General features: G+C 52.0%; 15 protein-coding genes across 15 annotated transcripts; 5 read left to right on the top strand and 10 right to left on the bottom strand.

The window, feature by feature from the left end:
* Window positions 1–347: 347 nt before the first annotated feature.
* On the top strand, window positions 348–1,825 carry HER10_EVM0008617 (pectate lyase C; the record flags this gene model as incomplete). Its single annotated transcript, XM_035478132.1, has 4 exons — window positions 348–416; window positions 453–562; window positions 634–778; window positions 851–1,825. 4 exons carry the CDS (start codon window positions 348–350, stop codon window positions 1,823–1,825), a joined length of 1,299 nt encoding a protein of 432 aa, XP_035330857.1.
* A 1,048-nt stretch (window positions 1,826–2,873) lies between these two features.
* Window positions 2,874–4,526, bottom strand: HER10_EVM0008945 (G-protein coupled receptor; the record flags this gene model as incomplete). Its single annotated transcript, XM_035478450.1, has 4 exons — window positions 2,874–3,626; window positions 3,685–3,900; window positions 3,958–4,162; window positions 4,225–4,526. The coding sequence occupies 4 exons, from the start codon at window positions 4,524–4,526 to the stop codon at window positions 2,874–2,876; spliced, it is 1,476 nt and encodes a 491-aa protein (XP_035330873.1).
* A 4,675-nt stretch (window positions 4,527–9,201) lies between these two features.
* HER10_EVM0008540 (uncharacterized protein) lies at window positions 9,202–11,350 on the bottom strand. Its single transcript, XM_035478057.1, has 4 exons — window positions 11,121–11,350; window positions 10,513–11,061; window positions 10,274–10,429; window positions 9,202–10,216 (listed from the first exon to the last, which is right to left on the bottom strand). The coding sequence occupies exons 1-4, from the start codon at window positions 11,178–11,180 to the stop codon at window positions 9,500–9,502; spliced, it is 1,482 nt and encodes a 493-aa protein (XP_035330852.1). The 5' UTR covers window positions 11,181–11,350; the 3' UTR covers window positions 9,202–9,499.
* A 1,221-nt stretch (window positions 11,351–12,571) lies between these two features.
* HER10_EVM0011516 (alpha/beta hydrolase fold) lies at window positions 12,572–15,039 on the bottom strand. Its single transcript, XM_035480946.1, has one exon. It carries the CDS (start codon window positions 14,701–14,703, stop codon window positions 13,786–13,788), a length of 918 nt encoding a protein of 305 aa, XP_035331003.1. The 5' UTR covers window positions 14,704–15,039; the 3' UTR covers window positions 12,572–13,785.
* Window positions 15,040–15,724: 685 nt separating this feature from the next.
* Window positions 15,725–23,013, bottom strand: HER10_EVM0013180 (serine/threonine protein kinase). The gene is made up of 4 exons (XM_035482544.1): window positions 21,713–23,013; window positions 21,571–21,658; window positions 16,210–21,513; window positions 15,725–16,156 (listed from the first exon to the last, which is right to left on the bottom strand). Exons 1-4 carry the CDS (start codon window positions 22,924–22,926, stop codon window positions 16,037–16,039), a joined length of 6,726 nt encoding a protein of 2,241 aa, XP_035331098.1. The 5' UTR covers window positions 22,927–23,013; the 3' UTR covers window positions 15,725–16,036.
* A 285-nt stretch (window positions 23,014–23,298) lies between these two features.
* Window positions 23,299–25,033, top strand: HER10_EVM0004241 (uncharacterized protein). The gene is made up of 2 exons (XM_035473893.1): window positions 23,299–24,666; window positions 24,719–25,033. Exons 1-2 carry the CDS (start codon window positions 23,322–23,324, stop codon window positions 24,994–24,996), a joined length of 1,623 nt encoding a protein of 540 aa, XP_035330595.1. The 5' UTR covers window positions 23,299–23,321; the 3' UTR covers window positions 24,997–25,033.
* Window positions 25,034–26,446: 1,413 nt separating this feature from the next.
* On the bottom strand, window positions 26,447–27,196 carry HER10_EVM0000614 (SPBc2 prophage-derived uncharacterized transglycosylase-like protein; the record flags this gene model as incomplete). Its single annotated transcript, XM_035470388.1, has 2 exons — window positions 26,447–26,955; window positions 27,079–27,196. The coding sequence occupies 2 exons, from the start codon at window positions 27,194–27,196 to the stop codon at window positions 26,447–26,449; spliced, it is 627 nt and encodes a 208-aa protein (XP_035330367.1).
* Window positions 27,197–36,831: 9,635 nt separating this feature from the next.
* HER10_EVM0000863 (uncharacterized protein) lies at window positions 36,832–39,577 on the bottom strand (the record flags this gene model as incomplete). Its single annotated transcript, XM_035470630.1, has 4 exons — window positions 38,155–39,577; window positions 37,910–38,094; window positions 37,294–37,852; window positions 36,832–37,219 (listed from the first exon to the last, which is right to left on the bottom strand). Exons 1-4 carry the CDS (start codon window positions 38,637–38,639, stop codon window positions 36,832–36,834), a joined length of 1,617 nt encoding a protein of 538 aa, XP_035330382.1. The 5' UTR covers window positions 38,640–39,577.
* A 2,593-nt stretch (window positions 39,578–42,170) lies between these two features.
* Window positions 42,171–43,332, bottom strand: HER10_EVM0005629 (uncharacterized protein; the record flags this gene model as incomplete). The annotated part of the gene is made up of 3 exons (XM_035475237.1): window positions 42,171–42,258; window positions 42,324–43,157; window positions 43,295–43,332. 3 exons carry the CDS (start codon window positions 43,330–43,332, stop codon window positions 42,171–42,173), a joined length of 960 nt encoding a protein of 319 aa, XP_035330679.1.
* A 1,324-nt stretch (window positions 43,333–44,656) lies between these two features.
* HER10_EVM0010983 (dienelactone hydrolase) lies at window positions 44,657–46,315 on the bottom strand (the record flags this gene model as incomplete). The annotated part of the gene is made up of 2 exons (XM_035480426.1): window positions 45,583–46,315; window positions 44,657–45,327 (listed from the first exon to the last, which is right to left on the bottom strand). Exons 1-2 carry the CDS (start codon window positions 45,857–45,859, stop codon window positions 44,657–44,659), a joined length of 948 nt encoding a protein of 315 aa, XP_035330972.1. The 5' UTR covers window positions 45,860–46,315.
* Window positions 46,316–46,704: 389 nt separating this feature from the next.
* HER10_EVM0005246 (GAF domain-containing protein) lies at window positions 46,705–48,144 on the top strand. Its single transcript, XM_035474868.1, has 4 exons — window positions 46,705–47,047; window positions 47,146–47,250; window positions 47,342–47,346; window positions 47,476–48,144. Exons 1-4 carry the CDS (start codon window positions 47,045–47,047, stop codon window positions 47,924–47,926), a joined length of 564 nt encoding a protein of 187 aa, XP_035330654.1. The 5' UTR covers window positions 46,705–47,044; the 3' UTR covers window positions 47,927–48,144.
* Window positions 48,145–48,429: 285 nt separating this feature from the next.
* Window positions 48,430–51,091, bottom strand: HER10_EVM0005121 (spermidine synthase). The gene is made up of 4 exons (XM_035474745.1): window positions 50,833–51,091; window positions 49,836–49,871; window positions 49,222–49,752; window positions 48,430–48,835 (listed from the first exon to the last, which is right to left on the bottom strand). Exons 1-4 carry the CDS (start codon window positions 50,861–50,863, stop codon window positions 48,558–48,560), a joined length of 876 nt encoding a protein of 291 aa, XP_035330642.1. The 5' UTR covers window positions 50,864–51,091; the 3' UTR covers window positions 48,430–48,557.
* Window positions 51,092–58,296: 7,205 nt separating this feature from the next.
* On the top strand, window positions 58,297–61,144 carry HER10_EVM0001626 (guanine nucleotide-binding protein alpha-2 subunit). The gene is made up of 5 exons (XM_035471369.1): window positions 58,297–58,791; window positions 58,862–59,046; window positions 59,170–59,327; window positions 59,383–59,641; window positions 59,699–61,144. The coding sequence occupies exons 1-5, from the start codon at window positions 58,674–58,676 to the stop codon at window positions 60,041–60,043; spliced, it is 1,065 nt and encodes a 354-aa protein (XP_035330442.1). The 5' UTR covers window positions 58,297–58,673; the 3' UTR covers window positions 60,044–61,144.
* Window positions 61,145–62,156: 1,012 nt separating this feature from the next.
* HER10_EVM0000257 (carbon-nitrogen hydrolase) lies at window positions 62,157–63,254 on the top strand (the record flags this gene model as incomplete). The annotated part of the gene is made up of 1 exon (XM_035470047.1): window positions 62,157–63,254. Exon 1 carries the CDS (start codon window positions 62,256–62,258, stop codon window positions 63,252–63,254), a length of 999 nt encoding a protein of 332 aa, XP_035330346.1. The 5' UTR covers window positions 62,157–62,255.
* Window positions 63,255–63,987: 733 nt separating this feature from the next.
* Window positions 63,988–65,244, bottom strand: HER10_EVM0007761 (uncharacterized protein; the record flags this gene model as incomplete). The annotated part of the gene is made up of 2 exons (XM_035477306.1): window positions 63,988–64,840; window positions 65,177–65,244. The coding sequence occupies 2 exons, from the start codon at window positions 65,242–65,244 to the stop codon at window positions 63,988–63,990; spliced, it is 921 nt and encodes a 306-aa protein (XP_035330806.1).
* Between the last annotated feature and the right edge of the window lie 735 nt (window positions 65,245–65,979).

Raw genomic sequence — 65,979 nt, 5'->3', positions numbered from 1 at the left:
ATCATCACCGCGAAGAAGCTGTCCATCAAGAGTGCTACACAAGTAACCAAGAAACGAAACTTACAAAACTAAACCCGGGACCCCTTTTTTCGTCCCATTTTTGGCACTGGGTTCTCCTCTTGAAGTCTTGGAGATCTCGTCACTATCTTGCTACGCGTGCCGTTCCATCTATTCCATCCCTTCGGCTTCCCCCTTGTTATAGCTTCTTTTCAAGCTTCTTTTCTATCCAAACCCATTTGTTTGGTTTCGAGATTGTCTGGTACATTCGCTTCCGTTTCGCCTTTTTTCACTTTAGCCCTCCACCACTCGCTTCAACCTTCCCACTTTCCAACGATCCAACACACACCATGAAGGCATCCGCGACATTGTTGGCCGCGGCCGCCATCTTTTACCAAGGCGCGGCCGCCCTCCCCGCAGTCGGCTGGACCGGTACTGCCAATACTCCGGCCAAGGTCGTCGAACGTGCCGACGCCGCTCCCTCAGCCTTCCCTGGCGCCGAAGGGTTCGGCCGAAATGCGATTGGTGGTCGGACTGGAACGGTGTACAAGGTTACCAACCTCAAGTAAGCACTCATACCACACAGCCCCGGGTATCTAAATTAGGACTCTCTCTGACTTTTGTTCTGTGATATAGTGACTCCGGCACGGGATCTCTTCGTGATGCCGTCTCTCAACCCAACCGAATCGTCGTATTCGACGTAGGCGGCGTCATCAAGATTGACGCCCGGATCGTGGTGTCCAAGAACGTTTACATTGCAGGACAGACAGCTCCTGGCGGTGTAAGTGACCACCGAATCTAAACTTCAACGCAACATGACGACGAGCAACTAACACCAATAAAAACAATACAGGGCATCACAGTCTACGGCAACGGCTTCTCCTGGTCCAACGCCAACGAAGGCATCGTCCGCTACATCCGAATCCGCATGGGCAAGGGCGGCGACTCAGGCAAAGACGCCATCACTATCGCCGACGGCAAAAACATGATCTTCGACCACGTGTCCGTCTCTTGGGGCCGCGACGAAACCTTCTCCATCAACGGCGACGTCTCCAACGTCACCATCGCGGACTCCATCATCGGCCAGGGGCTCGAGACCCACTCCTGCGGCGGGCTCATGCAGACAAACGAGGGCGGCGTCTCCCTCTTCCGCAATCTCTACATCGACAACAAGACGCGCAACCCCAAGGTAAAGGGCGTTAACTCCTTCATCAACAATGCCGTGTACAACTGGGGCGGCGGCGGCGGCTATATCGCGGGCGACTCCGAGGGCGCGAGCTACGCGAACATCATCCAGAATTACTTCATCTCTGGTCCCTCGACCTCCGTCACGGCCTTCACGCGTGGCAACGCCAACTTCCGCGGCTATGTCAAGGATAACTTTTACGACTCCAACAAGGACGGCGTGCTCAACGGCGCCGCCCTCTGCGTCTCGACAACGTGCTACTCCAACATGGCCATCCAGACCACCGCCTTTGACTACCCTGCTCCCGCGAAGCTCCTCTCCGCCGCCGACGCCGTCGCGCACGTTGCGGCCAAGGTCGGCGCCTCCATCGCTCGTGATAGCGTCGATGCCGCTTTGGTGAAGGAACTCCTCTCATACGGAAAATCAGGCAAGCTCATCTCTGATGAGGCCGACATGGGCGGCGCAGGCGACATCGCGGCCGGCACGGCCAAGAAGGACACCGATGGCGATGGAATTCCCGACGACTACGAGACCGCAAACGGCCTGAACCCCAATGATGCCTCGGATGGTATGAAGATTGGTGCTGGCGGGTATGCGAACCTCGAGATTTACGTCAACTCACTCGTTCCCGCCGTGTACTAGGCTGTTTCTAGTCTGGCAGGCTGATGCCGCGAATGAGGATGATTGGAGGTTAAGAGGGACCGAATCTCTACGGAGAAAACACCTTGGCTGTATATAGCACACACTTTTCACATATTTTCTTGTGTATACCTACCTAAGTTACTATCCACCGTCGACTTTTACGACGAGGTACATATTTTCTTTCAAATGGACATAGTCCGTGGCCTTTTTCCAACTCTTGCTACTTTGCAGAGCTTCTTAACGTCCAAGTCGCAAAAAATGAGCGCTGAATTTCGCTGTGTTGCTTCCCACAAAGTGTCAGCATGCATGCTCGTTTGCTGAAACCCGGATCTAGAGTACGGCGCCGGCCCGGACGACTGGAGGTGGTGGGGCACCGGAGCCACTCGCTTCCTGGGCTAACGAAGCATTTATCTCGCGAACACCCGGCCTTGACCTCCGCCCGAGAAGAAGTGGGCCTGTCACAATCCGAAGAATGAGCCTTCTGGGACACACCTGCCGTCTTGCAGATTTGGCGAGAAACTTAATGCCCGCATTCAAGGGAGATCAACTCGAATGCCTGTCGTTACGGACGAAGCTAATTGCTGATCATTCAAATAGAAGCAGCTACAGGTTGGGCCATGAGAAACTTTGCCCCCGCGAACCCAGAGCCCGCAAAGGCTAGAATGGCCAACGCTGTAGGTCGCGAATCTTCCCAGACATCTCGTTCAAACGCATCCATGGCTTGTTCGAAACAGGATGGCGTTTTGCCATGATTAACATTGTATCGCCGACATGGTCAGGCAGTTTGCAAGTACTTGGATCGCGCGCACGTGACCGACCGCCACGCTTCCGATTAATATACAACTCCAAAATCTTCCGTGATATGTGAACGTATGTTGGTATCCTCCTCGGTCAAAAAAGTCCCGCTCACGTGTTTGCCGCCCCCTACCAAAGCATTTCCCATATTGACATCCAGAGTCATCCCCAACCACCCAACAATCAGACGGTGTCTCTTGGGCGGCAATCTTCATCTGAGGTCCATAAACTTCCGGTAGGTGCAATCGACGAATCATATACTAAAAGATCCTCTCATTGCTCGGACGTTACCGATCCCCGAAGGGACTGTTAACTCCAGTTCACTTGTTTGATCGCTGCCGATAGCTTTCGTGTGACCATAGCGACCGTTTCGAAACCTGTCATGGTGATCACTTCGAAGGACCTCGATCCTCACGCCGGCTTGGCGACTTTCGATACCGCAACTCCCAAGTCGGACCTGGTGACGACAACCCCTATCTTTCCACTCTTCTCTGAACGTCGTCCAGCTAGTCATGAAGAAGATGACGGCATTCCATACTCCTTGGAGTGGAAGGACTGTGGCGCTGGCGACGTTCAGGCCAAAACTGACAACTTCGGGCTTGAGAAGATTGACTACTCTGTTGATTGAGCTTGGTGTCCATGTCACCAAAACAGAGATGGCAAAGATGAAACTGGTTCTGAGGTATGCAAGCTTGACAGGATCTAGACGATCCAACCTGGCAGAGAACTTTGTACCAACGCGCCCAATCCGCTGAAAAACAGATCGACGGGGTTTTGGTGGCGGGGGGTCTGATGTGCACGTGGTTTCGAAGCGAGGGCTTGGTGTATAGTGTCCATCCTCTTCACTCGTACGCCATGACTGTTGGTGTCGGGGCTGTTGATCGTCCGACCCTTTTGTGATGGCTATGGATGGCACCTGAGGAGTCCAAGGCCTGGGTGCCATTGTTGTAATTTGTATATCCGTCACGGCGGTTCCATAGAAAAACTCGGTACGGGTTGTGAGGTTCTGAGACTTGTCAACTTGACGCCATGTCACAAGTAGCTCTGGCTGTTTGACAACTTACCTTTTCTGCTGAGTCTCGCTCATCCGAACACGATGTGTCTTTGCAGTCTCTTCCGGCGTTGCTGAAGGTGAGGTTGTGGAGTTGATTGCGGTGATGGAAGACGTGGTAGCCGACGGCAAAATAGATAACGCACGACCCGACAATGCAGGTCCAGATGGGAATATAGTAAGTGAATATACGAAGCTTGGACCAGTCATGATTTATCCAGCACCATATCTGCGAACGTTAATCACCGTACTTCGTGGCGAGAATGCAGAAGGATCGTCTACGTACGGTGGCATCTCCGTAGATAAGGTCGTCTGGGCCACGAGGTCGAACTAGGAGACAAACAACGGCTGGGATCATGGGGAAGCCAAAGCAGATAGCGCAGTAGACCCAAATGTAGCGTCGGAAGGAAGAAGGATTGGCACCGGCGAAGAAGACGAGGTAGACATTGACAGCCATGGCGAAAGACCACCACGGGTCAGACTGCATGAACCTATTGCATCGAGTCATCAGCACTGTCTGTCCAGAAAAGGCCAAACGAAGGAGGGGACGAACATTTCGAGCAAAAATGCCTGTGCTTGACACAGAGCCGATCCTGCTCCAGCTCGCATGCCGTCGTAGCCCATGGCACAGGCAATGCTGGCACCAACATTGGCAATAGACGCGAAGACGATGAAAAGATTTGGAACACTTCGAATGCGCTTGAACTGCCAGTAGGTGATAAATATTAGGGTGACTCCGACCAACGACAGGGACGCGCCAATTCTTTCCAAGGCGATAATAATGTCGATCTGAGACTGGCTGAGGGACTGCACTTTCCCGCCCATGTCGGCAACTGGCCCGTCCTGATCGTCCATGAATTTGGTTGATGATCAAGGTCTTCGCTTTGACGTAGTTTGGTAACTTTGGTAAGTGATCGAGCTGTTGATCGAGGCAGCGACTCGAAGACCGGCTGGGTCATAAGGTCAGTCATCTTTGTCTCCTGCGCAGGGAAGTGCATCCTGGGGAAAGAGCTGCAAGCATACCTGCCTCCGTATCTCAACAGCTGAGATGCAGTCTGCAATGCTGCGAGACCCGGCCCCCTTGATGTATATGTGAAAGGACCGAAAGATGAAGCGTAGGTCGTGGCTCGAAAGGCAGAGGTGGCACAAATAGCGGCCGTGGCACAAAGAAGAACCGAACTTTCCGGTCGATAAGAATCCACAGAGACTGAGTCAATGAAAAGGATTGGCCGACAGGAGGTACAAGCCTCGAGGATCCAAAGACCAAAGTAATATGCCGTGTTGCTGGACGGCAGCTCTGTGTGACGAGCTGCTGGCCTCTGCAGCACCAGCGAAGGTGAATAGGGAGCGGGTTGGAGAGATTCGAGCGTATTCGAGAAGGAAACAATTGCGAGGTCAAGAAAGAAGGGCAGGCGAGATCATGTATTAATTTCAAGCAGCCCAGACTTGTAGCCACTTTTGGTCGAGACGCTGAGGTGCATGACCGACGGCGGAAATCCTGGCTGTGGACGGGGAAGAGAGCCGACGCAAGGAGATGTTACACGAACGAGAACGGGCGAAGAAGAAGAAGGGATATGAGCGGACAGATCGATGGCGAGCGGCGACAGGTACGAGAGGATCTTCTCTGAGGCGGCAGGGGGGGGGCTTCTTGGTCGAGAGAAAGTGCAGAGGACGTTTGAATGCGGGGATCGAGAGACGAGAAGGAAGGAAGCGGTGACTATTTCCGATTCGAGGCAGACCTGACGGGATTCTTCTCTGATTGGAATTGGTGTCAATATCAAAAAGGCTGTGGCTTGCAAGTTGCAAATGTTGACACGAGGGAGGAATATCCAGGATGAGGTGGTTGCGCGTGGGAGTGGGAGTGAATGAGCGCGATGAAAGGGCAGGGGTCAAGGGGAAGCAGGGAAGGACGGAAGAAGGGGGGAAAGGACAAGAGAAGGAACGTATACATCGGGAGGCAGTTGCCAAGAGATGAAGTCAAAACAGAGCACTGTGGAGGGGAGTTACGGTAGGGGTGGATATGAGGGATGAGAAGTGGGAAGGTGTGATACTCGCACACAACCTTGTTCGAGGAGGCAACTGCAAGACGACCGAACCTACCTTAGCTTACCTTATTCAGGCAAAGTAGGTAAGTGCCGTCTTCCATTCGTGGAGGTGAAGCTGGAGGCGAAGGAACAGATGACTGAGAATGTGTAGATGGCTTACCTTACCTGCCTCAACGGGCCTCGATGAGATGCTCTCCGGACGAGTTCCTTCAGGATATGAGAGGCCCGCAACCCTCTCCACACGGGATGTCGGAGTGCTAGTTTGAGATAGGACGTGAGATGAGATGCAGTAGTCTGAATTTGGACTGACTGGGGATGGAGGTGATGAATGTTATCTAGATGGGAGTAAAAGGCGGAAGAGGGATCACAGCGGGATAGTAAGACGGCACGACGGTTCGGTGAGCATCTCTAGGGCACAGCATCTGTAAGGCGAGTGAGATGGAAAACCCCAACCCACCTGCATCATCTTGGCTGCCACACTGTAGTAAGGTCAACCAACGAGACCCAACCAGACATGATGTGCGGATATGCATCCTCACAAACAGCCTCCACAGGCCAACGCCAGGCTCTGTTCTACACAGGGCTGGGCAGGGCTGGGCACGGTGGCAGTCAAATGGAGGTGGTCCGGGCAAACAAAGAGAATTGCTGACGAGGGAGAGGGAAAGAAAGCTCACCAAGCAAAATGAGATACCGGTAGCATGAGAACGAGATTAACATGAATGATGCTTGCCACTGATGTTTCCGGAAACGAGAAGAATAAGTGAGAAATAAAGTGCCAATACCCGGCAATCTCTTCTGAGCCCCAATTGGGATCACCTCAGTGTCCAGCATCGTCATGATGCGGCCGAGAATAAGGTATCTCGCATTAGGGAGCGAAGCAAGGTGAAGAAGTTGAATGCGCCTTACGGATATTATCGACGAGTAGGCACGTAAGACGGGTAGAATGTCTCTCACCCTTAATTATCTGCCTGCCCCGGTGTCTCACTACCGCGTCGTGGCGGCAGTGTACCCGTTGGATGTGCGCCCCAAGACGTTGATCGGATGACTGCCTGTCCGGATCTCAATTTGGATGAAGTGAGAGATGAGACGACTGGGGATGACTGGCGAGACCAAGAGCCGCGGCATTCGATCCTTCCACTCAGTTCACACATCCAGGCTCACAGTGCAAGAGGAAGTCGCATTCGGCTGGACCCCAGGTACCTCTTTCCTGCCTCAGTGCCTCCACATCCTGCCTCCTGCCTCCTGCCACCTCCCACTTCTTCCCTTCCTGAGGTAGGTACCTACCTTACCTACCTTAAGGAACCTCATGGCAACCCCAGGTACCTAGGTACCTTAGGTATTCATGGCAGATCAAGAGGAACCGCATGGAAAAGGAAGAAACAAGATGTCGATTCTTTTGGTCACTGCATACTAGGTACCTCAACTTACTTTACCTGCAAGACCGCCGCTTCAGCATGTTGGCCTTCTAATTCTCTGACCGCCCTTCGTGATGCACTTTATTTCCCGGGCGGATGTGGCTTGAGGACTTGGCTACGTTAACGGCCGAAATATCGAAAATTTATTCGTCATCCTTCTTTGTATCTTGCATCTTCCTACGCAGCCCGCCGTTTTGTCGGTTAGATCGGTCGGACCATGCGGTCCTGAGGCGTCATCATCCAGCACACGGTGCGGTCCCCTCCAAGTCCACGGTAAAGTGAACGGATCCGAATCGTTGCTGTTGATCCCTCACCTCGTGGCCGGTTATCGAGACATGAAATGCCATTGATTGGGAACGAACGAATTGAGACAACAGGCCCACTGACGGCTCATGGTCCGATCTTCCTTCAAAGACTCCAAGGGTGTTGTCATTGTTCTCTTCCCTCGAGACTGCTCTGGTTATGAGAACTGACGAGATTGCCTAGCCAAGTCACTTAGTTTGGCCTCTGCATGCCTGGAGCCTGGATTCGTTGCACCCAATCTTGTATGCGATCGTTTGCCTGATATGCACTGTCTATCTGGCTGTGCCGCAGCTGGGGCTTCCACCACGGATGGCTGAGCTGCCAGCAGGCCAGCAGACCGAAAATAGAGGCAAAACACCACGCCAATGCCACAGGGACCAGCCTGCATCGACGAGTGCCAGCAACCTGGGACGCAGTAATTGGGGACACCCTCTCCCGTCCATATCAACTGATGTGATGGACTACGAATACAACGTGGATGCGTGGAGGTGCAGATGAGGTTCAACGGCGCAGCAAGAGCAAACGACTGGCCCCTCACTACGATGCCCAACCAGACTCCAAAGTGCACTGCAGTGTTGTTTGCCTGCCTATCGCGGGCTGGACTTGACTTTGTCTCCACGAATCACTGATCACAATCCGCTCCTACACCTACTCTTTCGTTTGCCGGGATAGCCTTTGGAAGCCGAACGAACTCCCCACCCGAGCTCGAAACCCGCAATCAAACTGTCTGACTAGACTCGAGAAATCCGGCAAACGCTGGCATGGGAAATTCGAGTTGCTCAAGGCTCTCTCTGCCCAGCTGCGTTGCGCTGGACCTGCTTCTCCTACATGTCCTTCTCGGGCCAGGACAGAAGCGAGATGCGGACTCTCAGTGGGTGTTGCAGAGGTCGCAGAGTTCGGTAGCGATCCAATCGATAGCGTGTTCTGTCTTTTGCAAATGCATCCCGCCTGACTGCATTGTAGTCTTTTGGCCAACGATCGACCAGCGACGGATTAGAACCAACGCATGTAAGACCATCTCAGCGCAACGGTCACCAGCCTAAGCGGTTGCGAGCGGGACGTATACCAAAAGACATCGCTTGACAGGTACTTGACACTGGAGACGCCAGTCCGCGTGTGATGCAGAATGCAAATCCTGCACTGTCGCTTGTTACTCCCCAACCAACCCGCAGTGCCCTTGTTGTCCACTCGTACCGGGAGCGAACCTCAATTTTCTGCGCTCACAACACTCTCTCCAAGTCCCTCCGACGGCCGAGACACACAAGCAAGGTATCCCCAGGTTGACACTGAGAGTCACGCCATTCCTCTCCCTCTACCGCCAGGTCTCGATGTGGCGTCTGCAGTTTGCTGTGAAAAAGGGCATGCGCTCAAACCCTGCGCGTCGCTGCCTCCCTTTTTGAGCAGTCGTCTTCTTCGTCCTCATTTTAGTTTGCCAGAATCACTCAATCCTTTCTCTGCTTTCGTACGGCTTGTTTGCTTCCCTCGCTGCAGTTAACCGGCGAACCACTATTCGTCGTAGCGATGCCAGTCTAAGACTCACTATCCACCCTGATGAACCCTCCGGATATTGTTTGCCGAATCGATTCTCTCAAACGCTTGAGCTTGCCATCCACTCGGAGCTCGTATCATTTAGCCGAAAGCCCACTCGATGATAGCAGTGGTAAAGCGTGATGGCCATTCTCATCCAAACCGCGGTGGACTACTGCCAACAACGACTCCCAGAAACACAATTCAATACAGTCATCACAGCTCGAGGGTCCAATTTATGCCCATCCTTGCCCTCATTCTGAAACATTAATGGTATCTTATTCGTAAGTTCCCCATCACATGGGAGGATTTCTGTCCCATATTCCGACCGTGACTCATGAGTCCATAACCAAAAATACATGCATTTTCACGTGTCCGATTTCCTAGCTTCGTGAAATTCCCAGCCGTTCTGTCCATTTCCCGAATACCTTTCAATGTAGCTGAAGGCCACTCAGAAAAGGTCTTGAAATAAGTCCGATAGATCTCACCGATAGCCTGTCTCAAGAGTGGAACGCCTCGGTGATCTGAAGCAATGCCTTCAAGCACTCGCAGCTTCTACACCGAGTCCAAACCCCGATTCCGTGGTTAACTCCAGCATCTTTTCTGCCACCCACCTACCATTATGAGGGCCTGCGAAACATGAAGTGCGTACCATAACCATTGGCCAGAACATTGTCATTGTTCTGTAAGCAATGCCCTCGGTTGGCGCCTCTTTCTTCCCTTCCAGGCCGAAAACCGTTCGGATATCTTCGAGAACGTCTTCAACGACAGAGACACCATCCGACCAACTCGGCATAGGACCCAAGCTAGTGGCGACTTTGCCGCTGCTCTCTTTTAGAATGTTCCGTAACTCGATAATCCTCTCTAGGAGGTATACGCGAAGCGAACGGTAATGACTTCGCGCGATAGCAACGGATGACTCAGACGAAAGTGAGAATAGACCGTTGAAGACTTTTTGCTGCTGTCCGGAACATGTCGAAGCGCCAGAGAAACCGAGGAATGCGACGGCTGCCTCAAGATCGCTGCTCAAATCGATGCCGTTTCGGATTAGATCTAGCAAATCCTCCGGGGGACTTTCAGTTATCTTGGTCAAGCTACCTTGAACTTGCACCTTGAAGTCAAAGGCTCTCTTGAAATCGACTACCTGTCGAACAAGCGGCTCGAGAACCGGGCCTCTGCCCCACGGAGTTTCCACTTCTTCCAGCATTGACCATAGGGGCGTTAAGTGGTCTCGTTGTATGAACATCTCCATTAACTTGTCATAGAAAGATCAGCTAAAGGGCTCATGGCAGAAAAGATCGAAATTACTCACCGCCGCATGACAGAAGAAGGTGAAGCAGGCTTTGTCGACTTCGTTTGTCAGGCCATGGTCTGCCCGGAACTTGAATAACTGCAAACCTCCAGCCCCGTGAGGAAACACGTTCTCTTGCAAGTCGATTGTGCTTGTGCCTCGCTTGCCATTGATGACCTATTGGGTTCAGCTAAGGAATATTTGGAGAGTAGTTCGAAACATAACAGTCGCCAGCCTCCAAGGAGTCAACTCAGGCTTACCTCGAACATGCCAAACAAAAACAACGTGACCAGGTTGGCATCGTCTCGCACAGCAACTGGGTCTTGCAGGGCTTGGTTCAGTGTTGAAATGGCTTTGCCGTAATGTCGACGAGCTTCGACCATGAGCCCTGACTGACGGAGTGATCGAGACGCACTCGCTAAAGCCACAGCGTGTGTGGCGTGTCGTGCATGGCTGGCATCGGACAGATCGACATCGTAGTACTCGGGAAGCCGACTGAAAATCAGAATACTCGCTTGCGCGGCATAGTTGGTGTAGAAGCGGTTCACCGATAACACTTCTGGGCCGACTTGGATGGACTTTGGAAGGACTAGTTCTGGTTCCTCATCCGAATCCAGCAGTGTTTGGGAGGATTCTCTTCGAATAAGGACCAGTGGCCCGGGTGAGCTGTCCTGCGGTTCACTATGAGGTCGGATTGGTGAAGGTTGATGGCGATGTTTCCATCTAGATGTCCATGATGCTGGATACCCGGAAGACCGTCGTTGATGGGACGCAGAGATGAATGCCCTTCGTGGTTTGGGGCCGTCGCGCTTCATTCACAAATTAGCCTGGCTTGTATCATCTCATCGCCGGGGTCTTCGAAGCTTACCGTCATGCGCTTCTCCTCGACCCTCGAGTGGCCCTGTTGTGATTTGGCCAAGCTGGCCATTGCGACTAAGTCTCGTCAATCCAGCGGCGATGTGGGCTCGACATTCGAGCGACTCTTTCATCAGCAGTACTCCAACAGGACCAAAGCTGACGCGCCTGAAGGGAAGTTGCGGACATTGAAGCTATGTGAAGAGGTTAAATCGTATTGGTAAGGTTGGGGAAGCTCCCCACGATAAATGTGGAAATTTGGAGAATGTTTGATCTGGCTGATCCCGGTTAAGATCGCTCGTAGCCGTAGCGGCATATCCCATGTAGTTGAGGTCGACCACTCATCCATCCTTGGCAACGCGGGCGAACACGGCGCGTGCAGTAGCCCCTAGGCCAGGCGAACGACCTCGGTGAGTTGGGTCAGGACAAAGCCTATTGGTGTCCGTCCGGTGGTGGCGGAAGTGACTGAGACGTCACTTTGACTTGCCCCGAACCGGTCAAACTCTAAAAGCGTACAAGTAGCGCACCGCGCTTGTTACTAGAGCGCCCAATGTCTCACACGGCGCCCTCGAAGAATCCTCCGGGGCAGGTTCCGGTGGTTACCTAGCTGTCTTTGTTCGTTGGCTCTTCTTTCTTGTTGGGAATCCAACTGTGGACTGAGCTGTCCCACACATGGTCGTCAGCAATTCGACCTCGAGGACAGACTTTGCTGGCGCAGAGGGATGCTGAGCCCAATGCCAAACCTGCAATTCTAGCCGTATTGAGGAAGCAAGCCGAGTTGTCAAAGGAACCCATGATACGCCGAGTCTAAGGCCGAAAAACTATGAGCTCAGACTTGAACATGAGGCTTAAGTTGCACAGACGACACCTTGATCTCGTGCATCAGGGTCTCTGCCTGCTGGACAATCGCTCGCACACGTTAAAAGGGTCTCGTTCCGTTGGCGCGTGCTCCCATCGAGCTGCAGGACGTTGGACCCTGACAGCGGCCAGATGATCTGCGGCATACGATGCCGCTGGATCCACAAGCCACGACGAGCCAAGACACCATTGCTACTATTTCCAACCAGAAGGCTGTTCGCCATGGCAAAGTCTCTTCAATTGGATGGATGGATGGCAAAGTCTCGGATGCCAAAACGCGGCAATTCATATGAAATCGAGGCTTGTCGAACCTTGCCAGGCACCGAGGGGCTAGAATTTCCTACTAGGCCAAATCATTATATTTGTAAATCAGGTACGAAGCTTACCAGAGTTGGCTGGTGGCACAACCCGTAAGACCTAATTGTCATCCATGGGGCTCCAAAAAGCAGCTGATGGTGCGAGCTGACACCAGCATCGAGATTCCCTTTACGTCTTATTCGGTGGTTCAAGGATCAAGCAGCATCACTTACTCGAGAGAAGGTGCCTTTCGTCCCGTGAAAACCTATGGGGGCAAGGCGCCACAGGCTTTTAGCGTCGTCAGCAACCTTCCGATCGATGCCGTTACTGGACCTCTGCTTTGAGCTATAGAGTCTGACGTCAAAGATTCCTCATAGCTATGGTGGGGGAGCCGTTGCGTTGGGATTCCGAGAGGGGTGAGAGAGCAGAAAAGGAGCTTGGGTCTGATGTCAAACCCCTCATCTTCTTCCGCCCTTACCCATGAGTATGATCTCCCCGTGGATGGAGCAGCACAGACGAATTTCCCCAACTTTCCTCGACCTTGACGGCACGCACATCACAAGAAGCGAAGAGCTCGGATCCTCGCAACGCAACCATGGAGAGGGACGGCAGCAGACTCGTCCAGAGTTTGCGACGGGATCCTAGACAAGGCCGCCACAGGCCGACCTCATCGCCGACGGACTTAGTCGGCAAGTTATTCATGCGACATGACACATCCAATTGGACGGACGGCATTCTCACGGCCACTGCACCGCCGCCGGCGGGTTGCCGTTTTGCTGCCCAGTCGTCCGTTCACACACACAACGCAGCCAACGCTCCAGCCACCTCACTCACATTGGAAAGCCCGCCTAGTCCTCCTCCATGATCCATCCCCGCCTTTGCCGCTGTTTGACGCCGCGACAGTGAGTGCGTGCCGGCGTTTGACGGCAATGCTGGCCGGAACTGTGGGACCTCGGCGATGCCCACGATGAGCGGCTCTTACACGCCCAACTCTATCGCGCTTCCGATGTCAAGTAGTCCGTCACCAGTTTTCAGCGCCGGCTACTGGCCCCATCCTCCATCGGCGACGGACTCGACTACCATCCCATGAAACCCTAACGCCGCTTCGGTCGGCAGGGCTAATCAGATATCACTTCCACTCCAAGTCATGTATGTTCGAGACCCCAATTGCCGGATAACTCGATGGATGGGAGTTCGACTCATTTGCAGACCAACTAGTCAACTACATTCCAGGATGCGCGACACAGACTCGTGAGGAACTGAACCCCTTTATTGTGTTTGTGCCTGTGTTCAAGGCGAGACCAAGGTTGTTTAAGGTTATCAGAAGCAGGGCCGAGAATGGGGCCGGCAGTCCCCTCTCACAGCCCCGTCACGGTGCGTTCCATACCATCCCGTGAAGGACCCTTTACCGTCCGCGTCGCGGCCGACAGTCCGTACACTATGAGTGCTGCCGGCACTTGAACCTGAGCCCCTTCCAAACCACCCAACACACTTGACTAGAAAGCTGGAACACGACCTTGCACTCATGACGCCGCGCCAGCTTCTATCGCCGGCAGCACGCCGATCTTTTGAAACCACCTCTCTAAATGCCCATTAAACTCCTCGCTCTCGAGCTGGTGAAACCAGTGGCCCTTGCCCTCGATCACCACAATCTCATCCAGCGCCTCATCGCCCTTCGGCAGATGATCACGATCAGTACTAACATACCAATCGTTCGAACCCAGTGTTAGGCGTGGGCACTTGAGCTTTCCCGCAAAGGCCTTGACTGCGTTCTCTTGCCTGCCCAGGCTCTCCGCGTCTCCCCAGCCGCCCCAGCACAGGGCGTACATGACGGCCTTGTCGAACTGTGCCATGCGGCGGAGGTGCCACGTCTTTTGCCAGGCTGGACATTCCGGGGAGTAGCAGTATGTGCCGAAGAATTCGATGAGAGTCGGGATGATCTTGTGCTGGGCTTCGGGATCGTCGAAGAGGTAGGTGTCGCGTTCGCGGACGACGTTGGGGAAGGCGTGAATTGGGTCTACACCGATGGATGCTATCACGAGGTCCGGACGAGTGGTGGCGATGTAGTACCCTGCCGCTTCACCTAGGGAATGCGAGATGACGATGAGGTTCTTGGTGATGCCTAGGTGTGATAGCATGGCGAGCATGTCTTCGGCTGTGGATTGTGGGTAGTAGTCTATCACCTCCGCGTCGGCGGATTTCTCGACGCCGGGCCAGGTGCGGATTTTGGGGTCCGGCGCCGGGGCGGAGGATTTGCCCTGCCCGCGGCTGTCAATGGAGATTACGCGGAGGTTATGGTATAGGAGGAAGGGGACCTGCCAGGACCAGTCGTGCATTTCGCACGAGAGACCTGTGATGAGGAGGACTGTGTGGGATGCCGTACGGGGGCCTTCGTCTAGGTAGAAGAGGTTGAAGGAGGGATTTCGGGAGAAGTAGGGCATTTTGGCCGTTGGAGATTTGGGTCAGGGGAATTGGGTTAATGGAGTATGCGAGTCAGACGGATAGATGTCACGATGGGTTGCGTGAGTGTGATTGAGGAGTTCCGATGTAGGCGGGTTCAATCCCATCTTTTATTGCGTAGTGCGTGATGATGTTGGCGGGGTTCCTTTGTCAAACGCTGATCTGGAGGCGTTCTCCCTTCAGGTGTCGGCACCAGGGCGAATTGCAACTGACGTAGCCACAATAGGAAATAGTAGGTAGGTAAGACATCTGTCCTGCAAGTCGACCCCACGAATTTACGATACCCAACCAATCTAATTGCTGAATCACTACTAGTTTTGATGGCTATCGACGGTATGCTATCGTGGAGGCTAGGTACGTTGCTTGATTCGGGAAGTGCGTCTTACGTGAGATTGTTCGGTCGGTCGGAGAACCGGCCACTTTGGTTCACATGCACAGAGGGAAATTCCTTAGGGTGAGTAGCTCTGCCAATTCAGCCCAACATCTAAGCAGAGCATGCCTCAAATTTGAATGTTCTATGGGCTGAGATGGTGTTCACCTAAGGTATGCACTTGGATAAGTGTCATGTAACAGGGATGAGAACCGCAATCCACAAAGTGCTCGTCACGTGCCGTGTTACATGTATATCACTTACATACTGTATTTAGAGCTTCTCTTTTGTCTATTACTACTTTGATAGGTTAAGCTACTTTACCATACTCCGTATGCCCATTGCTGCGTGCCATAACTCGTAACAAACAGAGAGTATGGAGGCTCGGGCTGCGAAGTTCGGGTTCGGGCTCGGAGCCGTGGGTGGTATTGCGGGGGGGTCGGGTTTGGGATGATGGGGTTTGGTGGAGACTTTTGTCCGACTTTCCGAACCCAAAAGTTTAGAGTTGGGATTCAATTACGTCAGACTACATACCTTCGACTACGCCTGAGTAGGTAATTAGATGAACAGACTTCTGTCTAATATGAGAACGAGGGGATATCCGCGAGAAATATCCGTGGTGCATTGTGGGAGGGATTTCAAAGTCTTATCAAGTAGACCAGGTATGCAGTTAGGCAAGCCGTTCGACTATCAGTTCTTTGAATCTTGAACAAGCTCATGACATATTTGGCCTCAACATTTTAAACGAACTGCGTACGTCAGAAAGAAGGCCAAGAAGTATGGAGTTAGTAGGTAAACGAGCCAAAAAAGGAAAAATTCTCCATACTAAGACAAAGCCGTAAGTGCATTTAGGCTGAGGAAACGGACACTGGGCCGAAGGCAGAAGTAAAAGAATAGAAAGACAGAAAGTCGTATCAAGCCTCCCCAGTATCCTGTCTAGATTATTAAGGATGTCCTACTGAAAGCATTCCTGTCCAAAAGCCTTTCACCTTCGCCCGATCTCGTGCTAGCCCATCCAAGTGGTTGTCCCTGGCTTCTTCCTGTCGGCGAAGTTCTTTCATAAGCTGTACGAATGTTTAGCTAAAGCAGGTATCTCAATACAAAGACCATTACTAACCTTAAGTCTGGTCTCCTCCATTTCTCTGTCCCGTCCGAGCGTTTCATATAATGCCATCATGGCTTGGAGAGCGTTTCGATATGTTTCGGCGTAGGTGAAGTTGCCGAGATCCCACTTTGATGCCCGATTCACTGCCAATGTAGCCTGTTCTTGGGCAAGTTCAAAATCACCTATTGCTGTATGTATCCTTGAATCATATGTAGCAACCTTAGCGATCGCCACTTGATGAACCTCCGGGCTTGACTGTGTCTTGAGGATCCAAGCACCGCCAATGGCTAAAGGCAGAGCCTTGGCCGCTTTAGCATATTCACCTATTGTCTCGTACATGTCCAATAAGGCGAGTACTGCATCCAAGTCGGTAGGTTCAAGGTCCACGTATTTCTGCTTTAAGTCTGCAGCTTCCTCCCGTTGACAGGCTAGGAACATGACATCTGCACGCGCGGATGCGCAAAGCCTGTCCCGATCATCTTCATAATCATAGTCATCGTCAGGAAAGAGAGACTCGCTTATGGCCCGCATGCGGGATATGAACTGGTTCGCGACGTCGAAATTTCCCGTTCTTGCGTAAGCTCGTGCCAACTCGGCCAAAACCTCGATGGTTTCTTCTTCTCCGTCTGGTTCGCTGTTTTGGTACCAATCCCAGAATTTCGAAAGGAAGACTTCTGCGTCGCTGTGGAAACCTTGCTTGGTGCATGCTTTTGACAGGGATCGATAGAGAAAGGCATATTCGTCGGGGGAGTCAACTCCAGTTTCTTCGAAAGAGTGGAGGAATTCCCGATGGAGGCGCTCTGACTCTGGCCACATTCCTAACTTTTGGTAGATGATGAGAAGACTTTGCTTGACTGCGAGCGAGAGTTCGTGGACTTCGCCGAGTACTTCCTCTGAATGTGCCAAAAGCTTTTCAGCAAGCTGGAGTGCCTCTCGGAACGACTGAGTCGCCACCTTTGCACTGATGAGGCTCTCCAAAAACCACAGAGTTTCCTCTGCATCTTCGCCGAGTGCTTCACGAGCCAGATCTACTGCTAAGCTATGGTTTTCGACGGACTCTTGGGGCTTATCGGTATTTTCGTAAACCTGTCCCAGTAGATGATGGACGCGACAGGCCATGTCAGGGCGGGTTGTCCCATAGACCTCCGGCGACGCTGCCAAGATCTCCAGCAAAACTGTCTCAGCTTCTTGGAAGTCTTCGTTCCCAACGTGGATTGCTGCCAAGAGCCTCATGGTATAAAGTGAATCATCTGAGTGCACACCATCGCGACTGTCAAGCCCAATTTCAATAGAGGCTCTATAAAACGTACTCGCTTCGTCTAGTTCATCTTGAAGCTCTTTGGCGTATCCGAGACAATGATATGCTTGCTCCAAAGCTTTGCTGGACTCCGGGACCTCGCCGCTGATCTTAAGACACTGGTGTGCTGCCTCCTCGGCCTCTTCAAAGCGTTTGGCCTTAATATAGGCTTTGACCAGGTGCAAAGTTGCAGCCCTCGTCTCGGTGTGTAATTCGCCAAACTTGCGAGCCACGATGTCCAAATTCTGTTGTAGAAGCTGAATAGCATCATGAACCTTGTCTTGATGCGAGAGAAGCATGATTGAGGCAAGTGCGTATTGAGTACTAACAGTTGTATCGTGCTCTTGACCGAGGTGAGCTTGATACTCTTCAAGAGCCTCACGCCCGTATTGCTCCGCACGGTCGAGCTGCTTCTGTTTCCTAAAATTCACGCACAGCATGACCTTGACACGGGAAATATTCGTAGGGTCAGGTTGGAGGCAGAGTTCATACCCCTCAAGAACCTGTTCGAGAACGACGCTTTCTTCAACCAACCGCTGCAAGTTCTTCAATGAGATGGCTAGGTTGATCATCTGAGTTAATGCTTCGTGGTCTCCCGCGCTCGATGCCGATTTAAGAACTTCAACCAGCGTTTGGCGCGTTTCTGACTCTTGCTTCCACAAGCACCGAGACTGATAGCTGTTGGCAAGCTTCTCTAAGGCAAGCCGGGTGCAGTACGCGTTCTTTTTCCCATGCGTCTTGATGCACATTTTGATTATGGCGCCATAGACAGAGTCGGAATCCTCAAATCGCTGATAGAATTCGAAGGTGGCAGCAACGTTGATGATTGCGTCGAATGTGCGGAAAAACTCTCTTTTTTTGACATAAAGAAGCGTGGTTGGCAAGGCTCTGGCTATTTCTGCCGCCTCATTGAATCTTTGGGCTTTGCAGTAGTCAACCGCAAGGTTACATCTCAGCTCGAGCAAGGAATGTCTATAGCCCCCGAACTTTTCGTCTTCGTCCAAGTCGTGATTGTCGTAGCATTTCAGGATTCCTTCTGCCATGGATATCGCAAGGTCGAACTGCCCAAGAATGGAATATGTACAGGCCAGAAAGGCTTCTGCTTTGAGCGTCACGGGATGTGTGATCCCGAACGTATCGACTGCCCTTTGGTGAATGCTCTGAGCATCCTCGTGGGCTTCCTGAGTCTTGGCTTGACCTGCAAGGACACAAACCCTATCTAGCAAAGATTCGAAGAGCTCCGGGCTATCCGAAGGCAGCTGGGCTTCTCTGCCTTCGAGGATTTCTTGATTGAGCAGTGCAGCTTCGTCAAACCTGTAAAGCAATACAAACAGGTCGCAGAGGGTAGTCGCGGTCTTCAAAGTTGTGAGATGAGTGGCCCCCAGTCTTTGTCTTTGCGTCTCAAGAGAATTTCTTAGTTCCGTTTCCCTCTCCAAAGGTGTTTCGAATCCATCACCCAATGATAGACGGATTTCATTCCGTTCGGTCTCAAGTTTTGAGAGGGCCTTCTCAAAAGTCACTCTCGCATCCTCAATGCTAAAGTCTGCGTCGTCTTCTACTGAGAGATCCTCCAGCATCTTCTCGATGAAATCTGGTTCCTCTGAACCCCGTGCTATTTCTTCAAGTAGCTTAGTTTGAATGTACTGCTGGAGGAGCCGCAGGTTCTCTTGATACTCCGGGTCGTCTCCATTCCGACTCAGACTGTCCAAGTCTTCTAGGTATGCTGTAGGCAGGAGCTTTTCTTTATCTCCAACGCAGATGCGATAGCCGTGACGTTCGACTAGCTCTATAACTCTTGGTCGGTTGTTTAACTCAGTGGCAATGTGAAGACTACTCCTCCCGTGACCTGGGTTTGCTTTACCCAGCAGGGCAATGATGATATTCTCCATGTCTAAGCGCCACTTGTAGAGACTCTCTTCATTGATGGTTTTATTTTCCCACAAAGGACTGGTTTGAGGACGTCGGCCAACATTAACCGCGAGTTGCAAAATCGAATCTAGCGCGTCTCCAGTCTCGACAAGAGCTCCGGCTTGGAGAAGGGCGTGAACCGCGTCAGGATTTCCGGAATAGACTGCTATATTGAGAGGCGTGATACCGCGGTTTTTACCACCGAAATTTGCGGTGCTGTTTATCAAATTCCGGATCTCTGGGTTTTTAAGGAGATGAAACAGAACATGGTGACCATTGACTCGGGAAGCCAATGAAGCTGCACGATGTAGCAAGGAGAAGCTGCCGTATACTAGACTCGCGCCTCGGGCGATTAAGAGATCAATGGTCTCAGCGTCGCACTTCTCTAAACTGATTGCCGCTTCCAGAGGCGTTCGTCCCCCCCACTTGGAATTGATGTCGGCTCCGTGATCGAGGAGGAGTTCGACAGTAGATGCATTCCCGGATGGTGTCGCGAGGAAAAGTAAGGAAAACGACTCGTCATCAGCTATGAAAGGATCTTTGGCGTCGATTCTTTTCCCATCACTTTCGAAATCAAGAAAAACGGATGCCACAGCCGTGTTGCCTTGCTCCAAGGCGACCGACAAATTGTCAATCGTTGGCGAGAGCACCCCCTTTTCTAGCAAAAGCTTCACTATGGCCGACCCGGCGCGGTCTTCCCTTTTGCAGATGCGTAAGACGGCATTCATCATCGCTTCTTTGCCGCGAAGTGTACAACGTGCCCCGCGATCGATCAGAGCCAGCAGCAGATCCGTAGTGAATCTGCACGGTGCAGCGCTCAAGGCTTTCATGAGTATGGATGACCCACGTTGATCCTCCTCAGCACAAGAAGCCCCATTCTGAATCAGTAAGTCAATCGTAGAGTCGAGTGCAACTCGCGACATCTGGCCATGGATCAACAGTGGTAGTAGAGCGTCATGGGGGCAGAGGAGACAGAAGAGACTAGATGACTGAGCCGATGAGGTTGTCCATTGTGTCGTACGGTAGTTCTGTTCTGGGCCAAGTAAACTCGGAATCAGGCCATGAAGATGCAGTGAGCAGGCCAAAGGAAAGGTGTTCTGAGTCCATCCAATTGTGTGGAGCTGGTAGTTGGAGGAACTTTTCGATGTGCGTTTGATGAACAGGTCAACTAGTGGGCCATTGTTCGCGGCAATGGCGAATTCGAGCGCGGTGCCCAGAAACGAGCAGTTTCCCACTTCAATACCAGGGCTTAGCACGCTGACTTTGAGATCTTCTTTGAGATTGTTGTTTCTCAAAAGCAAATTCATGGCAGACTCGACCTGTTCAGGCTCAAACATGCTCAGCCAGTGGAAGGGTGTTTCGGGATGGCTCTCGGTGAGGCGCGTTGGCACATCCTTTGAGAGGAGGAGCTCGAGAATATCGAGATGGCCCCCCTGACAGGCGATCGTAAGCAGACTGTCCGTCCAAATTATCCGGGATTTGATTGATTCAGAGGTCTCTGAAGGCAACAGAAAGTCGACCAGAGGCTTGATGCCCTGGCGCACAGCAACACTGAGGAGACTCTCTCGCGTTGGTACATTGCCATACTCCTCTATCTGAGAGATACACTCCAAATTTTCGAGTCTGATGTCTCTCAAACTCAAACGTTTCAGACTGTCTTCAACACGATCCAAGGATATGCCTTCGAGTATAGGGTTGCCCTCGTGTAGGATGTCGAAAGAACGATTCAAGGTATCTCGCTGTTTGCATCTCTCGTGTAAACGAAGACGCCTGACAAAGTTGTCATCGCCTTTGATGCCTAATAACTCCTTTTCGACCCTAACGAGCTGATGGGGTATTTGCCACAAGCGAGGTGGGGGGTTGACTCGGAGGGCATCAGAAAGGCGAAAGATAAGCCCAAGAGCTTTTGCACTCTCAAGCTGTGCAGACTCCGTGAGCAGATCAAGGGCCTTGCTCAAGTCCGGTCTCTCCATACCGACCCCGTGAATGTAGCACATAGCAAGTTCGAAGAGAGCAGTCCGTTTTTCGGTCAGCGATGAAGCATCCCCTGAGATGCGGAGGAGTTGGTCTATAAAGTCGATTTGAATGATACGTGGCATTCGGGGAATAGCCTTGTCGGTCAGCATACTTCAGAAAGACTCATAAACTATTTTAGATTCATAACTTACCGATCTGGTCGTCAAAGCCTTTCCTGAACTCGAACCAGGGGCCTGATCTGGTAGTGAACTGAGTGTGAAAGAGCTTGTACCTGGCCTCCTAACGCCGTTGTCAGTAATAATACGCTTCGGCTAAATAATATCTGGTGCCTACATCCAATCATCCCTAGTCAAGTCTTTGTGCTGTCTAAACCCGGCCAGAATGACCTCGATACCACGTCTTCGCTCGGGATCATCCCTCAGCGAAGCCTGCAAAGTGCGGATGATCAATTGAATCAGGGGAGCCTCATTCTTCTCGGACAACCCTTGCAAGTATTTCAGACTCTGGAGAAGAAGTTCGTCTTTTGAGAGGTTGCATAGATATTCCATCATATCGGTGCTTTCGTCTTTATGCTCAGCGCTTTGCAATGTAGTGAAGTAATGTTTTCCATCTAACAGAATCTCCCATATCAACAAGCCGAACGAGAAAATGTCGCATTTGAAGAAGTCCTGTGCATGATGGAGAGCATGACGTCTAGTTCTCACCTCAGGAGCATTCATAAGCGGTGTCCCAAGATAAACTCCCTGCGGTGCTTCAGAATCGTAGAGATCGAGAATCGAATGCCCAAAGTCAGAAAGCTTTGCTATCAGCTGCCCTTTGTTCCCGTCAAACACAAGGGTGTTCTCCAACTTGATATCTCCATGGGCAATGCCGCAACTGTGCAACTTAGCTAGCCCGCTGGCAATGTCATACATGAATCGAGCCTGAGCCACTAGATCGAAGTTTTCATCACCTGAGTGGCTTTTGCAGAAGTCCCTGAGAGTTCCGTGTGAGCCATATTCCATGACCAAGGAGACATTCGTGCTGTTCTGAGCGGATATCGACGTATACTCAGATCTAAATCCCAATAAAGAGACAATATTCAAATGCTCCTCGATGGATGGAATCGAGAGAATGCGGAGCTCCTTCAACACCGTCGCGACAGAGCGATGTCTCGTAGCGGCACTCCAATCACTTCGGGATTCAGAGTTGCCGAACAAGTTGATCTTCTTAACCGCAACAATGATGGGATTTCCGTCATCTCTTTTGATGCTTAGCGTGACTTTATCAACAGAATAGGACGCGCCATCCCCGAGATGAACTGGGCGGGCATCCCAACTGTGATCAAAATGGGCATCTTTGAAGTGTGTGAGTTTGACGTAGTCGTCCGGCGAATCTGAGTTTTTGATTGTCTCATCTTCACTTAGACTGACCAAGAAATTCCACACATCGATCGGCTCCAGCTCGGCCGTTGTTCTGGTTGTCGTCGGTGATTCGGGATCGGATTGGTTGACTGTCGAAAGTGCCTCAGAGGCAAGAACAGTGCGGACGTCCCATATCAAACTCATCTCGGTTCGACTTTGTTATCCGTAATAAGAGGTGAACTCAGTTGTACGGTTATCACCAGGCCTAGAAATGGGGGGACAGGACGTGACTTTTATAGGTAGTCTATCTGTTCAAGTGCACCATTCCCGCGCATTCCGATGGTCTGACTTGATACACTTCGTGTTCAGCCGCACCCCAATCTAGAATGGCTTGCACCACCTGACGCGTTGCAGCCTAACATGCAGGAAAATCTTGACAGAGTAGGAATAGCGTCGCAGCTGAGCCACTGAAGTGTCGCGAAATGGGCTAGGGTCTCTGAATGAGCTACCCTCCCGACGGCTTATTTAACATCTCAATTGTTTCCTCTCGGCATTCTAATCATCTTATCTAGCCCGCACGAAAATCGGTTCCCCGCATCATGGAGGCCGCTGGACTAGTGCTCGGCGCTGTCGCACTGATCAAACCTATATGTTCCACGATAGACAATACCCTGACCAACTATAGCAACTTCGGGAAGGATGCCGACCGCCTCCGGCTGCGGTTTTCGATTCAGCGAACCCGCCTAGGCTCTATGGAACGAGTTCTCTTTGAAGACAGCAAGTTCGCGCCGGCCATGCCCGGTTGCTTGATCGAGCACCTGCCCAAGACGGTTTGCGATGATATCCTTGGCCTGTTAAGAGAGCTCTATGGACTCTTGATGGAATATGCTGCGGTGAGAGGACAGTACAAAGTGCAGGACCGAGCTGAGAGCCTCGAACTTGGCGACTTGGCATCCATGTCGGAAGAGGATCGCGTCAAGAGTCTTTCATCGTCAAAAAAGGAGTCGGCTATTGCCCAGCAAAAATCTGTGGGATGGGCAAAGAAAATGCTCTGGGTAGCCTTCGACAAAAGCAGCACCGAGAAACTTGTTTCTGAGTTCGAGGCTTGGACCGAAAGAATACAGAACTTACTAGAGGCAGCGTGGTGGCCATCGACTTTCTTTGAGACATTGGAAAGACTTCAGAAACTGGAAAAAGATGTCGATGCGGGATCCGTAGGGCTTTTGCGAGGAATTGAACTGCGGAAGCTAGTCATCACGCCACCCGCAGACATCTCCCCTGGATCATACGCCAAAGAAGCACTCTTGAACGACTTGTCCATCATGTCCAAATTGCCCAACTTTGAGCTCGGCAACCTCAAAGGCTCGGATGGGTGCTATCTGATCGAGTCGAAGGGTTACACACCAGACTCGGGCAGTGCTGTGAGTGCGGTCGTTATTCGAGAGCGCGTAATTCAATTGGCCGCCCTACTGCATGATGCACCGTCGAGCGACCCAGCGTTGGCAGTCCTGCCATGTACGCATTACTTTGAAGATACGCCAGGTCGGAGGTTCGGTCTCTTATTCAAGCTCCCAAAGCCTACTAATCCATCGGCACCGCCCCTTACTGTTTCAAACCTTCTCGATGAACGATCTAAAGCAGGGCGGCCATCCCTCTCCGCCAGATTGCGCCTAGCACACAGGTTGGCAGCCTGCGTACAGAGGCTTCACACGTACTCTTGGGTCCACAAGTCTATCCGCTCGGAGAATATTCTACTATTTCCTGAACACGCTGGGATGTCCGCAATACTCGAGGGCGCAAGACTGATTGGGTTTGAATACTCACGGCAAGACTCCGACTTTTCCGACCAGTTTGGCGAATCAGAATTGAAACGAAACATTTACCGGCATCCAGAGAGATGGGGTCAGCCTACGAAACGGTTCGGAAAGATTCATGATATCTATGGTAAGTTGGATTGGCCGGGGTACTGATGAGTGCTAATCGGCTATGTGCCTAGCTCTTGGTGTCGTCTTACTCGAGATTGGGCTTTGGTCTCGCGCTGATCAGATTGATAAGGGAGCTTTGGTAGCGCCAGAGATGGAGGACAAGCCCAAAACAACGGCCCAGACGAGACTCCTGAAACATGCTGAACAAAGGTTGGCTTTCTTCGCTGGGGAAACATTCCAAAATATTGTTGTTGGCTGCTTGGCTGGGAAGATGGGCGATGTGAGGGTGGTAGACTGTTTTGCCACGATCGTAGGAAAGCTGGAGAAGCTGGCGAACAGCGTTTTCTAAGCTAATGTGGTTCTGGATGCGCTATCAAGCCACCACTTTCGATGATAATACTCTTTCTGACCATGTCAGTTTATCTAGTATTTGTTGTCTTCAGAAGCTTCCGAAGTACATCGTACACATCTAACTAGGAAGAGGAAAAGTGTGAGGTTTACCACTTGCCACACAAGATGACATGCATCTATGGATACCTCGTTTATTGCGCCCCTGCTAAGCCATTCAGCAGTGAAAAGGTTGTCTACATTGTCTATACTTTCGTGGAGTGCACTAAGGTAAGCGAGAGGACTGCGTCTCCGAAGTCCAATGCAATTATCTAAATTTAACATTTGATGATACCGTACCACGTATTGTATGAGTTATTCTGCGTGTATGAAGCTATCAGGGCTGGCTTTTGATCACAACATTCTTCATACATAGCGACTCTGTTCCCGTATCCCGGTTCCTTGCACAAAAAGTCTCCGCGCTCACCCAAGCCCACCTCCCAGCAGGTTGGAAGTGGTCAGGGTCAACGAGGCGACGTATCAACAAACTCCAGATACATCGACCAATAACCATCTTAACACCGACTGTATGACGAAGTTAGACGTATAAGTATAATGCTCCATCCGTCATGTCGCTTCGAAAGGATCTGCTGCATTCATTATTCTTGCTTAAAGATCAAGTGACCTATGGAACTTCTGTGATGTACGAGGTCATGGTACCTCGAAGTACCCTAGACGACACTACTAGTAACGAAGATGGTGATGAAGATCAGACCTTATCTCAAGATGGCTAGATTTGACAATGTCGGTAATTGAAATTGGTGAAACAGCCGAATCGATTCTATCTCAACAAAAGTTTCCCATCGAATTGGCTGAAGACAACATTCCACCAAAACGGCCCCAGCTTGTTGATGCGCACACGTATGATAATCCTGTCAATGTGACAGTTGCCATTGGAGTAAGAACTGTCAGGATATTTAATTGCGTGGACTCATACTTGAACAGAGTTTGCAAGTACCAAGGACCAACCGACCTAGCGCCAGCCTTCAATATCTATAGTGCGTGAATCGTGGAGAAGAGTAAGATCGGATGCTAAGTAGCTATCCAGCGACATTGTAGATCCATAATCCCCCAAACCGCAACGGGCAATGGTCCCAGAATAGGAGACCCAAGGTACACAAAGCTTAGCGAGCCAAGACACAGTCAAGATAATCAGCATATCTCTATGCCAGAGCCAGGCACATGGTTAATTACTCAGTAGTCGAGGAATAGCACCTAAGTTAAGTATAACCAATAGATGACATGATCTTTTGCTAGGTATGCACATGAATAAAGATTCCCATAGAGCGCGACGTCTCCCACAGCTTATTTCGCCGCTTGCTTTCCTTGCCGCATTCTCTCATCTTATCAACTTCAAAAAGCATGTAGCCTACGAAGCATGAAATCCTTTACACCTCAAGATGAATATTCTTTCAACAAAGGCCATCATTGCAATTCTGCTGGCAGTTGTACTTCCCCCCGAGATGGCTGTCTTTGCCATAGATATCGAGACCTTGGAACCAGCCGTTGAGCGTCTGGTGTAGATAATCCAGATTCTGAGGCACACCATTGCTTTTGCCCTCGTCAGAGCAGGGGTAGGATAGCGTCAGGCCCTTGCCGCCGTTATAGCCCCACTGGTCCGCTGCGGTAAACCAGCCGTTGTAAGCGCCGAGGGCGCGGACGGCGTTGCCGTTAGCGCGATCAAGGCCGGACCGCAGAACCCAAGCTCCGCAGTCGACTTGGTCCTGCAGAGGGTACTGGCAACTGGACTTGCCGTTCTGGCAGTTCCCGGAGTCGCATTGCATGAGACCAGGAGTAGGACCTCCCTCGTCTGCGTTGCAGGTCGACTCTTGTATGGCGAGGAAGGCTAAGATGGCGGGGTTAATGTTGTACTTCTTACTGGCGGATTGGAAGTATTTATTATACTTTTGGTAGGGTTTGCCTACGCTTTGGTAGTAATCCTTTAGGGGAATATGGACGAGCTTGTTTATGTTGAGATAAGGCGGCTCCTAGCTGCCACTACTAATGCCCGTGTTTAACTACTCCTCGGACCCGTTAGGACTACATGTATCCTGGCCTCCTTGTGTCGGGGAATAGGCGTGTTGCGCGTCGGGATTGAGGTCCCCAGTAGCGATTGCGGTAGCTATGAGGGTGGTAAGAAAGGTTCTAGGTGGGAGAGGCATTGTGTTATAAGGAACGGATACTAAGTGTTTGGTGGATAGTTTATGTTTGAGTAGCGCGCTCTTATGGTATTGGCCGGGTGGGGTTAAGGCTAGGCTAGGTTATAAAAAAAGGGCGGTTAGATAAATAGAGTATAAAGAGAGCTAAGAGGGAGGAAAAAAGGAGGGTAGGGGGAGGAACGGGAGGGATAGTTAATAATAAGTTTAAAAAAGCCCCCGGGGGCTTTATTAAAACTATATAAGAATAGTTAATAAATAAGCCCCTAATATCTATTATTTACGTCGATAGCCTACCGATAATTAATTTTATATAGGAAAAAATTCGGTATTAGTAAGATATAGGGGTTATAACGATTAGGATTAAAGTCTAGCGACGATTAGCGGTCTAGGCGCTATACGTATCGGGGTAAGTTAAAAATAAGTAAGCTTATTAAAAAATTAACTACGAGTCGATTAATATTAATAGTAATATATCTAATAGTAAGTACGGTTGCTCTAAAGCTAGTTTGCTTTTTAGCTAGTTATTTAATAGTTATTAAATAACGGTATATATGAGTATAGATTAGTATATTATAGCTAATTAGGTTGCTATCTTAATTTATAAGTTTAATAGTGTTACGGCCAGCTAGTCGTAGTGAGTATGTTAGCAGAAGTTGAGGCTGCGATAACTAAGTAAACAGTGTCGTAGTCGTGGATAGCTTCCCTGAAGCTATGTCTGTAAATCGTAAGGTGGGTAAGGCTTCGGTGATCAATCGTAGTCTTGTCAGAAGGGGTTCTCAGTGAAGATAGCTGAAAGCGATCGTAAGATCTGATACTGTTGATTGCTGAAGAAGTTATGGAAGTCTGTCCTGTGCCCGGCTCAAGTCCACACTATATACAAGTCTCGTTCCTGAACATATTCTTTGTCCGTATGTTTACCCAACGGTTCCCGTGTTCTGAACATACGGGTTCCGTATCGTGAAAGGACGGACCCCGTATCTCGAACGTACGGAGTTCCTTATCTCTTATCGTCACGTGACTTGTCCCATAGTTCTTCCGTCCCGAGAGGAGTCGCCCTGAGTTCGTGTTCCCGCATATATGGTGTGGTAGCCGCCGTAGGTCCTGTGGGGCAGGCCCTGGCCTTGTCATGCGTGTTGGGTCGTAACATCAGCTCCTCCTCTCAAAGGTCTAGTCCTCTAGGCCTATAAGTAGGTCCCTTGTTCCCAGGTTGGGGAATCATCAAGCTTGCCTTTCTAGCGCAATGTGCTGACACGATGTCAGGTCGTGTTGAAAACGTTCTTGAAAAACACTATCTCGAAACTTCGGTCGGCTTTGTGACGACGTGTTTGATCGTTTTGGTTCTAGCGACGTTATGCCCTGCACTCGGTGTTTTCGCGCCAAACGTCCATGTCGGATGGCTGATGGCGCCAAAACGTGCCAAGGCTGCAAAACCTGAAGCGTTCTTGCGATGGTCTCGTTGTGGCATCGAGTCGTTCGTGCTTCCGCCGTTGTTCCGGTTTCTTAGGCTGACTATTTCGTAGTGCAACGGCTGAGTGACCAGCGTCAAGAATGGAAGAGAAGGAGGAGCAGGCTAGCGACGCCTTGCTCGATCTTCATGAAAACTGGCTCGGATACAGTCAGAGGTTGCTGAGGCAGGCCGTCTTGCTCGTATCCGGGCGATCCGAAAGAAAGTGAAGGAGAGGCATGTGGAAACTTTTGCTCGTGGTATGCAGGAGTTGGAAGAAGAGGATGGTGTTCTTCCTGCGCTGGATGCTCACGAGCGGTGGGTCGTGAGCGATCTCCAGGCTGCTGGCGTTTCTAATGATGCCGACTGGCCTTCTTTCGGGATTGGCGACGAGTTCGCGTCCCTGGGGCCGTTGGTGTCGTCTTCTGGCAATCCTCGAGAAGCTGTCGAGAGTTCTGGAGGTTCGTGACGGGTTCCCATGTGTTTTCCTCGTGTCCGTAGTTTTTCCATTTGATTAAGAATTCTTTGTTTCGTTCCTGACTCTATGGTCGATGATTTTTCGACTTCGTATTCTGGTTCATTGGGTTCCACGATGATGCAATCTTCTGTGTGAGCCCTTAGGTGCTGGTTCGAGAAGTGAAATGAAAGACTGGATGACACTTCATCGTGTCTGGTAGTCTCAACTTGTAGTTGACGTTTGAGACTTTCTGAATGATTTCGAAAGGTCCGAGCTTTTGTAGTCCAGTTTGTCGCTTGGTCGTTTTGTTTTGATGTTGCGGCGAAGGAGGTAGGCGCTATCATTCCTCTTCCAAGGTTGGTCCTCCAATCCTTGATCTATTCGCGTTTTTCTTCATGCGTTGACGTACAAGCTCGAGATCCAAAGATGCTCTTCTGGATTTCTTTGAGTTTTGCCACGCTGGCCACTGCTTTAACAGCTTGTGGTCCTTGTCGTGCTTCTCCGTACACTGTTGGCTGATATCCGTAGTTCAAGTAGAACGGGGATTCTCTTGTGCTTTCGCCAACTGCACTGTTGTATGCGAATTGGGCCATTGGTAACAATGTTACCCAGTTGTTCTGATCGTAGTTCACATAACAACGGAGGTATGTCTCGAGAATCTGGTTGATTCTTTCTGTCTGTCCATCGGTCTGCGGGTGGAAAGAGGTTGACAGTTTGTGATCTGTACCAAGTTGCGAGATCAGGATCTCCAAAACTTTGAAGTAAACAGAGAGCCTCTGTCAGAGATAATTTCTTCGGCGTACCGTGGTTGGCAACAACGATTTTGAGGAACGTGTACGCTAACCTCTGCGCTGCTGGCCTCTTTGTAAGGTATAAAGTGGCGAACTTGGTGAGTCGATCGACTATAACCAAGATGCTGTCGTACCATACGTTCGTGAGTGGTTCTTTGACTTTGGTAGTTTGACGATAAAGTCCCATGAGATTGATTGCCATGCTTCCGTTGGTGGTTGCAATGGTTGCAGCTCGCCATAGGGCTTGTGCGGGCTGTTCTTGCTTTTTCTTGCAGGTCGCACAGTCCCATTGCTTCCGCAATTTCTGCGCGTGTGGCGGATTTGTCGTAGTGCTGGCGAATCCGTTTCCACGTTTTGGTAACTCCTTGCGACCGTGTGCAGGTGCACTGTGAATTTCCATGATGAGCTCAGGGTCATCCTTCCAGTCGGGCTGGTACTGATCCTTCTGGCTATCATAAGAAGCTTCGTAGTTGGTACAAGGCTACCGTCTTCTTCTTGTTTGAGGATAACCTGTGTCTCCTCGGGGACCGTGACTTCGTGGTCGGGTCTTCTGCTGAGAGCGTCTGCTCTGCTGTTTTCTGAACCTTCCGATAAATGATTCGAAGTTGTATTCAGATAGGAACTCGCTCCATCTGACTTGTCGTTTGTTCAGGTTCTTGTTTGTCGAAGTTCGCGAGATTCTTGTGGTCTGTGTAGACTGTGACTTCATGCTTGGTTCCGGATAACTGTGGTCTCCATTCTCGAAATGCTTCGATGATGGCCATCAGTTCTTTGTCGGATTTGCCAATTCAATTCTGCTCCGTGAAATGCTTTGGAGTAGAAACAACATGGGTGAAGCTTTCCTTGTTCGTCTCGTTGTCCCAAGACCGCTCCCATGGCGAAGTCTGAGGCGTCAGTCTCGACTTCAAAGGGCTTCCGGGGGTCTGGAATTCTGGTAACTGGTTCCGAGACGACCATATTTTTGACCTTGGTGAATGCTTCTTCGCACTTGGGATCCCAAATGAATGGGGCATCCTTTCGTGTCAAGTTGTTGAGAGGTCTGACGATGTTGGCATAGTCCTGAGAAATCGTCGATAGAAGTTGACGAATCCTAAGAAATCTTGTACGTCCTTGACGTTCTGCGGTGTAGGCAGTCCCTGACTGCTTCCACCTTTGATGCTTGCATGTGGATTTGTCCTGGCGTGATGGTGTATCCGAGGAAGTCTACCTTCTGTACGTGAAACTCGCACTTGGAGGGTTCGGCGTACAGTTTGGCATCCTGAGTTTCTGAAATACCATGTGGACATGCTCTTGTGTGTTTCTGAGGTCGGGAGAGAAGATGAGAACATCATCAATGTAGACAACAACAAAGATGTCAACGAACTCCCGGAGTACGTGGTTGACCATCGTTTGAAAGGTTGCCGGAGCATTGGTAAGTCCGAAGGGCATGACGAGGTACTGAAGAGTCCTCTGCGAGTCCGAAATGCCGTCTTCCACTCGTCTCCTTCCTTGATTCGAATCTGGTTGAATGCTTCCGAGATCTATCGCAGAACCAGTTGGCTCCGTGAAGTAGGTCTCTGAGCTCAGTGATGAGGGGTAAAGGATAGCAATTCTTCTTCGTGATTTCGTTGAGTTTCCTGTAGTCGATAACTGGTCTCGATTTTCCTCCTTTCTTTGGTACGAAGAATAAGGGGAATCCTGGGGATTTCGAAGGTCGAATATGTCCCTTTTCGAGCTCTCGTCGATGTACTCGTCGAGATAGTCTTGTTCTTCTTGATTCATAGGGTATATTGATAGAACCGGGTTGCGTTCCTTCTTTGAGTTCGATTTCCATATCCCAGCTGCTGTGTTCTGGTAACCCTGTTTCTTCAGGTTCCATGAATAGTTTCGTGTATATCCGGTACCTCGGTATAGTCTGGAGTCGTTGCGATCCTCGATCGTCGGTACCGGGTGCGAACATCCTGTCGTCTTCTATCGTCCTGATGAAGGCTATGTATCGTGTTTGTTCTTGTTCTTCAGGTGTTGCTTGAAATCCGTTTGAACCCTTTTTCTTAGGTCGTTCAGTGACTGGATTTTCCCATAGGACCTGGCCAGTGGTCCAATCTATCCGTGGGTTGTGTTTTCGTAACCACGAGATTCCTAGGATGACGTCGATGTCTCCAATCTCCGTGATGTCGTACTGTAGTTGTTCTTGTTGATCGTTGATATATGTCGAAAGGTGTACGGTCTCGATTGACATATCCGTCATCATAGTCAACTCTTTCTCCTTCTACCGTTTGTAGTTTGTATGGATTGTCCTTCCATACCCATGGTAGGTCGAGTTTGTTCATTACTCTTGGTGATATGAAACTTCCTTGTGCGCCGCTGTCGATTATAGCGCGCAGTCTGTGTCCGTGTATTTCGAGTTTGACCCATAGGTGTGCGTCGTTGCACTGTCTGGTTGCACATAGGAACTTGTCTTCGATTTTCGCCTTTCGTCGTTCCTTTGCGATTGGCCTTCCTAGTTTTTTGACAGTCTGTTTCTCAGTCGTGCTTGTTCAATTTGTTCTCTCCGTTCCTCCAGGCTTGGGATTTGGGAACGTAGTGGATCTGACAATGGTCGTGTCTACATTCGTCCCATTCCATGTCGTTGCTGTTCTGGCATCGCATAGAAAGCATGGGTCTGGTCTGAATGTTGCCTTGTCGAGTCCATTGAAGTATGTGAGCGTCCAGTTCGGTAGTTGGTCGTCGACGTAGACGTCCTTGATAGGTCGGTCGTCGCGTCTTCGGGGGTAGAAGCGACTTTCTTTCTTGGGTGAGAGATGCCAGAGACACTTATCGTCGAGGCATTCTGCCCAAAATAATTCTTCGTGGAATGCGTCCTTGGTGTTGAGCAAGGAGCCATCTCCTTGACTAGTGGTGTCATAGGTACTTCCTTAGGTTGACTAGTTCCGTGGAACTGTACTGTCTGGTCGTCTTCGTACGGATCAATGTTCTTACACCGTGGTTCTTCGGGTTCCTCATCAGAGCTGGTGTCGTCCACACTAGGATAGAATCCATGGTCGATCTCCGTCTGAGCACGTCGTCGAGCGACGTCGCGAGGTTCGTCCGAATCATAGGGTGATTCTTCGTCGAAGGTGTGGCTGCTGGAGCCGATCTCAAGTTCGTCCTTCTTGAGTCGAAAGTCTACCTTTCCATTCTTGATTTCGAAGTCAAGATTGGGCCTCTTGATTACTTGATTTTGTCTTCGCGTTCTAGGTTCTTGAGTTGTTCTTTGACCTTGCGAATGAATTTTTGTTTCCGTCGTCTCGTCGCATCACAGATGGATTTGGTCGGGATGTCGTCCGATGGGGGTCCCTTCTTCCTAAGGGATTGTTTCTTGTTGTTTCGTCGTGCCATGTGGACGAGATTACCCATGATTTCTTCTGTGTCGGGGCCTCTTTCTTCGAATTTGAGGAGTTGCTCTTGTACTTGCCTGAAGTCTTTGCATGATTCTTTCTTCAAGGAGATGAAGGGTATCCTTCATGATGGGGTCTGTCTTGGCCTTCTCTTCATATTCTGGCAGATTTGAGAGAGTATGGCGACACATCTGATGTTGTTATCCTCGAGGGTGAGAGGTCGGTAGATGGGTATCTCTTCTTCTTTGTTGCCACCGCTAGGGTCTTGACAGGTGGTGGGGTGGTGTCGTATCCGGGTCGTTCGTTGTTCTTGGTTTTTAGGTACCATCCGGTTTGTTCCTTACTGTCTTGGTGAATAAGGCAGTTGTCGTCGTAGCAAGCCGTCCATGAGAGTTGTGCGTGGGGAATTTCTTGCTCGCGATATTGGCTCGTTTTTCTGGAACGGGTTGGTGTTGATGCGTTTGGGTTGTCGGCAGTCTCTAGCCATGTGTCCTGGCTTGTCGCAGTTGTAGCATTTGAAGTCCTTCCTGGGGCGGTTGTCTTCTCTGGCGACACTGAGATCCATGGACCGTCATGTTGTCCGTAGGCAGTGCTTTGTCGGTTGTTGTTCCAGTTGTTGCGAGGTCGCTGGTTCGCCTGGAAACTGCGTTGAGGTTGCCATTGGTACTTGCGTCCGGTGTTAGGTCGTTCCTTCCTTTCCTTCTTGCGTTCATAGAGTCGGTTGTCAATTCTGATGGCGAGTTCTCCGTACTGAAGGAAGTCTTCTGGTCTGTCGAGCTTGACCAGCTCGTCCTTGACTTCGTCCTTCAGTCCTGGTAGAACATGAACATTTTGGTGTCGTCAGTGAGGTCCAGTTGGGCACTGAGACGTCTGAATTCGGCGGAATATTCCTTTGCCGATTTGGTTTGTCGTAGCTGCGCTAGGTCGCGTTCAGCTTGTCGTTTCTCGTCAGGTCCTGGAATAGGGACCTGAGAGCTTCTTCGAATCCATTGAAGTTACTGTAGATGTCGCGTACTTCAGTAGAGCACTCGTCAAGAGTTTCTTTGCTGAGATATTCTTCCTGGATAGGTTCAAACCACTTGAGGGCTCGTCCCTGAGGAAGCTGGCGGCGTGCACAACTTTCTCGGTTTCGCTGGTGAAGTCTCCGTGATGGAAGTTCTGATAGTTTTGACTTGAATCAGAAATCCCTGAGAGTACCTGGGGTGCCGTCATAGGTGATGGGTGCGCTGAGTTTGAGTTTCTGTCGTCCTCCCTGGATGGGGGTACCAATGATGTTGGCAGCGGCTCGGAGAGTGTTGACCTCTCCTGAAGCGCCTGAACATTGGTACTTGCTTGTTCTCTGAGTCGGATGACTTCGTTCTCCAGGTCCTGAATGCGCTGAGGGCCATTCCCGAACTGCTGGATCATGATCTTGAGGTTTTGGAGCTCATTCGCGGTTTCGTTGTACATGGTCTGTACCTTGGCGATGTCTGCGTCTCCTTTCTGGACTCTCTCGCGGAGTCGATCGTAGGTCTCTTTGAGGGTGACCATCGTCGGAGTCGACGTTCATAGGAGCTGTCTCCATTTCTCGGCCAGGCTTCGAACAGGTTGTTTGGAAGAGGCTGAAGAGCCCGGGGTAGGAGATTTGGCTGAGGCGCGGGACGACATCGTTCGTACTGTTTAGTTAGTTTTTCGTAGAGTGAACTTACTGAACAGGAGCAATCAAAGTGTTACGGCCAGCTAGTCGTAGTGAGTATGTTAGCAGAAGTTGAGGCTGCGATAACTAAGTAAACAGTGTCAGAATCGTGATAGCTTCCTGAAGCTATCTGTAAATCGTAAGGTGGGTAAGGCTTCGGTGATCAATCGTAGTCTTGTCAGAAGGTTCTCAGTGAAGATAGCTGAAAGCGATCGTAAGATCTGACAAGTTGATTGCTGAAGAAGCTATGGAAGTCTGTCCTGTGCCCGGCCCAAGTCCACACTATATACAAGTCTCGTTCCTGAACATATTCTTTGTCCGTATGTTTACCCAACGGTTCCCGTGTTCTGAACATACGGGTTCCGTATCGTGAAAGGACGGACCCCGTATCTCGAACGTACGGAGTTCCTTATCTCTTATCGTCACGTGACTTGTCCCATAGTTCTTCCGTCCCGAGAGGAGTCGCCCTGAGTTCGTGTTCCCGCATATATGGTGTGGTAGCCGCCGTAGGTCCTGTGGGGCAGGCCCTGGCCTTGTCATGCGTGTTGGGTCGTAACAAATAGTAACCGTAGTAATACGTCTTATTTAATAGTATTTAACTTAATCTATTTTTAAAGGATAAAGAGAATAAAAGGAAGTATTATAATTATATAGTAAGTAGGTAGTTTAGGAAACTTAAGTGCGGCATTACTAATTTTAAGTATATTTATAATAGAATATTTTATATACGAACTAGAACTACGGCTTCTTTATTATTTAGGGTTAGGGTTAGGGTTAGTTGTATCAATGAGGGCAGCGTTGAGTTGCAGAAAAATGAGAAAACACAAGTGTGCCGACGCGCAGTTCGCAAGGAAGACTGATCACGTTTCGCCTGTGTTGTGGCTCATCAGGGCAGAGCTGAGTGCGGACGAGATGCGCCTACTTATGCTTCATCAGAATGGGAAGAGGGGAAAGACCTCTTCCATTCTTTGTTAGGCAGCAATGTTGTTCGGCGCGTATTTCGATCCTCCCATTGGCTTTGTTGGTTCGCGTTCATATGCAGGACTCGCGTCCCTCGTACGATCGGAATGCCATTCTCGGTATATCGGATTAACTTCTCAGTCCGTCCGACGGAAAATCCCCGCTCAACGGGGAGACCGGAAAATTGTTTTTCCATACCGGATAGGTAGGTTAGTGGTTTGCGGTTAGGGTTAGGTTATTAGGGTTAGGTTAGGTTAGGGTTAGGTTAGTTAGGTTAGGTTAGGTTAATTCAGGAAGAAGAGTCCGTATTACCTCCCGATGCAGATCCGTTGGCTAAACCACATTTGCCAGAAATGTTCAAGTCAAAGCCACGCTGGCGGCCGAACTTACTACAGGTGACAAGGCCGGGGCGAATCATCCTCAACATCCCGTTGACTTGTCCAACATCTTTCTCCACAACGTGTATGTTGTCCTGCCATGTTCGCAACGGTTGCCGAGTCCACCAGTTTGATCGGATAGCACTGTGAAGTCCACTTGGATGAACAAGACGGTTGGTGTGGAGAGACAAGTAACATGTTGACGACGTTTGCACTGTCAAGCCGCACTCCTGTCAGCTCTTGTCTGCTTGATAAATGATCTCGAGCTGTAGCAGACGATGTACGCCCAGCAAAAACCTGCTCTATGAAGTCGTCTGACCTGCGGTTGCATATATTGCACCCAATATCTAAACGGCAAGTCGATGGACGTTGGATATGTTGTGGCCATCATTTGTTGACACTCATCATAGTCCTTTCCTACATCCACTTTAGCCGCAGTTGATTTCCCACGTACGCAAGAAACTTTTGTCGCTGGGCATCTTTCCCTGGATTTTGAACTCCAAATCTACATCCTCCCTCCAATATATACACGAAGTCTCAATTATACCACAAGACGTCACTCAGCCTTCCCTAGACTTTCAAGCTGCCGTATCCCGAAGATACGCGGCAAGGACGCCTCCCCATCCACCAGTGTTATCGCTCGCAAACACCTCCCAGATGACGCCCCCAGTCTTGTCGTACAGCAGCGCGGTGGTGCTCTTGGTGCTCAGGCCGAACCAGTACGTCGACTTGGCGCCGTCAGCGTAAGCCTGGTTGGTCATGCAGTTGCCGCCCGTGTTCTCGCACTGCGCGTTCTGCCACTGGTTGTCGTTCATCTTGTTGAAGAACACCCACAGCGCGGAACCGTGGATCACCACTTTGGAGCTGCCCGTCATGTAGTGGCCCCACGATCGGTAGCACCGGTCGTCCGGTCGTTGTTGCCCTGTCCCTGAGCCGCGCAGTTGCTGAAATCCGGGTCGCCGAAAGCTGATTTTACGCTGTGTTGGAAAGGGGTTAGCAATCCAGAGTATCGACAAATTTTGGACCAAGGGTTGACTTACGACCACGGGCTGGGCGCTCTTTGAGGAGTCCCCTCACCCTGCCAATATGCAGACTCCGTCTGCTCCAAGCTGATATACACATTCTGCGCGTTGTGGAGGTTATACTGATACAAGACGCAGTGCTCGAAGCTCGTTCCCACCAGCCACGTGGGCTTGGTGCTCTCAATGAGCGCGCCCCTGCCGACGGCAATGTTCTGCGCGGCGCCGCCGTCGAGCGAGTGGTCCGCCACCCAGCCCCACACGTTCTCTAGATACGCGCTCGCCGTGGAGGTGACGTGCATGAGCGCAAAGGCGGCCTTGCACGCGCCCGGGTCCGCGCCGCCGCAGTTTGTGTTGGTGAGCGAGTGCTTCGTGCCGCCGACGCGGAAGACACTGCTCCAGATGCCGACGTCGCCGGGCCGCGCGCCGGCCATGTTAATCTGGACTAGGGTCGCGCCCTGGAGGACGTCGGCTACCTCGACCGTGATGTCGGTGATTTGGGCGACGCCCGTCTCGCCGGGGTTGCCGACCTTGAGGATGGGCTGAGGGTCGTCCGGGTTCCAAAACTTTGATCCGATGCCTATTCTCAAGTCAGTAACCGGTTTCAAGGGACTCTAGTGGTTCAGGCATGGCCTACCGTTGATGATGCTGAGCGTCTCACCGACCAGCCGGGTTCCGGGGGGCACGTAGATCGTCTCCTCGGTGCGGTAGATGCCCTGCGGCACAAAGATGATCTTGCACCCCTTGTACTTTTGCAAGATGGCGTTGATGCTCGGCCCGTCATTGTGGCTGTTGTCGCCGTACGGGGTACTGCGCATCACCCTTCAAACTCGAACTGATCCAGCGCATACTTCTCATACTGCGGCAGCGGCGCCGTAGTACCGGTCTCCGGAAACCAGCGCGGCGGGCCGGTCGATGGGGTACACGGTTCCCTTTTGCAGGTTATTCGAGTTGACGTACCCCATGACCCACGTCTGCCCGGCCGCCACAGAGTCCTTGCGCAGCGTCGATCCGTCGCTCGCAGACTTGACGGCCGCGGTGCTCCCGCCGCCGACCTGGAAGTTGTCGAGGACCAGAGAATTCTGACCGTAGCCCGTCACGAGGTTGTTGACGCCGGCGTTGCAGGAGGATTCCACCCTGGAATCGACGACAGAGACCATGCCCGCCGTGTTGCGGCCCATGTCGATGCCATAGTTGCAGTTGGCAAAGGTGGCGCCCTGGACGACGGCGACCCAGACGTGGTCGACGGAGATGCCGACGTTACATCCGTTGAAGGAGAGGTTCTTGAATTGGTACTGCTGGCCGTTGACTTTGATGCCGATGGCGCCGCCTTCGAATTGCTGGGGCGTATTGTCAGTCTTTTGCATAAGCTCGAGGGCGTCCAACACATGTCAAGTCGAGGACAAGGCCATTGACAGCGAAGGGAATAAGAGACAGAGACAGGAGAAAATAAGACTTACACAATCGCTAATCAAGATCCCAGAACCGCCCTGCGCCATTGTGACGCCAATATGGCTCGAGAAATTCGGCATGCGCACTTTGACATTCGTCAACGAGCACCCCTGCGACACGCTCCAGTCCATTCCAACGGCCGCGACGCCGGTGCCGATCTCGGTGGTGTCAATCACCAAGTTCCGCACCGCCATGTAGAAATTCTTCGTCGCGGACCCGTCGCCCTGGTGGGAGTCGTAGCCGTTGATCACGGGTTGCTCGCCGAGCGCCGGATCGGCGATGAGCACGGGCGGGTTGAGGGCGTCGCCGACGAGGTAGGTCGTCACGAGCATCTGGATCGGCTTCTTGATGCGGTACCGGCCGGGCGGGACGTAGATGTAGGCCGGGCGGGTTGTTACCGTGTTGCCGGTACGGCTCCATGCTGTTTGTACGTTTTGTCAGTTTTCATGTATCAGACCACAATGGCTTGGGGTGTATATATATATCGAAGCATCAGATAAGGCAAGGCAAGGTATATATATATATATATATATACACACCTTCAATGGCAAAGTTAAAGGCATCAGACGAGTCCTGGACGCCCGTGTTATCGGCGCCGTACTGGACCGCCGTCCGGTAGTACTGGTACGTCGAGTCCGTGCTCGTCGGCGCCGTGCCGTTGTGGCCGATGGCGGCGCGCCACCAGATGGAGGGGTTACTCTCCACGGGGCCGGAACACGTCTGTTGTCTCGAGTCCAGGACGGCGGCGGCGGCGACGGCATCGTGGGGGTGCTGCTGGTGCGGGTGGGCGGCCCCGATGCCCAGGAGGGCGAGGAGGGGAAGCAGCAGCTTCATGATGCGATGTGATCCAGAGAAGCTTCGTCCTTTGTGAGAGAGGGCAAAGGTCCTCGAAGGAGTGAGTAGACGGTGCCTCTGTCTTTTCGGGTCATTGAGTTTTCAGTGGTAGGGACATGGCCGAGTCTTTAAAGAGGCGATTTAGGATCGCGCGCCCACCCTACAGGATTTCTACGGCTGCGCTGGTGCCGCTCATCGTCATCAAACTATTCCGTGCCAAATTCCGTATCCTGAGATTTCTGTCCGAGTCGCACACGCACGCGAACCACCACCTGTGCCATGTATCCGTAGTTCTTATTTCTTTCCTGCATGTGTATGAATAATCGCCCAAACCACGCTCATTACCGCAAATCTGCAGCAAGGGAGGCGGGTAGCTTAATGTGCTGGAGCCAGTCACACTCACACTCCTCGCGCGGATATGCCCAGCAGCCCAGATCGTGGCTGCGACGGCCCCACCTCACACACACGGGTGCGAGATGGGGTTCGTCCCATTGAAAGAAGAAGCGCACCAGAAAACTAAGAATTTTGGGGCTGATGTGAGATGCTTGGTGAATCAAGACCCGACTTCTTTTCAAACATCCCCCCCTGACTAGTATTACTGAGCTAGTTTTACTGCGGTAGTCTCACTAGCCTATTACATGCAGGTCTGATAGCCAATTCGGAGCGGGTACGGGCATACTAGCTTTGCGGGTTTAGGTTGCTTCTTTTGCAGTTAGGCTCTAGGCACCAGAATTTCGTTGACAGGGGTTTGGTTCCTTTTCGATCAACGTCTCTTTTGCAAGACTGCCGACGAGCAGGGCCAGAAGCTGAGGAAGAAGAGTGAGGGCGAGAAGAGAAAGGCGGTAATGATTCTTGATTACTTGCCTAGTCCGACAAAGGCACAAGGTAGAAGTCTATTTTAAGAAATGATTATGGGGAGGGAGGGAAAGCTTAGTTGAGAGCTTTTTTGACCTCCTTGGAGAGGTCTTGGCGGGTTAGATGGGTTCGTCAAATCGTGCGGGAAACGACTGATGACTTGGAGGGAACTTGAACCACGTGAGGGGGATTTTCATGAGGTTACAATATTGAATTTCGTGCATACTTTGATCCAATTAGAGTTGTTCGCTCGTTTGCGCTGACTTGTGACAGTTGCCTGACTTGTGATCATGGCTTCTGGATGTCTCTCGGCTACCTTACCTTGAGTGATCAGTCAGTTGACAACACCTACGGCTTTTGGACTGATCTTGGGACATGGAAGCAGCCCGTGAAAGAACGAACTTACCTTCCACTTTTGATCAACGTTGAAATATGCCTCACACCCATGCGGAGGCTTCTGCGAGGTCATCGTTCGTCCTATCTATTTATGTCTACAGCATCCGCATCGCAGATTCTCGGGCAATTATAGTCCCGTGGTGTCGGTTGGGATAGTTTCTGGGCCGGAAGCGAGGGTGTAATCATGTATTTACTCTGACTTCAAATTTGCGTAGCTATACTTGAATCAACTTGATTTATCAACACAGCATGATTTTACATGGGATTTATGGGAAATTGGTAATTTCCGAACTTCAAGAGTCAAAGCTAATCAATAACCCTTTAGCTAAACGTTGGACCTTACTCTCCATGTCGAACGCAACTTGATAACTGGGTACATCTCTGCGATATTGTACTTCAACGGTTGACTTTTGGCAATAGGTCCAGCTATTTGTCTTGTTTGTTTCTTGCTCGCGTGACAGTATGGTAGTTTCCTTTCCACGAACCTGGCCATTATCTTGGGGTTCGCAGAAACGAAATAGCAGAAAGCCTATATTCTTGCGCATCCGTCGCGGACTTGCGCTTCACACGTCAGACCACCAGACATCATACTACCCAAAATCCTTCAGAGCTATATAGTCTCATTGGCTTCAATTCCGGGGCCTATTTGTAGCGAGCCTCGACATAATTGCGCATGATCTCGAAAGCGCACAACAACGGTATTCATCCTTGATCCAAGTTCTCGGGAGCATCTTGGGCGTCTTGTTCTACTGGTTGGGGGTAGTATAGTATTCACCACGGAATCATTGGCCTGTAGTTCTAAGCGGCCAAGAAAACCGTCCTTTGATGAGGTCCAGGCTAGACGGTATGGGCGAACGCCAGTGCAGTCGACTTCGACGCAACGCAGAGAGACGAGGCATTGAGACGCGACTGTCTGAAAAGGGACGGCGGGAAGTGCACCCTTGACCGCTGAGGACCAGCGAGGCAAGTCTTAGTATTTGTATCTCCTTGGAGGTTGGGCCAACGAGCCGGGCATATAGATCACTGGTTAGCCGCGTATCGGATATCCCCTTATCCAGAATTCCTGCAGGAATACGTTGACACACTGAACATGCAGAGACTATTGTCCGCAAAGTTGTTGTCTAAAAGAAAATTGTTGACATTTGTTACTTGCTGTCTGGAACAGAGTGGTTTGTCTATCCGCAACCCTACCTCCACCCTTCTTTTTGTGACCCCCGAGCCCCGTCATATGCTTTTGAGTGCCCATCCTTCTACTTATGCCGCAGTAAAATACAGTAGTAGTATACAATCCGGCGCTTGCCGCAATGCAGCCTCTGACAAAGAATTATCGACGACATTGGTGCTGTCTGCCAGGCGAGGTACTATACAAGTCCGCTGTGTGTGATTCGACTCAAAGATGCCACTCGGGAGAGCAAAGTCTCGTCTCGGTCCTTTGGCCAATTCTCCGTCCTGCAGAAGTGAAGAAAGTTAGCAATTGTACGATTTGAGCATTGTTTGAATGAAAAGATCCATACCTTGTCGTCAAGAGAACCGTCATGCGCTTCCTCCTCTCCGCACTCTCCTCAGCCTCCGTCAGGCGCAGCCACTCATCGAGCAACTTCCTCAGCTCCTCATCCCCGCGACCGGCGCAGTCGATACCGCGCTCCGTAGCCGCAATCTTCACCTCCTGCTCCTCCAACGCGGCCGCGCCCCCATCGCGCGCCAGCAACCTGTCATCGCCTTCCAGGAAAGCCATCCGCAGCTTGCCCTTGGTCGCCCACATACCCGGCGGGATAAAACCAATCTTATCCCACATCATACCGGGCATATGCAGACTGCAGCACATGCTCGCCGGCGCCCTCGCGGCCGTCCCCTGCGTGCCCGCGACGCCCAGCGGCGCAGCCCGCTCAAAGTCGGCAAACGACTTGTGCCGGCGCTCCTCAGCCTGCGAGAAGCTGGCGTCGATCTGCCGCGGCAGGCGACACGTGTACGGCACGACGCCGTCGACGAAGATGACGATGAGCGGGGTGAATTCCCCACACACCAAGAGGACGAGGCCGAACAGGGGCACGCGGAGGACGTCGTGGCGCACGCGCCAGAGGAGCACCCAGTCGGCGCGCGAGAAGCCCTTGGGGATGACGCCCGGCGTGAAGACGGAGGGGGCGCGGAAGCCTTCAACCGAGGTGCTCTTTGCGCGGATGACGTCTTGGATGTGGCGGTTGGAGAAGACGGCTTTGAGGCCCGTCTTGTAGAACTTGATGTAGGCCTTGCCCGTCTGGATGAGGTGGCCAAACTTTGAGGCGTCGGGTTTCTTCTCGGGGAGGTCGAGGGCCGCTGGGCGGGAGGAGGCGATGGCGTTGACCTTGTCTCTGTTCGCGGTGGAGGAGTAGGAGGGTTCGGAGGGCGGAGGGAGCCGCAGCCGACGGTAGGGGCTTGTCGCGCGATCGAGGTGGTGAGGAGGAAGGATGTGTGGACGGAGCTGCTACTGCTGCTGCAGAGAGAGGACGGAGCGCGCATGGCGCGCAGCGTCGTGCCGTGGTTCATTGCATGAGACGTGAGAAAAGTTGTGGTTATTAGGAAACTTCAGGGTTGAAGGTTGCGGGTTTGAGGTTCGTGAAGGGGGTTCGGACCGGGTCGCGCGGGACGCCAAAGGGCATGGCCAAAATATCGAATTTAATTAAAGAAAAATGGGCAATTGGTTTCGTCACTCATTACACCTACAAGCTTATCGCTTATCGGAGTGCTTACCTTGCCTCGGCCCCACCCGCAACTCCACCCACCGCGTCGGGTCCGGGAGCGGCCGCTCTCGCCGAATCAAGCTTTGCCGTTTCCTTGGCGTGACTATTCAGTTCTGGCTATTGGACAATCGAGCTCGATTGTTGGGGTGATCATCAATCTCTTTGAGTATGGTCTTCGAACATTTCCACGTGCTACAACCGAAAGCTTCTTTCCGGCATTGGGACCTAATTGTCTACCTCGAATCAGCCAGGCCAATCGAAGAGTCCCTCGTGCCGCGAGTCTGCTATGTCACTGAGCTATCGAGCTTGAAAACAGATGTTCACAGAACCACCAGAATCGTTACTCTGGGTTGTCGCATATGAAAAGTCATAATTGTCTCTTTATGGCAATCATACTGTATTCGCGTAGACAAATCCGTACGTGCCCGGTTAGGTCGCTGACCTAAAATGGACTGTCTGCAAAGAGCCGAAATCACAACCCTAGAATTGCGGATCAATCTGTGGGTCAACGCAAACACTTCTTGAGGCATTTTTTCGCGCAGGCCTTCCACACCGAGCAAGGCTCAGCCTTGGTCACTCCCCTTGGTGTAGTTGGTTCATCACGTTCGACTGTAATTGTTCATCTCTTGTCATCGAAAGGTCTCTAGTTCGATTCTGGAAGGGGAGAACCAAATCTTTTTGCCTTTTTGGCTGTTGACGATGTTTTAGTTCTGCTTTTAAGCGATGTTGAGTTGTGTGGGCATGTTTTGAGTCGTGCTTTGTGGCTATTTGATATGTAATATCAGTTATCGTTTAGCTTGAATTTTATTCAAATATCTTTGGTTGACTTTGAAACTAGCTTGTAGTTACTTGAGCTTCTCGTGCCCGCCAACGTTTTTAGTCTCACATATGGAGGATATCAAGGGGAGGTTGTGAGCCTCGCAACATCAGCAAGCTCAAATTCGATCTGAGTCCTATCATCACCGGAACCTAGTATACTCGCTTTCAGCCTGTGCGTACATAAAGTGAAAGACAGAAGACCTGTAGCTACATTAGAAGTGTGATGGAAAGGTGACCCGCGTCAAACCAATCTCGATCAACCATTCCTGGTCCCATTCCAACCCATCCCATCCCGTCCCTCACTCATCGACTCAAGCACCAAGCCCAAACCACCGCCGAAACCACCCAACAGCCTGATCCTCCGCCCTCATCCCGAACTCCGCCTGCCGCTGATCATTCGGGTTCCTCACAGCAAACCCGTGCGTGGCACCGACGTACTCCACAATCTCAAAGTCCTCCCCCTTCTTCCCCAGCACGCTCTTGGCCTCCGCCATCCGCGCCCGCGGCATCATCATATCGTCGTCCCCGTTCGCCACGCTCAGCGGCAGCACCACCTTCTCCAGGTCGCCCGGCAACGTGAGGAAGCTCGGATGCGCCGTGAAGCCGCAGTCGATGAGCCTCTCACCGCCAAACGGTCCCGCGGCGAGCTGTGAGAGCAGGACGGTGAATTTTCCGCCCCAGCAGAAGCCCGCGACGCCGATCTTGGTGTCTTTCTTGGCGGATGTCTCACCGGACGAGGAGGAGGACGTTGAGGTAGATGGACGGGGAGGGAGGGGAGACGGCGGCGAGAGGCGGACTGCACGGAGGTAGTTCTCTATGCGCGGGACGACGACGCTGGAGCGGGTGGCGATGACGAGGGGGATGAAGTAGCGCAGCATCGTCGCGACCATGACGGGCGCGATAAGGAGGTATTTTCTCCACCACGACTTTTCGGCCTCCATTTTGTCGGTCATGGCGAGCGCGGTCGCTGGGATGGCGTAGCCTTTTTTGTTACACATTGTGTCAGTAGCTTTCGTAACGTTGTGGGTTAGGGGGGGTGTCTCATGTGAGTTCACGATGCCGCGTCCTGGAGCACTATGATGTCTCAATCCCTTCCTTGTCTGCCTGCTTGCCCGGGACATCACATCGATCACCAAAACAGTCATGCCGAGGACGAGAGGTTACAACGTAGAAGTCCAAAGCAATCCCGCATACCAAAGCCAACAAAAGAAGAATGAAACTTCTCAAAAAAACTCACCATTCATTAACTCAGGAAGCAGTACCACCGCCGGAATCCTATTCGCATACGCATCCGCCAGCGCGCGCGTATTCTGCAGCTCCCACCCCATCGCGTCTGGCAAGATCACGACGACGCCCGCGGGCTCGCCGCGGCCCGGCTCCGGGCGCGCGACGTACGTCGGCAGGCCGTAGACGGTCTCGACGGTGCCCTTGAGCTCGGTGTCGCCGCGGAGCGTGCCCTTGAAGCAGTCGGCGCAGAAGCGGGGGGCCTGGTGTTGTTGCGGTTCCGACGACATTGTGTCGATGTAGTAAGTGGGATGTGCTGCTTAATTGGTGGAGGGTGAAAGGGTGAAGTTGTTGGTTATTCGGGGGAAAGTTGCCTTATGGACGGGGTGAGCTATTGGGTAGGTTTGAGCTCTCCCTTGATGCGACAGCTTCTACTATAGGCCGGAGGTCAATTACAAGTTGACCAAATGTCCGAAAAACGAAGATGCCCGCAATGTTTGACTCAGTGAAAGGAAGAGTAGAGGCCAAGGCGGGAAAGACGTTATCTCTATACTCTATAGAGACTACCTCAGGTCCTAAACACCTCAAGCTCCTGCAGAGCTAACCTCAGCTCAGCTAAACTGACCTCGCAAAAGGGAGCTGTCACACCAGCGGGCACGCGGGGTTAGCGGAGAATGAAGTCATGGACGGAGTTTCATCCGAATCCGACCTCCGACCTGGATTCCTACCTCAGCGAACTTGGATACTACAGTCTACTAGGCTTGTAGGGGACGTTCGTACTCTGAGAACAAATCGCAGTTGTCAATCGGGAATGGCTGCTCCTCGGCTCGCTTCGACATCACGTTTCTCTCGCGCACGCATGTCGATCGATCTGTACCTAGATATCCCGCCGCCCGCCCGCGCAGCCGGCCTGCGCCAACCATATAGCTTTCACGCCCTACACAAGCATCTTAGCGTGGTGCTGTGCTACCCTCACGTCTCCCACCCTCTTAGCTAGGTAGGTATCGTGAGTCGGCACCCTCGGTTTGTGAGCGGGAAAGAAAGCACTTTGAAATCGGGATCGGACATAAAAAACATCTCGGAACCCGTCAAATGTGAATAGGCAGACTTTCTCCACTCAAAGCCGGCCGATGGCCCCCGGTTCCTCCGTCTTCTCCATCAAAGACGTTTAGGGCCGGGGCGGTGGAAATGTAACACTTTTTTTTTTTCTTGGGTTGCTGACAAAACTCGGGCCCGAAGGGAGGGAACTGGGCTCACCGAGGTGTAGCTCACCGGGAACGCGATGACGTGATTGGACCAGAGGATTTCAACACACAATTTCCCGTCTCAACTCAACAACCCGTCTATGCTTGGTCATATTGACTCACCAACCTAGCCTCGACTTTCTTACCTACTTTACCCAGGGAAGATAGCTTTGAGCTTGGCTTATCCCCACACTCTCATTTGTACTCAATACTGTAGATCTTCCGGCAATAATGGTGAGCACATCTCATATCCTTGAGCGCACTACCAAAATCTACTAAGCCCTACCTTACCTTACTCTGTCGGTGTATACTGACCAGAGTGAAAACGACAGGTCCACGCCGACGCCTCAAACTTCGCCAATGGCGTGACAAAGGAGGAGGCTTACGAGCAGGTCCTCATGCAAGCCGAAGGTCTCCTCGACGGTCAAAGGAACTGGGTACGTCTTGCATTCTTGTATCCTAGATACTAGAGAAGTCACATCCTGCATTCTTCTCTCTCATCTCATCTACTCAGACTAACACTCACAGGTCGCGTAAGTCAAAAGATTTCCGATATCAACTAGTCTCTCCACAATCTCGGAGAGACGGAAGGACAAGATGAAATAAAAACTTGAGAGAAAAGAAACCAAGAAACTAACTTCCTCCTTTCTCAACCTGTACAGCAACCTCGCAAACACAGCCTCCCTCCTCTGGCACGCATACCACTCCCTGCCCGCCCCCTCAAACGCAGTAAACTGGGCAGGTTTCTGTCCTCGACCCAGCCTCCTCTTCTTCTTCTTCCACCACCACCAAGCAATCCTCATCCTAGGCCCCTTCATGGGCAAAGTCGCCTGCCAACAAATCCCCTTTGGCCGCGGCGTCTGCGGCGCCGCCGCCGCCACGCGCCAGACCCAGCTCGTGGCCGACGTCGACGCCTTCCCGGGGCACATTGCGTGTGACGGGGATAGCAAGAGCGAGGTCGTGGTGCCCATCGTTATCAAGGACAAGGAGGGGGAAGAGAAGCTGGTGGCGATTATCGACGTGGATTGCGCGGAGAGGGATGGGTTCGATGAGGTTGATCGGGTTTGGTTGGAGAGGCTTGCTGGGTTGCTTGCAGGAGGATGTAATTGGTAGGGGGTGAAGATGGAGATATAGAGTGAAGATAGGATGAGGAGTGAGTTGAAGGTAGGATGAAGAGGGAGTTGAAGATGAGGATGAAGATCAGAAGATGGGATGAAGAGGGTGGTGAGAGGGTGAAAGAAGGGAAGTGATGAGTTGGGGCGGGAGTCTCATGGGATCAAAAGAGAGTAACGGAAATCGTCTACGGATGAGAGAGAGAGAGAGAGAGAGAGAGAGAGAGAGAGAGAGAGAGAGAGAGAGAGAGAGAGAGAGAGAGAAGAGAGAGAGAGGAAGACAAGATGCGGGTTACTCATAGCATTGGATGAGAAAAGGAGCAAAAAGATTTACACGGAGTTGGCGACAACAGGGTACCCGACGGAAGGGACACGGAGTTATCTCAACATAGAATCACTTGTGATGTTGATCACAGGGCAGAACATACTGGACTCAACAAAATATATTGAGCGACGCTAGAGTCAACCTCTGCGTCTTACGACTAAAAACTTTTTTTTCTTTTGGGTTCCCATCTATTGACATTCCCGCCAGACGTTCTCCCCATCCTTCCTATCCCGAGCCTCCGCACCCCTCCATGAGTTCATGAATCCGTGTCTTTTCGTACTTTGCACCAACCTCACGAGCACTGCATTTACTCGAGAGCCTTCTTGGCAAAGTTGGGCAGGACGAACGCGGCCTTGTGGATGTCGGCGTTGTAGTACTTGCACAGCTTCTCCTCCTCCTCGGCGGACCACTTGCGGAGGGGCTCCTTGACGTTGCGGCCGGCGTCCTTGGTGCAGACCATGAAGCCGATCTGGCCGCTGGGGTAGGTGGGGATGGTGGTGTAGGCGTACTCGGCGACGGGGAAGATCTCCTTGCAGTCCTTCTTGAGCTTGGAGATGAGGGGCATGTGGAGCCACTGGTTCTCGGCTGTTTGGTGTATGCTGTTAGCACGTCCTGGTCTCTAGATTTAACAGTAGAGTCGTCAAGAATCAGAAGCGCCTTCTGACAGAGAGTCAGGCTGGATGAGCGCCGACAGAAAAGGGGGAGGAAGGAGAATAACAGTCTCGAGTAGGCGCAACACTTTGAAAGAATAGACAAAGGAGAGTTCAAAGCGTATCCAGGTTCACACAAACATGCCACTGGGCAATATATCGGTATCTAGGGAGAATCGAGGACAGGCCCAAAGAAAGATAAAGAAGCAGGCACCACTCCCAGGTAGTAGTGGTGTCTGCGGCGTTGTCTTGTCTTTTCTTCAGAGACCCGAGACTTCCTTGATTCCCCTCGATATTCCTGAACAAATGGGAACGTACAACCTTGGGTAGTGATGACACCGCCCTCCCTCAGGGCGTCGTGGAGGAGCTGGAAGTAGGGCTTCTGGAAGAGGGACTCGGCGGGGCCCTCGGGGTCGGAGGAGTCGGTGATGATAACGTCAAAGGTGTTCTTGTACTCCTCGAGGAACTTGAAGCCGTCGCCGACGTGGGTCTTGGACTTGGGGTGGTCGAAGCCGACGGCCATGTTGGGGAGGTACTGCTTGGAGAGGCGGATGACGGCCTCGTCAATGTCGCAGAGGATGGCCTCCTCGACGCACTCGTGCTTGACGACCTCGCGGAGGACACCGCCGTCGCCGCCGCCGATGACGAGGACCTTCTTGGGGTTGGGGTGGGAGTTCATGGCCAGGTGGGTAATCATTTCCTGGTAGGAGAACTCGTCACGCTCGGTGGCCTGGATGACATTGTCCAGGACCAGGACCATGCCGTAGTCGGTGGACTCGAAGATGAGGACATCCTGGTACTGGGACTTCTCGTGGTGAATGACCTTCTTGACCTTGAGGGTCATGGCCTGGCCTGTGGCAGGTTGTCAGCATTGCCCGGCGTCCTCTCATTCTCACGATGTCACGATGCTTGAGTTGAGGGTGTGGGTGACTTACCGGGCCACATGTTGGAGATCTCACGGAACCAGCCATCTGTACATCATTTCATCAGGTTAGCGCGCGGTCTCGACTCGTTCATCTCATTTGTTTCCAAAAAAGGGCATCATCTTGTCGCATCCACTCTTGTCAGTCAGTCTGTCTGTGTGTTCTGTGTCATTGCCGATCCCGAAAAGTGCCGTGCCCGGAGCAGCCATAAGCCGGCATATTTGCAATGTACAAATGTCACCTCAGCAAGAGAGGTATGCCATATTCGACAAACGATCTGCAAAACCAAGAGGCGAGGTTTCTCGGTTTCTCCTGACGAATTGCTTAACCGAAAGTGGCATGAAGAATAGTGCATGCGCGCTCAGACGGTGGAGGAGCCAGGGCTGAAGGTGTTTTTAGGGGACCCGGAAGAGGACGGATAAGCCACCCGTCAATAGTTGCGGGAGGTTTCGTTGGCGATTGACCAGGTGCAGGCAGTCCGCACGGCACAAAATCCGTCTGCCAGTTGAGCCAATGAAGGGCGGTATGGACGAACGAGACAAGGCCGCTCATGGGGGCCCGCTTCCCGGTTGCGATATTCTCCGTCTTCCGTTGCGTGGGCTCTCAAGGCCTCATGGGGGCCCGCTTCCCGGTTGCGATATTCTCCGTCTTCCGTTGCGTGGGCTCTTAGCGAAGAAACCCCCCCAAGGTTCCCAAGGGCCCCAAGGTGACGACAGGCGGGGTGCTCAAGACATTTTTTGTATGGCGGGGTATTCTGAGACGGGTGCGTACAGAGGTCGGAAGAGCCAGTAACGAGCATCGACCAGCAGGACAGAGTAATAAGTAGCATACACCCAATGCCAACGATAGCAGACGGATGCCGGGCAGCCGCAGACAGAAAGGCAGACAGACAAACAGACAAACACACAACAACAACAACAACAACAACAACAACAACAGACAGAGATCTGTTTGAGTAAGAGAGGGGAGGGATGGATGGATGGAAAGACGGGGATTGGACCGCACGAACCTTGGATGGTAGGATGGGCAATTTCGCTCATTTTGACGGTAGACGGGGGTTTGGCAGGGCTACTGTGTAGATTGTGTAGATATCGACAGGTCGGCAGAGGCACAAGCAATCGAGGCAGATGATGCTGGTGCAGGCGCAGTAGTTGAGAAGGGAGGGGTGTTATATGACGAAGAAAAGCCAGGATGGAAAAGTTGAGATTGTCCGATATCAAAATGTGCGTTGACGTCGTGAGAGAAAGAGGTGTTGTGTGGTTGGCCTGCCGATGTGCGGTGTGTGCTGGGCCTGCAGAGAGAATCTGTACCAGTAACCATGGAAGCGCGCGCTCCCCGCCGTCAACAAGCGCTGGTGCGGGCAAGGTGAGCGAAAAAAAAAAAAAAAAAAGGCGCTGCAAGAAAATTTTTGTGGCTCCGGGGGTGGCCTCGTTTTGAAAATTCGGGGCTCCAATTTTCCAGTGCATCACGGACAACTCACGGTGAGGCCTATTGGCTCATTGGCTAAAGCCCACCAGATGGCACTTTGAATGGAGCATCGAGATTTCCTCAATCTCTCTCACCATCACCAGACGCACTTCGATCCGGTTCATGTCAGTGCGCCAGTCAGGTTCCTGACTCTGCCCACATCAGTGTCTGAATACCAGCGCAATACATTCGTGACCTTGCCTTTAATTGCCCTGCCAGGCCCAGCACGTACGTCGTATTCGACGTTGTCAACAGTAATAATGTCAACCAGAGTCATGGATCGATCCATTATCCGGGCGCACACAAATGCCATGTTTCCATGGCTCTGGGTTGAACGGTTAGCAATCCGACCTGGACGATTGACAGCCCAGAGATTCCCAGACCGTCTGTCGGTATCCCTTCCTTCGCGGACTGTCTCACGAACGCGGCCTGTCAACCCCATATGCCGGCCCAACTCTTCCTGCCCAGTCGGTCCGTTGCACACCAACAACGACGCTTATCGCGAAGGGAGCACCTGTTGGCCGGTGCTGCCAACGACACGAAGCCAAACCGGGATTTCGTGCTTGTGAGTTTGGAACCCGGAGCCTGAGTCCTCTGGGCTCTCGGACTGAGCCTTGTCCAGAACTTCACCAAGCCTTCGTCATCGGCTTTGCGGGCCACTGCCCAGAGCAAACAAGCCCTGAGGAATTATCCGCTGTTGTACGGATACTGCAGGCATAGAGAAGGAATATGCGGCGTACGACGTGCGACGTGCGACGTGCCTTTGCAGAAAACGTGGCGAGCCAGGATTAACAGCCCAAACCTCTTTGGTTTTGTCCTCTTTCCTTTTGGCTTCTTGTCCCTTCCTCTGCCTCTCGCTTGCTGCTTGCTGCTTTTCTTGATACTGAACGGGATGTCAAATCCGAACAGTCCCCCACAGACCTCGCCTCCCTGCTCCACCTGCTCACCGGCTATCAACAGCGTCCATGTCTCGCCCGGTTGTCGCCGGATCAAGATAGTAAAGATCAGCTCTCCACCACCCGTCAGATGTGACAGCTTATTTGGTTTTGACAGCCCGCCTACGGATAGACGAGACGAGATGAAACGGAACTATCCTTTTGCAACTGGGTATCCGTAGTCAAATAGATGGTCTGGTATCCGTACCTAGGGATCCGTAGCCTATGAAGTCAAGACATCAGCCTGCCCCACTGACTGTGCTGAGGTAGTAGGTAGGCTGCTATGGACCTTACCCAGACCAAGTCAAACAGGAAGTCTTCGGACTTTGGTAGTCGAGGCTGAGGAACTCGCCCACAGACGTTATCCACAGCAGGTTGGGTCAGTCTGGTGGGCTAGTAGACAAATACGCTCATTAAGCGGTTCGATTCTTCAGCAGTAGCGAGACACAACAGCCAAAGAACCTGCCGCCTGAGACAAGACCTGCGCGTGCCGGGCGAGAACTGGCCGAGACTAGCCATGAACCCTTCGCCGATGTAAAGATATAGGCCCGATATGGGCCCATCCTTACCTAAGTCCATATAAAAGTACGCTTTTCCTGTTTCTTACCAATGCCATGGCTATTTCCATGCTGCCGGCCGCCGTGGTTTGCACCAGCTGCCGCGACCGAGCGACGGCTTCGCACTACGTGCCGAGGTCGAAAATTAGTAGCCTTCGGTTATGCAAGACATAGAAACCCACTGCCCACCGTCTCCAACTGCATCGCGACTCTGCCTCTTTTTGTCCCTTATCGGACATGTCGTTTAGTATGGGTATTGGAAAAGAAGCCGGAAACTTTGCAACCGTGATACAGCGTGTTGCAGGCCATATCGTCTCATCTCTCCTGTCGCAGCCGCCATCATCAGAGAACCTTCTTCTCGGAAAATAAATGCCAGCTTGAAGGTCTGGCATCTTGAGTGTAACACAATGTTCAGCCTCCATCACCTCAGCTCCCTCAGCTTCCCCTACCCACCAGGAACGAGGGTGAGAGCGATAGGCACTGTTGACACAATGATCAGCAATCCCACCCCAAAACATCGTCTGCCATCGCAGTCCTGAACTCATCGATGTTGCTCTGATCCCGCATGAACCATGATCGCCTTTGGCAGGGCCAGTCCCGAAACGAGACATGAAGAAAAACTCTTTCATAACATGCAACGTCTCTTCCGAGAGCGGTGTCTGTAAGATCCAATCGAGTCCCATTATGGCTGATGCAATGTCATGCCAGACGCCGGTGCAGAAACCTTGACCCAATTGGGAGAAACAAAACGTTTGGTGCAGGATGCTAGTCTATGCGGTGCAGCGCGTGACAGAGCCTCCCATTCCAAAGTTTACTTCAAAGTGTTTGAGGTCAATCTGCGGGCACTTCTGCCTCTCGTGGAGTCTGGTTGTACCTGTTGCTTGCCTCCGGGGCCCTGGTCCTGTGCGACTAACCCATCTGGCGGTTTTCTGTCGTCCATCATACCACTCCTCCGGATCGCGGCTTGCCATTAGACGGATCTGAAAATTAGTTCCACCGTCCTACACGCCATCTGCTCATTCGACTATTTTGCTTTACCGTCGTCTTTGTTGCCCTTTACACTGTGATATAACCGTCTGAGGGGTGGTCTGGCGGGGACCTGTTCGTTCAGTAATGTTTACTCTGACCGCCCGCATCCGGCAGGGACTTCGTCGCCACGTGGTGAAAGGCGCTCTCGTCAACAGGGCTTCTTGAGACGTCGAGACCGCACCACCTCGGGCGATGTCAAGAGTAATACGGGCTGATATCTTTGTTGAAAAACTTGCCCAGCTGTGCTGGCTCTGGTAAAGCCTTGGCCGTTGCTTCCACAAGGCAGAGAGCCTAGCCCTAGGGCCCAAGCAATCCTTAGCTGCTGCACAAAATTTCCGGCGGCAAAGTACTCGATCTTGGTGTAGCTTCCGTTGGACTGCGGCTCTGGCGCGGACAGTCTTCCTGCAGCGCATCTGAGTCCATTCTTGCTCCTGTCAAGTCTCCGAGAGACAAAATCTAAGATGTCCCGTCCATTTGGTCCAAGATCTTTGTAAGGTCCATGCTCGCGTTGCGCCAGCTACTTCTCGAACGTATTGGGCAAAGCAGGTGCGGCTCAGGAAACGTGCGTTGATCTGGCTCATCGACGTTCAAGGATCCCCGTCAGAAAAGCCACGAGTTGTGCAATCCATCCACAAACGGCCCCCCTGTCGAACAAAACGAGCTGCTCCTCTCATCCTTGCAAAAGCCACGCCAGGAGGCCCGGGATCATGAAGAAGGATCCCAGCCCACTGGAGCATTCGTTTCTGCGGGACTCTTCCGTCGATGCTGCAGGCCCCCTTTAGCGGCCCGCAGAATCAGCGCTCATTTTCCCACTGGAGCCTGCAATGCTGATCTGAATTATTGTTGGGGAAAAGTCTAGCAGAATGCGACCCTGAGGCAAGACGAGAGACTGCCAGAGTCGTGTTCTACTGGCGGCGTTGCAATTGCATGAATCAGGGTGTGACATGCTTTCCCCGAGAGCGGACGTGTTCGGCCAGGACCCCCGCTATTCGAAACGAAAAGCTGGCATCCATGGTTGTGCCATGCATTGGAAGAAGGCTTGACTGCAGAGAGAACATTGTTACCTATCGAAAGCGGAAGCATTGGCCAAAGCTCTTCGCGGAGAGAATGTCGTCGTATGGCAGATGGAGGAAAGTCCGATACTTGATGTGGCTGCGTGGCGAGCCGCTAGATATGGAAGCAACGAAAGAGGCGTCGTCGAGTGGGACGTGTTTCCGCAAGCAACGTGTGGCGATGACCTTCTGAAGGGCGAGGCGCGAGCTGGCTACGGCTGCGGGTGCGACGGCGGGTTCGCGCACGAGAAGGAGGCAGAAGAAGAGCTCGGTCCACGAGGCGTTTCCGGAGTAGGGGCCCAATTGGGGTTTTGTGGCAGCGATCTGGTGTCACGCAGGGGCCTGGAGGATCGAAGTGGCTCTGTCTTTCCGTCTCTTGTGTGGAATGCCACGATGACGCTCCATACTGAGAACGGATACTCAGCCAAATTGAAGGCTCAACTGGAGCCTTTGATTGATGCGCTGCCCAGGTGTTATTTGACAGCACGGCCAACAGTAACTGAGCCATTGATTGGTCCATGGTGTGAACGGGATGGCCGCGGATCTGTCGCAGTCCTATGTTGATTGTGCGGAGCCCGTTAATCTTTGAGAGCATATCGAACAAGTCTTTGAAGGTGGTGTACATAGGACATAGGTATCCGCAGGTGAGGGCAGGATGAGACAGGCGACGCGGATTGGGTTGGTGTTTTGGCGGCAGACCAGACGGTTCGAGATTGAAAGTTGTTTGAATCGACGCAGCCATGTGCCATTGTACTCTGAATCTGCAAGAGTCTATTGGCTTTCGACTTGTTTGCTGTGACCGTTGGCTTCTCTCCTTGTGCATCAAGGTATGGGGCATGAGAGTTTGCAGCTCGCAACCTGTATTTCTGGGACACTCCGGCCCAACATTGTGCATGCGAAAGGGTGTACGTCAAACCATGACATAGGTCTTCTTCGAAAGCACGTCCAGACCGGCAACTGGAGATTATTCGAGTGGCTGCTAGCACCTAGGGAACTCAGCCAGAAAGCTTAGGTGATGGTTGCTGAGAGGTAAGTCTTCGATATGTAGATGCATTTGTGGTGCCTTGACGAGCATGACATGGGTGTCGAGAGGGTTGTGAGGGTCGCGTGCGAAGCACTGGGGGATGCGGCGAAGTCGGTCCTCGATGAGGGTCAAAGAGAGGGCATTCATGAGATGGTTCGTTCGGCTGGGTCCCGAGGAACTGCCCGGCTCCGAAGAAGAAGAAGTAGTTTCAACGAGCCAGTGGATTGGTTGAGCGACGGGTGAAATGTCTGAGATGATGGCGGACTGAATATCTGACCAAAGAGAAAGAGGTATCAGAGGTGGTGAAGCCTGAAGACGGCATTCGTAGCTTTGCACAGAGGAGACGAGGATTGGCGTGCCTTCGTGCCTGTGTACTAAGGCGACCGGAGTCACTGAGCAGTGGACGGTTCGACGGGGAACTGGAGGTGGCTTGCTAATGCAAGTGCAAGGAAGGCGCGGACAGACTTGAGTACCCCAGCACAAGTACCTGCCAAGTCTCGTGAGCTGCAATTCTGCGGCAAGAGCGGGCCGGGATGACAGGACAAATCAGACCGGCGATACAAGCCAGATACGTCAGAAAATGGACCCACTTACATCCCGTCCTTCTCTTGCCTTAGGTGGGAATCTAGAGCAAGGTACGTACTCAGGAAATGCAAGTTGAGGCAGGTACTGCTACCACCCCGGCTCAAAAGTTCCGCATGTTCCTGTTCCCGCTCTCCTGTTCATGTCGCATTTCTTTTCTTTTTGCTTTCCAACGGATAAGCTATGCTGCAGCTCTAGCTCTAGCTAAGGTCTGTTGGTTAGAATGGATTTGGTCATATGGGTACAGCGACGTAGCATCGAATGTGGTCGGACTGGCATTCTATAAAGTCAGGGTCGTGATCGACGTCGTGGCGGTGGTGGTGGTGGTGGGCGTTTGTTGTGCGGCTATTCACCTTTGCAGTGCAGCAGTTCAGAGTCTACTCAGTACTACCACAGTGCACCATGCATGGAGGAACACGGGTACAGAGAATAATCATTCAATCGAGACCAGGTAATCCATGCTTCCATAGTGTAGACACAGCAAAGTCGCATCAACCCTGTTCTGTTTGCTTGCCCATGCCATTGCCAGGAGTCAAGCCCAAGGACAAGCATACGTACCCATACCCGGGACCAGCACTTGCGTGACTCTCTTTCCCGTCTAACCAATGTACCAAGCGAGGTACCTTTACCCTGCCTGACCACCACAAGGTACTTTGCGTATCTAGCCGTCCTCGGTTCATACCTACTCTATCCGTACATACCATGGCCACGGCAAGTGATGGAACGGGGCACGATGATACCTTGTCAACGGAGACCATCGACGGAGGCAAGGACGAGGGAGGCACGGAGGGTACCAAGTGTTGACAGCTAATGAAATTGAATCAGGTAATAAGCACATAATGTACTTTGTATCTTACGGATACCATGAGGTGTGAGCATGGAGCACAGAGCACGGAGCGCTCCAGATGGATGAGGTGAGGTGACTGAGCAGGTCCCAGGTCCCAGGAGCAGGAGCAGTAGGTAGTGAAGAGGGCGGTACTTCATAGTTTGCTCTTTGTGCGTTTGGGTACCAAGCATCCCTACGGATACAGCACTTTGGCTTGTTCTTCTTCTTCTGCTGCAGAACAACCTGTCTGCTTCGTCTACTTCGACTTCTCTTTCTCGCCCTTCCTCCTCTTCTCCTATTTGCTTCCAATCTTCCTTCCCGTTCCGTGCGTGTCCGCCGTCTTCCCCAATCCTTCTCCCAGCACTTGGCTGCCCTCATCACATCAATCTCGCTTGGTCATCACCAACATAACTTAACAGCCTCTGTGTGTCACTGTCACGTCTCGTCTCGTCTGGCCTCAGCTTCTTGTCTGCTCCTCCTCACATCATCGTCGCCATCGTTCCTTTCTCCAATTCCTGCGCTAGCCCGTTAGTTCTCTCCCCTGACCCGCCATTGGCCTCGCTGGGCAGCAAAAACACCTAAGCAGGAGGATTAACATTAGCAACCCGCAGCTCACCGGGCGTCCGCTACGAACGCCCCCAAGAGTCTTAGCGGTTTTTGTTTTTCTCTAACCTGCCAGCGGGATCAAGAACAAAACCGACAAAAGCTTCCTCCGCCCACTCCCGCCCGTCCCATTCCTCAAACCTGGACCTCCAAAAGGTGCACAGCCAGAGACAGGCACGCCGCAGAGCACCGCACCACACCACACCACACCGCACCGCACTTCATATCTACGGGCAGGCATTGCATTTCGATTCTTCTACCCACGCCATCCGTCCTCGCCGTCGCTCCCGTCGCCTTGTTGTCTCGACTCGACTTCCAATCTCTCTTTCCCCCCATCCTCCCGCCTTGCGCCTTGCGCTTCACCTGCGTCACGCTGAGATTACGATCCAAATCGACCCTTTTCTTCCATCCCGGCCCGGTCAACCTCTCATCGCTCTCCTCTTCATCTCTTCGTCTGATCTTGCCGACCTTCAACGCCCTCGGACCATTGCGAGACCGTTCCAATCCCACCTGGACCTCGACGCGAATTCCTCCAAGAACCCTCCTCCCCGGAACTAGCTGCTCGCATTTCTTCTTCCACCTCGTTTTCGCCTTAGACCGTTACCATCTCCACCGGTCCGCCTCATTGATTGTTTCTCGGTTTCTGCCCACAGTTTTTGATTACCGACTGAACGCGTTACTTTCTTTTCTTTTTTCCCCCAACACTTGTTCAGCGTCACCGCGCCGGCTCCTTCGTGCACCCAAATTATTCGGCGATAAACGTCCCTACACCAATATGTGTTTCGGGGCTCGAACAAAAGATGACGGCGGTGGTGCTCGTTCGCGCGACCTCGACCGCATGATCCGACAAGATGAGAAGCGCCTATCGAAAGAAGTTAAGCTGTTGTTGCTGGGTATGTTGACGCGATCGCTAACTAGCACAATGCATCTGTTCGTGCGCTGACTTTGTTTTCATTTGCACAGGTGCCGGAGAATCTGGAAAATCCACTGTCCTCAAGCAAATGAAGTTGATTTACGCACAAGGTTTCAGCAAGAACGAAAAGCTCGAATGGAAGCCGGTCGTGTTCAACAACATTGTCCAATCATTCCGTTTGATCCAAGATGCCATGACCGAGATGGGAATCGAGTTCAGCAACCCCGAAAATGAGGCAAGCGACCCCCGATAAAGCTCATGTTGACGCCAATTGCGTGCGACAACCTCGAGACATCCTGTCACTCTTCTTGCGTGCAATGAATAGAACGACCCGGCTAACACATGGTGTCTCTTACAGAAGCACATGGCGCATATCCTGGTGGAACACGAGATCAACGCCCAAGACCCTCTCCCGCGCGACTACCTGCAACCTGTCAAAGAACTCTGGGTCGATAGTGGTGTCAAGCAGGCAATAGCAAAGGGCAACGAGTTCGCCCTTCACGACAACCTGGCATAGTAAGCATACTGTCGCACCACCTGTCTTTGCAGACAATATGGCTAACCGGTATAGCTTCTGTGACGATTTGGACCGCATTTGGGATGCGAGCTACGAACCCACAGACCAAGATTTGTTACGATCAAGACTGCGAACCACGGGAATCACCGAAACGGTTTTCGACCTGGGTCAACTGACATACCGCATGTTCGACGTCGGTGGCCAACGTTCAGAACGGAAGAAGTGGATCCACTGCTTCGAAAATGTCAATTGCTTGCTCTTCCTTGTCGCCATCAGCGGATACGATCAATGTTTGGTCGAGGACAAGGACGGCGTAAGTGTGATCGAGTCTATTTTTCCTCGCTTTCTGTCAAGCTGACCAACCCAATAGAACCAAATGAACGAAGCGCTCATGCTCTGGGAGTCGATTGCCAACTCGCACTGGTTCACGAAGTCTGCCCTTATCCTCTTTCTGAACAAGATGGATCTCTTCAAGGAGAAGCTCCCTAACAACCCAATCACGTCGCACGGTTTCACGGATTATCACGGTCCCGCCGAAGACTGGAAGTCTGCCAGCAAGTACTTCTTGGACAAGTTCCGCGCCCTCAACCGAAACACCGAGAAGGAAATTTACGGACATTTCACGAACGCCACTGATACGAACCTGCTCAAGATCACGATGGGCTCGGTCCAGGATATGATTATCCAGCGCAACCTCAAGCAGCTGATACTATAAGGCAGAGCCAGCGATATTGGGTCACCAGGTGGCCTAAGATTATCCTCAACCCCCCACCCCACGGCATGGATGAAACATGCCAACTCTAATCGATACCCGCGGTCTTTCCGGCTTTCCTAAGCTCATCACGGCCCCGCCCGGCGGCGCTAGTCATTCACGACGATTGCCACTTTGTCGTATATTTGCGATTACACGCCTAGGCCTCCCGGTCGCGATACATCAGCGAGTCCATTGCGGACGCCGGCACCGATATGGATGTATATTACTCCACTTCCTTTGTGTCTAATTTCTCGTCATCTATTGTTCATATGCCGGCGTTGGTCTGAACAGAGAGTTTGGCAAAAAATTGTGGCTGGATCACTCGGCTATTTTTTTGCATATCATCATCATTACAGCGGTCGTTGGTACCGCGCAGCCGAGGCCAGTAGAAGAGCAGTAAACAAACCACTGAGAGTGGTCCCAACTTGGAGCTTCAAGGTTGAGGCTCAAGAAAGGAAAGAAGGCGGAGCAGGTTGCGAAGGGGGGTTAGTATGAGACGAAACGGGAGCGAGTGGAGAGAGAGGCCGAGCAGAATTGGATTCGCGTAACGATGGATTGATACCTAATCAAGTGTTTCAAAGCTTTGCCGCTCACATTGGGGTTTTAGGGGAAAGACATGTGTGTGGATTTATGCTGCGAGGCGGAAGCGCCGCGGGCTACAGAGCACGCATCTATCTCATTTACAAGAGAAAAGGAAAGAAATCAGATAAAACATGTTAAAAATTCCGTCTGATAACCGCCCAATGCGTATGCTCTAAATATGTGAAGGGATCTTGTTCGATGGAGTTTATTTTCGGTCGAGCCTCCAATGCCTGACACTCTTCGCATTGAAGAAACATCAGCCTCAATTTTAAGCTTTCATGTAGGAGTGGCATATCCGACCCGAGGAGTTGGGTTGGGACCAGACTGCAACGGTCATTGATACTACGTCGTGCTCTCACCGATAACTGGCGTCCGGGAGAATCGGACTGGGCTGGGCTTGTCATGGTTTCGGATTTTGTGATACCCCAAACATGAGCTTACAAAGAAGATGTTTCACGCGGGGGAAGCAAGAGCTGATTTGACCGGACGAACGTCGCCAGGCAGGTTGCCGAAAGAAAAATCAGCTGTAGAGTTGGGTGGAAGAGAGATTGGGGTAAGTGAGGGCGCGTACCTGTTACAACGTCGTTGGGGATTTCTGTTTTTGCTTTCTTTTTGCATTCTATCTAAGCCCGTCGCCTGGTGTAAAGCAAGAAAGACGGCGGTGGACGGCCAACCGGTGTATCGTGAGGTTTACCGATTGCCTGGGTTCGTTCGATGGTATGTAAGTTGACCTGGAATGGGTGTGGCACGGGAATCGCAAACGAGTCTTAGTTAGGCCCCGATGCTGCTGGGCTAGGCGGGTTCAGTTTGCGTGCCGCGGCAAAGCTGTATCCCGGTCGTTGAGACCTGGGATCTTTGTTGGGGTATGGAATGTCTGTTCTGAATTGCTCCCTAGCTTGTAAGCTATGTAGGAACATTCCTTTACCTCCTCGGCCCGGGAGAGTGTAGGTGTGAGGGTATTCATCACCATGGGGATGGTAGGCATGGCGATGGAGTCTATGTGTCTTGTGTGGTTCAGGGATAGGAGATGGACTTGAGAATTGAATCGATTCTACTTGATGAGGTCTGTTGTGCTTCGAGGTGGCATACTTCAACTGGTCTTGTAGATCTCAAAACGACAATGAGCATCGGAAGACACTAGCCGTATATCAATACTTGAGATAATACAATACTGCGTACTATATATGGAGGCGTGATGATGAGCAAGGATCCTTCTTGATCAAGGAGTAAGGAATGTCCAAGGAGAAAACAAAGTGATTAGCGGCGGCTGGACGCGGGGGAGTCCAAGGTAAAGGCCGATCGGAGCCGGGCCGAAGCAATCCATTTCCGATAACGGATCGGACAATTCGGGGCCGTAAGAAAGAATTCGTACTGTACAGATTTGTCGCGATTGCTTGGGGAAAACACAGTGCGAGGTGTCGCCATTAGCCGAACCTCAGGGATGAGCTCCGACCGCGAAGCCCGTCACGGCAGCTACCCCGCCGTTATCGTTCCTCCCCCCACCACCACCACCGCGCCGAACCAAACGTCACTCGCAAGTCGCAAACCCCCTCTGCTTCGGAAAGCACGTAGCCCTTTCTTCCAACATACAATGCGCCTCGCCCTCCGCACCCTACGCACCCTATCAACGACAATCGCCAACTCTCCTACCCACCGCCTCGTCCCCTTTGGAAACTTTCATCGCAACGTCCGCAAGATGTCGTCCCTCCCGTCCCCGGTGCTCAAGAAGCCCGTCAAGCTAGCCTGCATCCAACTCGCCTCGGGCGCCGACAAGGCCGCCAACCTCGCCAACGCCCGCGCCAAGGTTCTCGAGGCCAGCGCCGCCGGCGCCAAAATCGTCGTCCTGCCCGAGTGCTTCAACTCGCCCTACGGGTGCGACTATTTCCCAAAGTACGCCGAGACGCTGCTCCCGTCCCCGCCCACCAAGGAACAGAGCCCCAGCTTCCACGCGCTGGCGGCCATGGCGAGCGAGAGCGGGAGCTACCTCGTCGGCGGCTCCGTCCCGGAGCTGGACGCCGAGACGGGGAAATTCTACAACACGAGCTTGATCTTTTCGCCCGAGGGGAAGCTGCTGGCGACGCATCGCAAGGTGCACCTGTTCGATATCGATATCCCGGGCAAGATCACCTTCAAGGAGAGCGAGGTGCTGAGCCCCGGCGACCAGGTCACCGTCGTGGACCTGCCCGAGTACGGACGGATCTCCGTGGCCATCTGCTACGACGTGCGGTTCCCCGAGCTGGCGGCCATCGCCGCGCGCAGGGGGTGCTTCGCTCTCGTGTACCCGGGGGCGTTCAACCTGACGACGGGGCCGATGCACTGGCGGCTGCTGGGGCAGGGGAGGGCGGTGGATAACCAGATTTACGTGGCCATGTGCAGTCCCGCGCGGGACATGGGCGCGACGTACCACGCGTGGGGACACTCGTTGATTATCGACCCGATGGCGAATGTGCTTGTTGAGGCGGAGGAAGGGGAGGGGACTGTTGCGTGGGAGTTGGAGGGTGAGAAGATTGAGGAGGCGAGGAGGAATATTCCTATTAATTCGCAGCGGAGGTTTGATGTGTACCCTGATGTTAGTCAGGGAAAGCAATGAGGACGGGATGGGATGGGATGGATGTTTGGTGTAAGAGTTTGAAAGACAAGATGGAGTGTGTTTTGTTGAAGCTGGCGGAGCAGATTAGGTGCATATAGAAAGGGTTCCGAGGTGTGTCGGCTCCATGTATACCATTGTGGCGCATACAAAAGATGGTTGGGTGGGAGGAAAGACTTCAGCTTAGGTATTACGTGCATCAATGATATCTGCCTTACATTTCAAGCATAATTCTTTGCGGGCTATCACGGTGTCTCGTGGATGTTGACCAAACCAATTGAAGCTCGAATTAATGTCAGCCTCGGGATATCGAGGGCTACTCACCGTCATCCAAGCAGGTGATCATAATGATTCTCAGCCCTCAATGCGGAGTAGCCACAGTCTGGGCCTATCTATCGGTTATAAGAACATGAGAGTCACTCATATACCAGCGATTCTGTCTATTATCTTTGTCCAAGATAGAGGGACAGAGAAAACCAGACGGATTTAAGACCACCAATGCTAGGATCCAAAAACAAACAAATCGCCGGGCATCGAGTTTAGCTTACCAGAAAAGGCAGAAATATGTGGTCTTCATTGTATAAGCGTTTTCACATCAACTCAAGAACAGCCCTCATGGCAGGTCTGAAGGAGTTCCTCTTCTGCTGTCACAGCTGCAAAGCAACCGCTTTGGCATCCTATTCGCAGCCGAAACCACCAGTTATATCGAATCTAAGAGCAACACGTTTTATCCATCTCATCTCTTCAAAGCCGTCTGCACCCTAGTCTTACACTCATAACACAGACTCGCCCCATTCACCCTCGCAATCGCCGCCTCGTGCGGCATCAACGTCGCCATCTTGGCCTGGAACGCAATCGACGCCGCAACCACAAACTCGCTCGGCAACTGGCCCGCAAGCCTCTCCCACGAAGCCGGCGAACAGTTCTGCACAAACAGATCCCGCAACCTCTCCATCAACCCTTCGACGTCGTCGTCCCGCCTCCGGTGAAGACTCGCCAGCGCGACGTAGCCGTTGGCGAAGTTGAAGACCCACCACTCGGCGCCGTGTTGCTGCTGTGCGTCCCCAACCCCGCCGCCGCCGCCGCAGCTGCCGCCGAGCTTCGTGGCCCCGACGTTGAGCGTCTCGCGGATGGCGGTGGATACTTTCCCCAGGAGCAGGTCGTCGTGGAAACGGTCGCAGAGGGACCACATGTCGACGAGCTCCGTCAGGTCGTGCGGGGTGTGCATGTCGCAGGGTTTCAGGGAGAAGGGGGAGACCTCGTAGTAGACGGCGTCCTCGCCCGGGTGGTCCGCCGCATTGCGGCGGCAGCGTTTGACGCGCTGGGCTGTGAGGCGGGTGAAGTAGCACAGTTTCACATAGGTGCCCAGGGTCAGCGGGCTGATGCTGACGTTGACTTTGGCGCCGTCGTCGTCTGCGTCTGCGTTGCCGTCGGTGTCAGTGTCGTTGAGGTCGATTGTGTTTGTGTGGGACTCGGCAAAGGGCCCGTCGAGGCAGCGTTGGAAGTATTTCGAGGACTCGACTAGGAGGGACTTGTGGATTGCAAAGGACTGGTCTGAGGTCTTGAGCCAGATTATTATTTGGGGTTGCCTTGGTCTCGGGTAAGTAGGAATATCAGAAGAAGGTGTGAGTTTTGCGATTGTGATTGAAACGCCTTGCCCGATGCAGAGGTTCTCGACTCCGAGCACTTATTCGAGGATAAATGAACATACTGAAAAAGACCGAAAAATCATGAGTTCAGACAACAGGCTTTGAATGAGAAAAACAGAAGTGTGGCATGTAGTCCAAGAGTGCCTTAACTTCTCTTCTATCACGGCTTTCGGACAAGACGAGATGATGCTATGGCTTCACTCACAACATCTCAACAGCATACACATAATTACAGTTGGATGTCAAATCCAATCGTTATCCAGCTCCTTCACTTACCTCAAGAGAGAACCCACATCGCTCAATTCATCAGGTCTCGGCGCTCCTCGGTCAAGCGTGGTATTCATGGTGCTTCTGTTTCTGCAGGTACGTCTGCCAATCTGGGATCAGAATACGAATGTGAGAGTGAGAGGAAGAAGCAGTAAAAAAGCCAATTCAAAGTGACGGACATTGCACGGTCGACCCCGCGCGGGATACGGCCTCGGTAAGAGAGCTTGTTCAACTCATCTGATGTTTGGGAACCAATCGGGTGGGTTATCTTGACTCGATCATGCGCGGGTGAAGGGATGATATTTCAGCTACATTACATTTCCATCGATGAGCTTTCGCTATACAGCTAGATTACAGCTTCCTAGAGAGCACCCTATGTTCTGACGTCACAGCCATACGATTCTTCGGCAACTCTGCACCGTGATCTGCCTTCGCCTCATCTACAAACAGCTGTCTCCAGTCACGGTCTGGTTTGGGTAGAGCTTTGATGCTCAGAGGCTGTGTTCTTCGTTAGCCGATGCATTCAGTTTCTCTGGCGATTGAGATACTCACGTTCGCGAAGAAGCCCTGGGGATCGTATTTGGACTTGACTTGAGACAGCTTTGCGACGTTGGCGCCATAGTAGGAATCAAGCGGAGGGGTAGAAATCGTGTCGTCCATGTAGCCCGAGTAGCTCGCCATTCTGTTGTCACCCCGTCAGTCACATAATGCTCATCACCCAGATTTAACAAGAACGAAAAGGAACTCACCCAACAAGCGGACGCAGGTAGTCCTCCAGGCTCTTGAACCACTTCACATAGCCAGCATGGACC

This window comes from Colletotrichum scovillei, assembly GCF_011075155.1.
Source record: "Colletotrichum scovillei strain TJNH1 chromosome Unknown Contig00008, whole genome shotgun sequence".
Lineage (NCBI taxonomy): Eukaryota > Fungi > Ascomycota > Sordariomycetes > Glomerellales > Glomerellaceae > Colletotrichum > Colletotrichum scovillei.
The sequence above is the reverse complement of the archived record's forward strand: the minus strand, read 5'-3'. Positions and strand labels throughout refer to the sequence as shown.

Bases quoted from the DNA above. Each gene is read 5' to 3' on its own strand.
- HER10_EVM0008540 (XM_035478057.1), bottom strand. From the start codon at position 11,180: ATGGCCAGCTTGGCCAAATCACAACAGGGCCACTCGAGGGTCGAGGAG. The intron at 11,062-11,120 runs GTAAGCTTCGAA...TTGTGAATGAAG, and splicing joins TCGAGGAGAAGCGCATGACG to CGCGACGGCCCCAAACCACG. The intron at 10,430-10,512 runs GTAAGCCTGAGT...TGAACCCAATAG, and splicing joins TTTTGTTTGGCATGTTCGAG to GTCATCAATGGCAAGCGAGG.
- HER10_EVM0011516 (XM_035480946.1), bottom strand. From the start codon at position 14,703: ATGCCCTACTTCTCCCGAAATCCCTCCTTCAACCTCTTCTACCTAGAC.
- HER10_EVM0013180 (XM_035482544.1), bottom strand. From the start codon at position 22,926: ATGAGTTTGATATGGGACGTCCGCACTGTTCTTGCCTCTGAGGCACTT. The intron at 21,659-21,712 runs GTAGGCACCAGA...CAACGGCGTTAG, and splicing joins TTGACTAGGGATGATTGGAT to GAGGCCAGGTACAAGCTCTT. The intron at 21,514-21,570 runs GTAAGTTATGAA...CTGACCGACAAG, and splicing joins AGGCTTTGACGACCAGATCG to GCTATTCCCCGAATGCCACG.
- HER10_EVM0004241 (XM_035473893.1), top strand. From the start codon at position 23,322: ATGGAGGCCGCTGGACTAGTGCTCGGCGCTGTCGCACTGATCAAACCT. The intron at 24,667-24,718 runs GTAAGTTGGATT...CTATGTGCCTAG, and splicing joins AAAGATTCATGATATCTATG to CTCTTGGTGTCGTCTTACTC.
- HER10_EVM0005121 (XM_035474745.1), bottom strand. From the start codon at position 50,863: ATGAGCGAAATTGCCCATCCTACCATCCAAG. The intron at 49,753-49,835 runs GTAAGTCACCCA...AACCTGCCACAG, and splicing joins GATCTCCAACATGTGGCCCG to GCCAGGCCATGACCCTCAAG. The intron at 48,836-49,221 runs GTTGTACGTTCC...TACACCAAACAG, and splicing joins CGGTGTCATCACTACCCAAG to CCGAGAACCAGTGGCTCCAC.
- HER10_EVM0001626 (XM_035471369.1), top strand. From the start codon at position 58,674: ATGTGTTTCGGGGCTCGAACAAAAGATGACGGCGGTGGTGCTCGTTCG. The intron at 59,047-59,169 runs GCAAGCGACCCC...TGTCTCTTACAG, and splicing joins TCAGCAACCCCGAAAATGAG to AAGCACATGGCGCATATCCT. The intron at 59,642-59,698 runs GTAAGTGTGATC...CCAACCCAATAG, and splicing joins TGGTCGAGGACAAGGACGGC to AACCAAATGAACGAAGCGCT.